This window comes from Leopardus geoffroyi, chromosome A1 (assembly GCF_018350155.1).
Source record: "Leopardus geoffroyi isolate Oge1 chromosome A1, O.geoffroyi_Oge1_pat1.0, whole genome shotgun sequence".
Taxonomy (NCBI): domain Eukaryota; kingdom Metazoa; phylum Chordata; class Mammalia; order Carnivora; family Felidae; genus Leopardus; species Leopardus geoffroyi.
The window spans coordinates 76773050-76844869 of record NC_059326.1 but is presented as its reverse complement, the minus strand read 5'-3'; the positions used below and the strand labels follow the sequence as shown (position 1 = coordinate 76844869).

Sequence of the window (71820 nt, the reverse complement as noted above, 5' to 3'; positions counted from 1 at the left end):
CTCAAGGGGGCCTGCGGCCGGCCAGGGGTCTTGTGGAGTTCGTCTTCTGTTCCTCTTTTAAAGGATTCTTGCTATCAGCCAAGTGCTGGGCTCTGGGCCTGGGAGGGGACATAAAACAAGAAATGAGACACAATCCTGGCAGCACAGAATGTGAATACAGAGCGGTCAAGAGTTTGCCTGGGTCTTGGACTGGAGAAAGCTCATTATGGGAGCAGTCAGCCCTCAGGTTGCCAACGTGAGGGAAATTCACATTTACTGCACAACATACGTTGTAACAGTTCACCATCGGGCCATAGCCCAGTATGCCACGTGCTTCGTGGCTTAACCAACAGAAATTTATTTTCTCACAGCTGTGGAGGCTGAAAGTCCCAGATCAAGGTGTCGGTAGGCTTCTTTCCTCTGTGGTTTCTCTCCCTGGCTTGTAGATGGCTGTCTTCTCCCTGGGTCTTCCCGTGGCCTTCCCTCTGTGTGTGTCTGTGCCCTAATCCCTTCTTATAAGGACACCAGTGAGATTGAATTATGACCTCTTTTTTCCCTTAATTGCCTCGGTAAAGGCTATTATCTTCAAATATAGCCACATTCTGAACTACTGGGGTTAACCTTTCAACATATGAATTTTCAGGGGACACAATTCAACCCATAAACTATGCCAAATACTCTATATACATCATTATCTCATTTACTCCTTATAAAACCCTCCCAGGGGAAATGACATCATTGCTATTTGCAGATAAACAAATCAGGGAGATAGAACAGAAAGGTACCACGATCTGGGGCTTTCTAACGGGGTCTACCCTTCCGTGCAGGCTACTTGACCTTGGCCAAGGTTGCTTTCACTCTGAGCTTTATAACAAGAAAGAGGATGAGTTTTGGTGAAGGATCAGCCTGCTATATATAGTCAGACAATGCTTCTTGTCTGTAGCGCGACAAAGAAAGTTAAAGTCTCAATTAATCAAGAGATCCTTAATGTTTTATGTTCCTGGATGAATACTTGACTATTTCGTGCATCCGAAATGTTTTACTGGACAAATACTGAGACCCTTTTAAAAGGTATGTTATCAGTAAAAAGCCTTCCTGAAATTCAGTAACTTATCAACACAAGGTCCCTCCTCCCCCTCTCATACTGATTATCATGAGGTCACCTCTCCTTTATCCGTGTCCTGAGACAAATCCTTCCTGGATGAACAAAAGCAACTATTTCTTGGAAGGAATGAAAGAAATCTTGAGATTTTGATGAGTTAATAGTCTGGGGACTGATGACCCTCTCCCCTCGCCCGTTTTCTAGCATATTGTCTTATTTATTTTTAATGGTTAAGTTACTTTAAACTCCAAGTATTGACTTATGATGCCACACAATTCTACCTCTTTAGGATTGTTGTACTGACTATATCAGATGACGTGTGGAGAGCAAATGGCCTGGGACCTTGTCCATGTTTTGAGTACAAATGACGGTGGGTCAGCGGCCAGTGTCCTGGGATACAGTCTCTTCACTTCCTCTTGAGAATCCTTGTTTCTCAGAACTCAGAGCTTTATTTGCTGCTGTCGGTCAGGTTCTGTTATTATTTCTGAAACAATGAGTGTTTTTAAATGTGATTATCCCTTTTCCTCATAAATATTAGACTGAGGGGCGCCTGGATGGCTCAGTCGGCTAAGCTTCCTACTTCGGCTCAGGTCACGATCTCGCAGTTCATGGGTTCGAGCCCCGCGTCGGGCTCTGCGCTGACGCCTCGGAGCCCGGAGCCTGCTTCGGATTCTGTGTCTCCCTCTCTCTCTGCCCCTTCCCTCACTCATGCTCTGATTCTCTCTGTCTCAAAAATAAATACCCATTAAAATAAATAAATAAATATTAGACTGACAGGTATTAAGATTCATAACAAGGCACAGTATTCTATGAGTGTTTAAACTTCTGATTCAGATAAGGTACACGAGACCAATTCCTTCCTGTAAGAAATGGGCGGCTACCTTGTACATAGGGTAGGATTACTTTCGTTTTCTCTCTGCCTGATGAAAAAGCATTTATTGTATTTATGTGTAAGCACCTTTCTTGAAATTAAAACTCTCAATGATGGCCTCTGGGAATTAAATTTTCCATATTCTCAAGCAGATCCTTCCCCATGGCCGGCTAAGGCCCACTGGGCTCATTAGCTGCCTTTTTGCAGGCAGCAGAGAATAAGGGCGTGGGACGACAGCCGGTCTCCAGAAGGAAGGCACCGTCTCCTCCTGGGTGGCGGCCACAAGTTCTGGCAAGCATGCAAAGGAGCCTGAACGGGAGTCACCTTTTTGGAACGTATTTTAGCTTCCTCCTTTATGTTTCCCTCTAAACAGGTAAAAAGGCCAGTCTCCCCTTGGCTGCTGGCCCCAGCGGTCAATCTGGATAAGAGACAGGGTCTTGGGTGACTTTCCTAGCCTTAGGGGTAAGTCGAAGGTCAGAGGTCAGGTGGGGTTAGGAATGTTCCCTACAGGGAATGTTCCAGGTCACCTTTCCTTCCACGGCTCTAGGTTGGCTTTTGTTTGCCTTGAGGCCTTCGGGACCTTTGTTTCAGTTACGCAGGGCCCTCCGGGCTGGTGTCTGGCCCTGTGATTTGTGGGGTAGGCTCCGAATTTAGAATCTGCATTGGTTCCACCTAGTTTCCATTCATTCAGCGCAGCGTGGCATCGGAGCCCTGCTCTTGCCTGTGTCTGAGCACTGACCGAGAGCTAACAGGACTAATACGGTGCGCGTGGCAGGCCCGGCATTGTTCCCAGAACTTCACCATACCAACGTATGGATGGAAACCTCCACCTCTCCAGTTTTTCAGGGTCTTCAAGTATTATGGCAATCAGCAATCAGTATTTTAGAATCAACCAAGCTGGGGGCGCCTGGGTGGCTCCGTCGGTTGAGCGTCTGACTTTGGCTCAGGTCACAATCTCACAGTTCGTGAGTTCGAGCCCCACGTCAGTCTCTGAGCTGACGGCTCAGAGCCTGGAGCCTGCTTGGGATTCTGTGTCTCCCTCTCTCGCTGCCCCTCCCCCACTCACACTCTGTCTCTCTCTCTGTCTCAAAAATAAATAAACATTAAAAAAAAATCAACCAAGCTGGGCAGAGGGCTTGCATTGTGCAAAGCATGAGTGCAAAGAGGAGACGTCTGAGTCACTTTCTGAGTATTTAGTCTAAGGAAGCTTGATATGATGAGTTTGCAGGTAACTATTGCACAAGGCGGGTGGACTTTGACAAGTGTCATGAGGGAATCACAAAGTGCTGTGGGTGGGGCGGAAGGTTCAAAGACAAGGGACTTGCATTGGGATGTGACACGGTAGCACAGAGGAGGCAACAGGGGCAGCAGAGCTTTGGGACGGCAGAGATTTCAAAAGGCGGGGATGGAAGGGGCGCGTGATTTTAAAGGCTGCAAGGGCATAAGCAACGGGCAGATACTGGGTGAGAAGCCCCAGATGTGACTGGGGGGACGATGAGTCAGCCGGTTTCTCTGGAGCACGGTCTATGTGTAAGGGAGCAGTGGCAGACTGGCAGTGGACCAGGTTGGGTTCCTAAAGCGAAGGATCTAGAAATCGAGGTGGACAAAGCTGTTGACTGGCGATATTAACCCCCTGAGAGGCTGTCAAAGGGTGAAGAGCGGGAGCCATAAATGTGAGGGAGGGTCAGACGGTGGAAGGAACGAGAGCAAGGAGGCCCCTGTAATTCTCAAGTGGGGGGAAGGGGGCAATGAATTTGGAATTGGGACAGTTGCGATGGAAAGGAAAAGGAGAGCTGAAAAGAGTTTCTGGTGGTGGGATCTCACTGTATAAGGTGAGGGGGAGGGAGAAGCAGATATAATTCCAGAATCTGCAAGGGCGGCATAATGGTGGCTCTATTCCTAGGAGTTGTGAAGTTAGGGTATGTGTGTGTGAGCGAGTCTGCCTGTGGGAAGGTAATTATAGCTTGGTGTGGACATGTCGAGTTTGAGGTTGTGCTAAGATATTCGGATAGAGACATACCCAAAAGCCTCAGCGAGGTCTCTCCCAAGGAAAATCTTATTGAGAAGTAAATGGACGGAAGAAATATAGTCATCCAACTATATCACATTCTTCTTTTTTTTTTTTTTAAGTTTATTTATTTATTTTGAGACAGAGACAGAGCATGAGCAGGGGAGGGGCAGAGAGAGAGGGAGAGAGGGAATCCCAAGCCGGCTACACTCTGCCAGCCCAGAGCCAGATGTGGGGCTCGAACTCAGAAACCACGAAATCATGACCCGAGCCGAGATCAAGAGTCAGACACTTAACTGACTGAGCCACCCATACGTACCTCTTTCGTGTATTTTTATTTTTCTATGTGTGTGTGTGTGTGTGTGTGTGTGTTTTCCCAACGTGGAGGTTTCTCTCTGCATATGTTTTTTTTTTAATTAAATCTAATTCTGACCTTGTTTTAAATCAGCTCCTCTATCTACCTCTTCCACTGAATATATTTAGGGAATTCGGGGGGAAAAAATGACTATACGAAAGAAAAGAAAATTGAAAGAGTTTTATCTATCCTTTAGGCAAGCCCCTTCGTAACTTTCGTTTGTTGTTTGCAAGTTTTCCTGTGTTTGTACATCTATTAAACTAAATAGAAGCCACCAGTACCTACATTTATTTGTTTACAGTCGCGCATTTGTCTCAGATTGTCAATACATTTGTACTATTTATGAACACAGAGTCCAGGCCCAGATAGTAATGATGGGATACCGGGTATAATTCCGCATTCGTTTCTGATGCATTTTGGACAATATGCTATTTTCCACCAAGCCTCTATAGAAATCCGAAGAGTGTAGGGCAAATGTTTTCCGGCTGCCATCATGAATGGAGATGCGGTGAAGAAACAACCCGCCTGACTCAAATACTCAGGAGTATTTTGAAGTTATTAGGGAAACCAGGATTCCTCTCTCGTGCCTTTTCTTCTCTCGACCGAAGGAAAACATACTGAGTTCTCCTTCGTTTGTTTGTGTTACGGGCTGGTGACCCCGGCAGCCACACCTGCCAGGGCCGTTCCTGGGACACTCGGGTCAGGTGGAGCTAATCCCAGCAGAAGGTCGATGCTTAATTTTCACTCATCTCTTCAGGCTTTTGTTTGCCTTGAAAAGCATCCTGAGGTCCTGGACCCCTTGGGAGGCTTTCCAATAAACGGCCTCAAAAACAGGTTCGCTGCAATTCCAGGAAGTGGCATCCTGCCCAAAACAACTCGGACACAAATCTCAAAAGAGCTGAATTCATTTGAAAATTTCAAGCGTCAATGCAAAAACGCTGTCTATTTTGTGATGTTTTCCTGATCCTTAGCTTGGAGAAGCATACAGTTTGAAAGTTAGGCTTGTTGAGTTTAAAATGTAGACTCTGGTTTTGTATCCGTGTCTTATCTGGTTAGTTTATGGGCACATTCTGTTCCAGGAAAGCTAAGGAAGGGCTGGATCCCATATGAATGCTACACATACCCAAACTATATTTCTATAATCACAGATATGACCATAATTTCATACATTGGATAAAAATTAAGCTGCTTGCTTATTAGCGGTGGTAAGGCCATCCTAACGCCTTTGGTAATAAATTGCTCTTTGTGGAATCTCTGAAGTCTAGAAACCTGTTGTACTACTCGGTGGGTATTTAAACAATTTTAAACAATATTTAAACACTATTGATATTTAAACAATATTCGCCCCATTTAGGATCGGAGCTAGTGGGTTTTTTTGTTTGTTTGTTCGTTTTTTTTTAAAGTAGGATGCAAAATATTGCCATGTCTCATCACAGCATTGAGGTTTGCTTTAAAAGTGTGTTTGTTAGGACACCTGGGTGGGTGACTCAATCGTTAACGTCCAACTCTTTTTGTTTTTAACGTGTATTTATTTTTGGGAGAGGGAGACAGAGTGCGAGTGGGGGAGGGGCAGAGGGAGGGGGAGACACAGAATCTGAAGCAGGCCCCAGGCTCCGAGCTGTCGGCCCAGAGCCCGATGCAGGGCTCAAACCCGTGAACCTCGAGATCACGACCTGAGCCGAAGTCGGATGTTTAACCGACTCAGGCACCCAGCTGCCCCACGTACAACTCTTGATTTAGGCTCAGGTCGTGATCTCATGGTGTCAGGGTTCCCGGAGCCTGCTTGGGATACTTTCTCTCTGTCTGCCCCTCCCTTGCTCGTTTTCTTCCTCTTTCTCAAAAGAAATGAATGAAACTTAAAGAAAAAGAAAAAAGATTTAAAAAGTGTCTACCTAACCAGGTTGTATTTCAACGCTAATTCTGAGTGGGCAAAACAGGACATTTTGATTGGAACAGCGTCCACATACCTGATAGGTTCAGGCTGGCTCTAGGCTTTGAAAAATGCAGGCTTTTCATGTGCCTGGTTTGTCCTCTTTAGCTGGGGAGGTGCTTTGATTCTCTATTTCATTAAAACCCCACCAGCCAAGAACAAAAGCAAGACACTTAGTTCCTATAAAATAATGGAAAACCAAAGGTCATTTTGAGCCAAATCTCAAAACCACCCAGAGAAAGGAAGCCTGGGCCAAGATCGTATATTCTTTGACAAGAAACAATAAAGAAATACATCTTCTGATATCCAGTGATATTCAGAAATTATTCAGATATTCTGAAATTACTGGAAGTGGTTGGAATAGCTGCTTTTTTCCTGAGCAACTTGCCTGCCAGTCTCCTTATCTGCATTGTCTAATTCAGTTCCCAGAACAAGTGGACGAGGTAGGATTTATCACCACGGTTGGGACAGAGGGAATACAGAGAGCTGGAAGATAAAACAGTGTGCCTGCTTTATTCTTACTTTGTTTCTCCCTTTTTTTATGCTTTGTAACTTGGCATTATAAGTAATTTAAGGACCATCACACACACACGCGCGCGCGCACACACACACACACACACACACACATAGGGTGTCTTACCCAGACAAAAAAGAATCTGATGCAGAAATGGTAGAGTTTCTTATGGTTCCTAGATTTTTTAAGAAGCAAGGTCAACTTGAGGCGCCTGGGTGGCTAAGTTGATTAAGCATCCAACTTTGGCTCAAGTCATGATCTCATGGTTCATGGGTTCGAGCCCCGCGTCGGGCTCTGTGCTGCCAGCTCGGAGCCTGGAGCCTGCTCTGGATTCTGTGTCTCCCTCTCCCTGTCCCTCCCCGACTCACGCTCTGTCTCTGTCTCTCTCTCTTAAAAATAAACATTAAAAAAATGTTTTTAAAGGAAGAAGCAAGATCAGCTTAAAGACTTTGACTGAAACCCCATGTTTTTCAAACATAATAAACATTCTCACATTATCTAATCCTTCATAGGTGTTATACCTGACACGGTCTTAAACTTACAGAATAGAAAGAAACATTTAGTCCGTTAGAAACAAAAAGCTGCTGTATCCCGTTGCTTGAAAAAGACATCAGCGTCAAAGCCTCGTGAGTGGCACGAGGCCATCTAGATATTTTATATGTAATCAATCATGTATTACCTGCTCCGTAATGGCTAAGCTTTTCAGCCGCACAGAGGCACTGAGGGGCAATCTGCCAGCCTCTTTGCAAATCAAATCTTATCCTCTTGCTGGATTCAAAAGGTCCAGGGGTCTTAATGATACTCATCTGTTGTCACTTTACGCTTAAACAGCTAATGACATTTTTTCATTTATGTTTTATGGGTTCTTCTCCCCTCCTGGAGAATGTGAAGACAGGGCTAGGTGCTCCGGTCTCTGGGGGGTCAAGGCTGCAGTGTCCACACACTGGGTCTTATTTTAAGCAATGACTTATCTATCTGGCCTGGTGAGAATAGCTAGCGAATTCAAAGCTGCTGAAAACTTTCAGTGCTTTTTAAAGAGCCGAACACATTTACAAAACAATAGCGTCCAAAGGGCTCTCAGAAGCACATCATTGTCTTTAAGTGGGGAGTGATTCAGAGTTATTAAATATAGTAGTCAGTGGGACAGAATATGGGAAGTCACTAGCATAAATTGAATACCTATTCTCATTTGGTAAAGAACGCAGACAACCTTTGGTGATGGGGACCCACTCCCCTGAAGAAGAGACAATGAGCTGTGTTTCCATTTGGTTCCGAAAAAGATATTTTAATGCTGTGATGCCCTGTGCAGCGGTGCAACACGGAGCACTTTGTCAACTGCTTGATATAAATGACAGATGTTTTAACGTAATGGTCCTGCAGAACGAACTTTGTGGAGAAGGCTACAAACCAGATGTTCACAATACTGTCAGAGAGAGAGAGAGAGAGAGAGAGGAGAGGGAGATGCCTTTTCACATTGCCACGGGTGAAAAAGAAAACCTGTCCGAGTAGCTAATGGAAGGCACAGAGCTCGTGCATAGAAGGTTCTACATTGCATTGTGTCCTCAAAATGAAAGATAACCTGCTTCAAGTTAGGGTCTTCTGGAAGTTCAAAAGATCAAGTCCACTGTGCTTATGACTTCCACATTATTTCAAGCAAGTGAAATGTGAGTGTTCCTGTGGTCAGAACGCAGAGACAGTAAAAAGCTCGGCATGTACAGCTGTGAGGCCAGGAGGTGACAGAGAGAGCAAAGGAACCTCGTACTTTTTCATCTTGGGCCACACCTGCTTCTCCTGAAGTCCCCTAGGGTAGAACAGACTGCCGTCACCCCTCGGTCCTGTGATCTGTTTCCGTGACCAGCGGGCAATAGGTGGGGGAACGTACAGTCACAGATGCTACTTTAAAAAAAAAAAAAACAATCAAAGTTCTGAAATTCATATACATATAATGAGTACATAAATACCAGGTACTTTTGCCTACTTACTTGGTTCTAACTGTGTATTATGTTCCCTCCACCCAAAACACTTTTTTTTTTCTCTTCAAAGCAACTTTTGAAGTTCATTTTAACCAGATTTCTCTTGTAAAAAAAAAAAAAAAAAGGTGGGGGGCGGATAGGTAACTCTTAGCCTGGGCTCTTGTTCTTCTGGGACCTCCAGGCATTTTGAACTCCGTGACTTAGAAAAAAAAAAAAGAGTACCTTCAGGGCCACTGTCCTTTCCTGCCTACGGTCCATTCATCACTGCCCAGAAACCCAGGGATACGAAGCCCTTTGAAAGCGACACTGTTTTCAACGCAGACAACCGTATTTATAAGGAAAGATGCGGAAGTGGTTCAACTATTGCAAATATTTCTTTTTAAAGATCTGTCAGAGTCGCCCAGGTTATGCTTTGATATTAACCAACCGCAGAATGTCAGTGCCTTCAAACAACAAAGGTTGTTTTATGTCCCCTCCCTGGGCAGAAGCTGGGCAGGTGAAGTAGGCCCCTAGCTGCCGTGCAGGAGAGAGACGGGGTGGGGGTGGGGGGCACATCTGGAGGGTCTGGCACTAAGAGTTCAAAAGTCAGTTCAGGGGGACCCATTACTTCCACTTACAAGGCATTGGCCAGAGCTGGTCACATGGTCTCAGGACGGGGAAGGGGGAGAAAATCAGAAAGAGTCTGTAAACAGCAGGTAATTGCTGTCACAGGAGGAAACCATAGATGACAAAACCAGTTAGCCCACCCTCCCCATCCATTCAGACTTTGAATTAACATACGCCGCCTTTCGCCACGGTTATTCTCAGAAATGTAAATATCTGGTAAGCAGGAACGTTAGATCTTGTTTTTCTTTAATGAATTCAAAAGCAAAAAAAAAAAAAAAAAAAAAAAAAAAAAAAAAGGCATAGAAGCATCTTAGGAATGTTAAACCGGGTGTGTTTTAAGAAATCTCAGTGGCTGTAGATTGCCTGCACTGCTTCCGTAGTTTGCGGGCACTCAGATAAAACCTCGTGGAAGAAATCTCAAAAGATGATGAAAAATCTGGCTCACTTTTGTCAGCTTTTTCCGCGTCGAAAGTTCATAATCTTTTTGCATCCTTCCAGTTCTTAAAAATGCTGTGAAATCCACAAAAAGTCTCCGGGGAAAGAGAGCAGTGAGTTAAAAAAAAAAAATACATTGTTCCGTGAAAATTGACTCAGCTCCTCAGCATAACCCCCATCGGGTTAAAATGCAAATGATGATATTTTCACTTGTGAGAACTTTAGAAAGATTCCTTTTGTGCAACTGTTGCCAAAAAATCAGCATGAATGGGGAGTTTTCTCTGAGCTGTGTGTTTTGTGCTCAGTGTGGCAGAGAACAGCGGGACAGCCCTGTGTCGCCCTGCCTTGTCTATTTTTGTTTCCCTAACTACGTTCTAGTAAGGACACATAATAATTGCAACATAACAGAAGCTTTATGTTCCAGTTCAATGATTAAAGAATATCAATAATGTAGGCTCCAAGGAAGAGAACAGACTTACAGCTATTTCCTTTTCAGTCTGTAGGAAGCCAAAATGAACTATCAATGAAGGTTACGGTCCATCAGCCTGGAAATCAATAGAAAAACAAGTCATTGCAAAGCACCATTCATTCAGATTGCAAGGGGTCTTTATGAAATGTTTAGGAGCGGGAATACATCTTCTCAGATATACTCGGATCTCAGGACATTTTGAGTGTAGCACACAGCAAAGCTGTCCTTTGCCTAAGTGCTACCATATCAGCACAGCCACTAAGTTAGGTATTTGGAGTTTATTTTATTAGTACTAAGCAAACCACAGAACAGATAGAACAGTTTTATGGCCTACATCTGGTTGAATCATAAAACATATGGCCTTCCAGCCAACAACGTGCAGCTGTAAGTTACCGTAAGTCCCCAACCCAAGATAAGCTGTAAGTTACCGTAAGTCCCCAACCCAATATCCCCATGATGAGAACAGTAAGTTGTTGCAAACAGTCAGGCTTATTCCTCCACATGAGGAAGGACGGATATTTATGGTTCCCAGACATCGGGGGTGCGGTTTGCTAATCGCCATGGTTTTTATTGTTGTTGTCGATCCTTCATTCAAGTTATTTTCCTTTATTTATAAGAGGGCGCTTGTAGATTCGGAAAGGGACCAACACACACATTTTCATGCTTGATTCTGCATTTTGTGCCTGTGTCCTGATTCTCTACGGCTGGTCTCCAGCGAAATCCTTCTGTTGGCTTTAGAAAAATATTCTAAGGCAAGAGGAACATTTAATCCGATTCCTTCATACTTTGAAGAGAGTTACTGGGTTGATGAGTAATACATGAGAAACTCAAGTTGTTCCAGTGAGGAAGGTGTGAAACTAAAGATATCTGAGAGAGAAACAGTGGAGTGGAGACATCACATCCTCACATCTGGTAAATTATTCCTTATGTCGCTAGCACTGAGCACCAGTCAACAGCTACCCACTGGCCATATATCTATCAGGAAAATACGGAGCCCTAAACAAAATTTATTTTCATGCCACCTCTATAATAAAAACAAGATATTTGTATATCACAGGAATGTACTGTATCCTACCACCTTATTCCAAAGAACTATCTTAGCCTGAGGTAAGCAGAGGAGACAAAAAGGTTTAGTCAGTTTACCCTGGGTTTGCGCTTTTTGGAGAGAGGTACCTAAAATAGGTGATCTCTTCTGTCTTGTCTTTCTTCCTTCCTTCCTTCCTTCCTTCCTTCCTTCCTTCCTTCCTTTCTTTCTTTCTTTTCTTTCTTTCTTTCTTTTTCTTTCTTTCTCCTTTTTCTTTCTTCTTTCTTTCTTTCTTTCTTTCTTCCTTTTTCTTTCTTTCTTTCTCCTTTTCCTTTTTCTTCTTTCTTTCTTTCTTTCCTTCTTTCTTTCCTTCTTTCTTTCTTTCTTCTTTCTTTCTTCCTAAGACTATTATTTTTTAAAAATTCTTTTAATGTTTATTTGTTTTTGAGAGAGAGAGCACGAGCAGGAGAGGGGCAGAGAGAGACAGACACACACACACACACACAGAATCCAAAGCAGGCTCCAGGCTCTGAGCTGTCAGCACAGAGCCCGATGCAGGTCTTGAACTCACAAACTCACAAACGAGATCATGACCTGAACTGAAGTCAAACGCTTAACTGACTGAGCCACCTGTGTGCCCTAAGACTTTATTTCTTTAGAGAAGTTTACATTCATATCAAAATTGAGGAGGACCTACAGGGATTTCCCATATACCCCTCGGACCCACACATTTCTTCATCATCAGTGTCCCCCACTGGAGTGGTATAATTGTTAGGATGCACGAACCCACACAGATACATAATTATCACCCAGAGTCCATAGTTTACTCTAGCATTCACTCTCAGTGTTATATGTTCTACGGGTTTGGACAAATGTATAATTACATTTAACCATTATTACGGTATCATACAGAGTATTTTCACTGCCCTAAAAATCCCCTATTCATCCCCCCAACCCCCAACAACTCCTGGCAGCTACTGATGTTTTTACTGTCTCCATAGGTCTGCCTTTTCCAGAATGCCACCAAGTTGGAATCATACAGTATGTAACCTTTTTCAGATCGACTTTCACTTAGTAACATGCATTTAGGATTCCTTTGCTTTTTCATGGCTTGAATGGTTTCTTTTTAGTGCTGAATAATATTCCATGGTCTGGACGTGCCACCGTTCATTTCCCCATTCACCTACTAAAGGACATCTTGCTTGTTGCCAAATTTTGGTGACAATGAATAAAGCTGCTATAAACGTCCGTGTGCGGGTTTTCATGTAGAGGTACATTTTCCATACCTTTGGGTAAATACTTGGCAGAGCTACTGCTGGATCTTTGGTAAGAGGATGGTTGGTTTGAAACCAACCGGGAATGTTGCACTCCCACTGGGAATGACAGTTCCACTCGTCCCCAACCAGTGGTGCTGTCAATATTTCGGATTTCTGATGTGCATGTCATGGGATCTCATTGTTTTCATTTGCATTTCCCTAGGGCATAAGAAGTGAAGCAGCCTTTCATATGCTTATTTGCCACCTGTATATCTTCTTGGGTGACATATCTGTCAAGGTCTTCGGCCCATTTTTAAACCAGGTTGTTTGTCTCCTTATTGTTGAGATGTAAAAGTGTTTTGTATATGTTGGACAATAGTCCTTTGTGTGCCTTTTGCGAATATTTTCTCCCAGTCTGTAGCTTATCTTTTCATTCTCTTGACATTGAATCTCACAGAGCAGAGGTTTTAATTTTAATGAAGTCCAGCTCATCAAATATTTCTTTCATAGATGATAACTTTGGTGTTGTAATCTAACAAGTCCTTGCAGGGGCACCTGGGTGGCTCAGGCGGGTAAGCATCCGACTCTTGATTTCGGCTCAGGTCATGATCTCACAGCTCATGGGATTGAGCCCTGAGTCTGGCTCAGTGCTGAGTGTCGAGCCTACTTGGGATTCTCTCTCTCCCTCTCTCTCTGCCCCCCCCCCCCCCCCGCTGGAGCTCTTTCTCTCTCTCTCTCTCAAAATAAATAAATGAACATTAAAAAAAAAAGGCATTGCCATGCCCAAGGCCATCTAGGTTCTTTGCTGTGTCTGTATTTCCTCATAGTGGTGATGTTGGTGTTGCTGTCTTCTGGGTGATACAAAAGTGGCAGAAATCAGATCAGGATTCTTGTTGAACCACTCGGCTCAACTAAGGTGAAGAATACCACCAGGCAGGCCATGTGCTAGGTGGTTTTACGTGCTTAGGGTATATCCGTGAGTAGAGCAGAGACCTGTGGCCTTATGGAGTTACATCCTAGTTGGGTGGGGGGTAAAATAAACAAATGACAAAGTGGATAGGTAAATTCCTCAACACATTAGAGTAGGATGAGTCTTATAGAAGGAAATAAGGAAGGAAGACAGGGTAAAAAGGATTGGGAAGAGGAGAGGGGGTGTTACAACTTGAAGTTGAGCGGTCAGGGAAAGTCGGGGAGAAAGTGCCATTTGAGTAATGATGTTAAGGAGATCAGGGACATAGCTGTGAAGCTGTCTCAGGGAAGATTGTTCTAGCAGGAAGCAGAGCCCTGGCAACATCTTTGAAATGAACATATGCCTGGCCTATTTGAGGAATAATAGTGAAAAAGCTGCCGGTGTAGGGTGAGCAGTGAGAGAGGCGGGGGAGGGGGGAGGGAGGAGACGGGAGGGAAGGAGAATAGTAGACGATGAGGCAAAGTAGTAGCCAATTGCAGTGGATACAGGTCATGGTGGCTCTGGTGGGCATTAGAAGGACTTAGATATCTATTCTTAGTGATATGTAAGCCGTTGGACAAGTTTGAGGAGAGGAGTGATGTAAACCAACATAGGTTTTGAAAGGATCCCTCTGGCTTTTGAGAAGTATTAGATTCTGGCTGTATGTTGAAGGCAAGACCAACAAGATTTTCTGACCAACGGGACTCGTGAGAGACCAGGAGGAGTCAAGGACGACCCCAAGGTAGGTTGATTTGTTGTCTTTTGATTTTGCCTGAGCCGCTGGGAGGATGGAGTTGACCTCCTTCTGGAATGGGAAAACTGGCTCTAGAAGAGATTTTGGTAGGTGGTAGTGGTGAGGGGGGTGGGGGAGATCAGAGTCCAGTTCAGGTCAAGTGAAAATCGGCCACTTATACTTACACCTTCCTTAAAGGATGGAAATGGTCTCGGTGACTTTTGGATTTGTTGGCGCAGATCTGTGGAAGGACAGTTCCGGGTGCCGTAGTTTGAGACCACAGGCAAAGTAAAGTGTGTTCAGAGTGAGGCCATCGGGATGGAAAATGGCATGGAGATTTTATCACACGAGGAATGAGGGAAAGAACGGGGGCGCTACAAAAGATTCAGAAAAATACCTCTACATGTTTGAAGATGAATAACAGTTAAGCTATGTATTTGGAAGAAGGATAAAATTCCTGAGGGCTAAGATGGATGGAAGTTGCAAGGAAGCAGAAGAAGTCTTAAAAGAAGCAGACACTTCACACTGATTAGAATATCTGGAAAAGGAAAAGGCTTGGCTTGTGAGCAGATAAGCTCCCTCGCTGGACCGAATCCAACAGATGTTAGATAATCACTGTTCGGCATTTACAACGAATCATTAGAGTTTAGAATTAAAAAGAACTTTGCAAACCCAGCCTAGAAATTCTACTGACAGAGGAGCTGGGAGAGGGAAACCCCATGGTCTTGTCCGATTCCCAGATTTCGCTACTATAAAAGCTCTCAAATGCACCCACTGGCTGGCTCTCCATTTGTGCCATGAAACACATGACGTGCTCACCATATGCCAAACATCGAGTGGTTCTTGTCTGCTTGGCCTCTGCTAGCATTCTGGGCTTCTGAAAAGTTGGGTTGTTAGCCTGCAAAGAGTCAGTTCTATTTGTTCTCAGACCTGTTTATGCAAGTTTGACTTCCTATTGTAACTACATGTCTTAATTAACTAGAAGGTGAACCAATGACGTCTGTGTATGAGCAGGGAGTTGTTGTTTCTGTGAAATGGAAAAGATTGTATTGGAAAATTGCCAGAGGGGAAGGGTGAAGAATGGCCTGCTGAATTCGATGCGGAAAAGACGACTCATGAAACACGGAGAGAAAACATAAGAATCTAGGATTCTGCACCCAAATTGTAGTTCCTGATCTATTTTATTGATTGATTGATTGATTGATTGATTGATTTAATGTTTGTTTATTTTTGAGAGAGAGAGCATGAGCAGGGGCGGGGCAGAGGGAGAGGGGGACAGAGGATCTGAAGCAGGCTCCAGGCCCCGAGCCATCAGCCCAGAGCCCGACGTGGGGCTTGAACTCACAAACTGTGGGATCAGGACCTGAACCGAAGTCGGACGCTCAACAGACTGAGCCGCCCAGGCACCCCTCTTGATCCATTTTTAAAGCAGATGAAATTGAGAGGAGCCTGGGTGGCTCAGTTGGTTGAGCGTCCAACTCTTGATTTCAGTTCAGGTCATGATCCCTTGGTTTCGCGAATTTGGGCCCCGCTTGGGCTCTGTGCTGGCAGCTCAGAGCCTGCTTGGGTGTCTCCGTCTCTCTCTCTCTTTCTATCCCTCCTCCACTCGTGCTATCTCTGTCTCTCTCAAGATAAATATAAAAACTATAAAAACCATTAAAACGAATGAAATTGAAAATTATATGTGATATTGTTCTGGGCTGTCATGTGTCCCCCCCGCCCCTCCCCCCCCCCAATTCAACTTACTTGGAGATCACTGTCGGAAAAGTGATTAAGCTAGGGCATCTTGGTGGCTCAGTCAGTTAAGCCTCTGCGTCTGACTGTTTTCGGCTCAGGTCAGGATCTCGCAGTCGTGGGATGGGTTCTGCACTGAGCATGGAACCTGCTTGGGGTTCTCTGTCTCCCCCTCCTTCTGTCCCTCCCCCACCCCCACCCTCTCTAAATAAATACATAAAAGTGATTAAGGTAAAATGAGGGAGAGAGGGTAGGGCCCTGATCTGACTGGCGTCCAGCTAAGAAGTGGAAGAGAAAACCAGGGATGTGTGAACACGGACAGAAGACCGTGTGAAGAGGCAGCGAGAGGACAGCCATCTACAAGCCCCAAAGAGAACATGCAGAAGTAAACCACACCTGCTGATACCTTGATCTTGGGCCTCCAGCCTCCAGAGCTGTGAGAACATCGATTCCTGCTTAAGCCACTCAGCCTGTTCTATTTTGTTGCAGCGGCCGTAACAGACCAATACAGGCGTGTTATGGGGCAATTGACGCGAAGAGGCAAGACGGGAAACCCAAACCCAAAAGTTTGGGGAATGGAGGTTTTACGTGTGACGCTGCGTGTCTCAGGTGCACGTAGCTATTATTTGACATGATGAGCTGCCCGCCTGCCGCTTTGATTAATACAGCAGTCACAGGTGCTTTCCTCCAGACTGGAGGGCGTCTACTGAGCTTGGGGTTACTCTTTTGTTTGTTCATAAACGCTTCGTCAAGGGCCGTGTGTGGTGCGGTGCCGTGGGTCCCCTGCCTCACGGCACCACGAGAGAATCCACGAAGGACAGAACGAATAGATGTTATTGTCCTGGTGTTAAGAAGCCAACGGTAAGTGCTGTGAGTTAGACACACAAATGACTCCCCTTCAAGGCGGTGGCGTGAGTCATAATTGGAGCATAAAGTCCTGAGGAGCTCTCAGGATGGTGGGATCACTTTTGTGGACGTGACCACAGGACGTTTGAATTCACCTTTTAAGGCTGAAGGTAAGATTTGAACAAGTGGCCACAGGCAGGAGGGTTCCTCTAAGTGGAAAGCTGGTGTGAAGAAAGGCACAGAGCTCCGAGAGTTCACAGGTATTTGGGGAGGGCAGTCACGCCGTCTGATGGAGGCATGGTGGTCAGGGGGCCGGGAGGGGGGGCGGGGAATGGCTGGAGGGTGTGCCAGACCTTCCCGGGGCAGCCCTGCCCATCGGTTCCAGCGCTCCTTCCGCCTCTCACTGCCTTCTCCTTTCTGTGTCAGCGCCAGAAACCTAGTTGTGACTGTCTTCCCGTGGGATGTGCTATATCACCCCTCCGCACAGCACGGCATCCATCCTCCTCTGTAGAAACTCGGCTCGGGTATCTGCTCCTCGGGAGAAGAATCCTGTGTTAGTTTCCCATTGTTGCTCCTATAAGACTGGACCACGAACCTGGTGGCCCCAGACAACCCCCAGCGTCCTCTTACACTTGTGGGGCTAACAGTCGGACACCCTGACACAGTCTCACTGGGCTCAAATCAAGGTGTCGGCATGTGTGCTTTGCTTTCCGGAGGGTCCAGGGCACAGCCTGTTTCTTGCTTTCTCCAGCTTCTATAAACCACTCACGGTCCTTGGCCCGCAGCGTCATCCTCCGCCTCCACCAGCAACGACAGGTTGAGTCTCCTTACATCACGTCACACGGAACTCCTCTTCTGACTCCCCCCTTTCGCTTTTAAGGACCCCTGGGATCACATCGGGTCCACCTGTACCCTCCAGGATAATCCTCCTACTTTAAAGTCAGCAGAGTAGCCAGTTTAACTCAATCTGCACACATCCTTTGCCACATGACCTGATATATTCATGAACTGGGGAATTGGGTCACGGACATCTTAGAAGGGCATTATTCTGCCTCTTACAAAAACCTTCCTCACCTCTCCTATTAATGTCCTATTGTGCTCGTAATATCATTTTTTTTTAATGTTTATTTATTTTTGAGAGAGAGAGAGAGACAGAGACAGAGTGAGTGGGGAAGAGCCAGAGAAAGAAGGAGACACAGGATCTGAAGCAGGCTCCAGGCTCTAAGCTGTCAGCCCAGAGCCCGATGCGGGGCTCAAACTCACGGACCGTGAGATCAGGACCTGAGCTGAAGTCGGACGCTCAACCGACTGAGCCACCCAGGCGCCCCATGCTCTCATAGTTTCTTATACACAGTGCATCTCAAGCTTTACAGTTACCATGAATTAAACCAATGGTTTTTGTTTTTGTTTTTGTCTTTTGGATTTTAAATACTGTTTAATTATCAGTTTATTTATCCTATCTTCCATTATACAGTTGGCTTGTTGAGGGAAGATGCTGTGTTATCTTAGAATTGTTTTTGTGTCCCCAGTATCCGGCACAGGGCGGTTATCCTACAAAAGTGGGGGGTTGGGGATGGAGAATTAAATGCCTTACAAAATGATATGGCACGCATTAAATGATGAAAACGTTTCTTCAGTTACTTATGTGCGAAATTTGGAGAAAGGAGATGGCCGAATTCTTGGCATTTACAAGAGGATTCTTTAGGAGCTCCAGGTCCTGGGATCCTGGATCCACTGATGATAAAAGGGTGCCCGATGAAAAGCAGACTCGTGAATCATCTTCAATAGTTCATCTTTTTACCTTTTCTTGCTTCTCTTAGCAAGAGAGGAATGAGAAAGCAGATAAGGAAATAGCCTGATGTTCTGCAGAAGCTGGGTTCAGCCGGGATTCCTGGGTGAGCAGGGCCAGCCCAGGTGTGTGACTTCACAAAACAATCCTGGGTCAACAAGCAGGCAGCAGAAGACCGGCTGCCTCCAGGGGGAAATGATAAGGAGGCAACATTTGCTCTGCTCCGGGCTCTCCCATCCGCCTGCCTCCTCCCTGCCTATCCCTTGACCTAATCCAAGAGCGCTGTTTTGAATACTGCTCCCTGTTTTGAGTAAGGCGATCCACTTACGTGACCCAAAAAGCCCCAGGAAGGTGCCAAAAGGGCTGAGGCATTTCGTGAGAGGAGTTTTAAATGATTCTCAGCCCCTCCCCATCTGCAGCCAGCCTGGGAGAGGGTCACACCGCCGGCCTGTTTGTCCCTGGAGCCCAACCTGCTTCCTCCTCTCCTACCAGGATTCATCAGCTATTAGCCCTAAACAGTTGCAAGTTGGACCCGCCCAAAGGTTCGAAAATGACCCCAGATCTAAGTGTTTAAAACGATTCATTAGTTTGTTCTCTGCTCCTCCGTGGTTTCCATTTCAGCTCCTCTGTCTACTAATAGAAACCATTGCCTGAGCTCCTAGTCTGTGTCCAGGCATGGTGTGCTTCCTGTTCCTACCTCAAAGTTCCCGCAAATAAATTTCATTCTGCCAATTTTATAGCTCGAGACACTTCCCCAAGGGGGAGTGCCTCCCTGGTCAGCCACGGAACACGACGTCACGTTGGTCTGACTCCAACGCCAGTCAGAGTTCCGGGCTCGGTACGTGGAGGGGTGAGGAGGGACGAGGTGGTTGGGAGGCGGCTGGCGCCAAGGGGAGGGACGGGAGTTAGAGGCGTAACAGCAGGTGAGCGACTTTGAACTGAGACTTTCTGTTGCTCCCGGCCAGGATGAGTTAGAGGAGGCGTCCCTGGAGAGTTTGCGAGGACAGCTTGGGTGACACCGGGGATGGATGTTGTTGGACCTGTCAGAACTCCTTCTCCTCTTCCTCCATTTTGGACGGTGGAAAAAAACGAAAAGATTTAGAACCCGCCAGCTGGAGGCGGGGCAGATGATGGCCAAGGTGGAAGGTGGCGCACAGAGCGTGCCCGTCTGCGGCGGTCGCAGGGCACCCTTTCCCCCGCCAGGCCCTGAGGCTGGGGCCACCTTGAGCGTATCCTGCACTGCACGTCTTCTCGGGCTGTTTGATCTGGAGCTGCTTGACCCTGATGTCCTTGACCCACACTGCCAGGGTGTCGCCCTCCATGTTTTCCGTGACCGTGTCCGTGGTTGGGGAGCTGGATGGAGTCGTAGCGGAAGACATTCTCTCCCCGTGGAGGGCTCTCCCCTGGGTCGTGGGCCTGCCTCTGCAGTCCTGGGGGGGCTTGTGCAGAGGAAAGTGAGCGACCATGGATTTCTCCGGCTGGGAACACCTTTCAGCACGGGCTTCTTGACCTTCAAAGACTGCTTTGGCTTTGATTTTTGCAGAGGAGGGGTGTGGTGGCGGGGGTTTCCTTCGTGGCTTTCAACACCACCTTCATAAAAAGGATCTCTCAGGAACAGATGTTTTCTATCTCTTAGGATCCCTTGGCCCTACCACAATCGACAGAAATGAGGTAAATAAAAGGTGGACGTCGCTTTTTATGATGTTTGGAGGCCGATCACATTCATAAGCAAAAAATGATAAACCCTCAAAACGTGGCAACCGGGAACCAGCCAGAAAGCGGACCGTTTACACCGAGAACTGCTCAATAGAACCGGTCCTCGAATTTACCCTTCCTGTGGGAGACCCACGGGTCGCTAATTACAAAAGAGTCGGGGATGCAAACTGCATCGATCGGCATCTCATTCCCCGGGCAGATGACAAAAATGGCTTATCAATAAACTTCTACCACACCAGGGAAACGAACGAAATGCAGATTTGACAAATTAGCCTTGAGATTAGCGCACCGTGGGATCACTTTCGGCGTTTCGTTTTGCTTCTCGCCCAGATAAAATCCTCTCGGGGGTTACTGCTGCTGTAGCCTTCGCAGGGTGGAATCCACACATTACAGATTCACAGGCTTCGCTTTCAAAGCAGCAGTTTGAAAAATAAATTTGTGTGTTAAACGTGAAGATGAAGTTTAATACCTACTTGTTAGAAACCTTTGAAGAGAGAAAATGGGGCGCTTTGTTCTGGAATAGATCACTTGCTTGAATCTGACGTTACTTTTATCACATTTCCTTTGAAAGATGTTTCTGACTTAACGCTTGACCTCTTTGAGAAGATAAAAGTCCTATATCCTATTGACAAAAATGCGTGTTTGTGTAAATGAAATACATTCTGTAATCACAAAAGTACGGTTCAATGGCTTCAAGATTAGATGGCTTAGAACGAATTTCAAAAATGCAAGCTTGATCCTCTCCATTTCTAAACAGGTTTGCAAATATATCATGTAGATATGGTGCATATGTAATTCATAATAAAACATAAACCATCTTGAGTGGATATTCATGTTCTATGCATTTGGGACAAGGATACCAGAGGAAAAAGCGACATATTTGTATTATTTTGTGGTTTTTTTTTTTTTTTTTGATTTGAATGAAACATCAGAATTGTTTTACTTGGGTGAAGCACCTAGGAAAATATATATTTTTTAAAAAATCATTGATTCCTGGAGAGCACCTGAGTGGCTCAGTCGATTAAACATCTGATTCTTGATTTCAGCTCAGGTCATGATCTCGTGGTTCATGAGTTCGAGCCCTGGGTCGGGATTCTCCTGGCTTGGGATTCTCTTTCCTTCTTTCTACCCCTTCCCTGCTCGCGGGCACACGCACAACCACGAGCTCTCTCTCTCTCTCTCAAAATAAATAAATACACCTTAAAAAAAAAAATATATATATATATATATAGATGCCTGGTTCTTCTCCCAGAGCTCCTGATATAAGATGGGCTGCAGTGTGATACTGCGTCCAGAGGCTTGAAGACATCCCTGGTGATTCTCACCCACTGGAGAAGCTCAGATCTAGTGTGTTAGAGCTTTATATGTTATCTGAAAAAAATGTAGTATTTCTTGAACTCCAGTAATCATCCTGTGTGCTTAAGTATACTTTTATAGTATACCCTAAACCAGGAGTGGTCAAACTTTAGCGTGTAACCAGAATCACCTGTAGAGCGGTCTGGGCCCGCCCCAGAGTTTCTGATTCAGTAAGTAGGGGTGGGGCCTGATAACTTGCATTTCTAGTAAGTTCCCAGGTGATACTGATGCAGCTGTTCCTGGGACCACCATTTTCTTTTTCTTTTTGGTTCAGAGAGAGAGAGTGCAGGGGGATGGGGGGGGGGAGAGGGTGGGGAGAGGGGCAGAGGGAGAAAGAGAATCCCAAGCAGCCTCCACGCTCGGCACAGAGGCCAACGTGGGGCGCAATCTCATGGCCCTGGGATCGTGCCCCGAGCCAAAAATCACGATTTGGATGCTCAACCGACTGAGCCACCCAGCTGCTCCTGAAAACTACCATCTTAAACAGAGCTAATCACAGAGTCACTTGGGGCCTCTTTTAGGACACCGTCCAAAGTGAATCTTCCTCCCCACAAGATCCTGGCTCAGCAGAAATGGGGCACCATCGTGTTTTCAATTAGCACCTCCTGTTGTTCTGATACCGCTAGGCGTAGGAAGGACGCAAGAGTGTCATTAAATCCACGTAGCCGACGAAGGTGTGCTGTTCTACGCAGGCGAAAATCAGATATTGAATCAGTGCTGCTCTGGATTGAATGTTTACGTCCCCCCTAAGATTCACACGTCAAACCCCCAACCCCCATGTGATGGCATTAGGAGGGGCCTGTGGCAGGTCGTTAGGATTACGGGAGTTCGTGAGGGTAGGGCCCCGTGATGGGGTCGGTGTCCCCATACGAGTCCCGGAACAGCTAGCCTCCCCTCCCCTCTCTGCCTGGGGATACCAGAGTATGACAGGTCAGCAGTCTGCAGCCTGAAGAGGGCTGTCACAGAACCCCACCATGGTGGCACCCCGATCCCGGACTCCCAGCCTCCAGACCGTAAGAAAGGAGTTTCTGTTGTTTATATGCCGGTTGGTCCATGGTGTTCCTTTAGGGCAGCCTGAGCGAAGACAAGACAGTCAGAAGAAAGGTGAAGTACTTATTACTTTTCTACTCTCTTTCTGATCAAGGGCATATGTTTGAATAAAATCTTCATCATTTTTTTGACGTTTATTTATTTTTGAGGGAGAGAGAGAGAGAGAGAGAGAGTGGGGGAAGGCTAGAGAGAGAGACACAGAATCCAAAGCAGGCTCCAGGCTCTGAGCTGTCAGCACAGAGCCCGATGCGGGGCTCGAACCCACCAGCGGTGAGGTCATGATCTGAGCCAGAGTCGGAGGCTTAACCAACGGAGCCACCCAGGCGCGCCTTGAATAAAAACTTAAAAGCATCAGTGTTAAGTGAGGGATGGTGTTGACCGTCAGGTGCACGTGAGCTGTTAATGAACGAGCATCTGTCCTGAGGGCAGACCTGTGCCTGTTTTCCTCATCGACCTGCCCCTGACGGAGCGCTGGAGTGAGGAGGGCCCTGGTGGCTCTTGTCACATGCAAAAGAGAGCACGGGTGGGCACTTCCGTCGTCCCGTGTAACGTGATAGCTGGTCTTTGCAAAGCCCTCTTTATCAGTAACCTGCGTATATGTTAGTCTAATTCCTTCTCGGATTCAGGACTCGGATTTTGAAACAGAGTTCATATACATTAGGAAAAATGTGGAACTAGCATATAAAATCCAGGATTTTCCTGATATTATGTGACCGCCAGCTTATCAATTATGCCACTATCATTCCTGAGGCTGCAGTGGGCATGTAGGTGTTGAAGAAGTGATCGGTTTTAAGGAACTAAAAACTAGTAATATAGGTGTTACTGCAATCCACTACAAATCATGTAAGTGATAAAGTTGGGGAGCATTCTTTTGTACGAGAAAGAGTGATATTTTATGCAGATAACACAGATCTTTAACACAAGTTGGAATGCAGTGGGTTGTCCTGTAATTTATGCGTGTTGACAATTACTCACTCAGGAAGATTCAGACTCCCCAATATCTTCTTGAATTTCTTCTGTGTGTGTGTGTGTGTGTGTGTGTGTGTAATTTCCCTTTCAATTAGAAAGCCTGTGTCATAAGACGCTTTACAAAATGGCCATGATGCATCACAAATCTTTTTACAAAAAAGATTTCAGTGAAAACAAAAGCATGTCCCCCCCCCCTTTTCTTTTAAAGCAAAGAGGTTTCTTTTTAGAATCGAGAACATAGAGTCTTTTAAAGTGGTATTTCTTGACATTTATAGCATTGGTGACAAGGTCATCATTTCCATCGTAATGAGGTGCCTTTTAATAATGCATCAGCCCTGATGTGCATCTTCTCACGGGGCCACATGGCAGTGAGCATTTGCCACCGAGGCCCGGGAGCCTCTGAGTGGGTCACGTGTGGACTCAGCAGGCCCGGCGGCCTTTCGTGGATGGGTGCGCCCCGATCCGAGCTTCTCCAAACCGTGTTCCAGTCACCCCAAAGGCTTGCAGCTGAGAATTCTGTACTTTTCTGCCTTTATTTCAGGGAATGGTTAACTGCGAATAAAGGTTCTTGGCGCGTTCTCATGAGTTTTTAATGGTCATAGCTGAGAATGAGTAGGCGGTGAGAGGATTGGGTTTTGATTTTGGAAACGCTCTTGGGTTTTTTCCTAGTTTCTGGTGTAATGTCACATGCACAAGTGTTGCGGCTGCTGAGGAGAGAGACTTCGTCGTGCATGTCTGTGCTGATTGGACAGGAATGCGCACAGTGAAAATTATACACTACAGACACAGCTTTGGAGGAAGCAGACACGAGCCCCTCGCTCCTCCAGGCTGTGTGGGGGTCTCTGTGTACTTCTGCAGAGGGGGGCAGGGACACCCTCCGGACCCTGTCCCCTGCACTCCCACCCGGTGCTGCAGCCGGAGATGGTGCTATATGTTTAAATGTTCTTCAAAAACAGAGTTTTAGTATTCTGCAGGTAGGAAAAATATAGCTTTCACATGGATCTTCAAAAGCATTAAGGGGCGCCTGGGTGGCTCAGCCAGTGAAGCAGCTGACTCTTGGTTTCGGCTCAGGTCATGATCTCATGGTCTGTGAGTTTGAGCCCCGCATCGGGTTCTGTGCTGACAGCTCAGAGCTTGGAGCCTGCTTCGGATTCTGTGTCTCCCTTTCTCTCTGCCTATCTCCCGCTCGCTCGCTCTCTCAAGGATAAAATAAACATTAAAAAAAAAATAAAAGCATTAAAACTTACAGCTGAATCTGTTTTTTTAATTTATCTTTATTTTTTTTTTAATGTTTACTTTCGAGAGGGGTGAGGGGCAGAGTGAGAGAGAGAGAGAGAGAGAGAGAGACACACAGGGGTCCAGAGCTGGACGCAGGGCTCGGACTCACGAACCGTGAGATCATGACCTGAGCTGAAGTTGGACACACGTAACCAACTGAGCTACCCTGGCCCCCCAAAACTGACTGCCAAATTCGTATGGTTAAAACCACTAGGATGCTCTTAACCAGTGTTGAGCAGAGGCACGAGGTATAGACAGCATGAATGGACAATGGGGAGCCCGTCGTAGACTTCAAACCCATATGTATCGAATAACTGAGCGCAAGTCATGGCAAGCGAAAACTGTAAAGCAGTGTTATGTGCAGAAGTGGTGGTGTTCTAGACCTGGCGGACGGGCCGTTCCCCCAGCGGGAAACAGAGGCACGCACTGCCCTCCGCTGACCCGACTGTGCACCCCGCCCTGTGATTAAGCGGTTGCGATGCTGTGTGATCGTTATGCAGTACTCCTCTCTCTGAGATCTCTGACAGAGCTGGATTGACCATAAATTTTGCAAAATTGCTCTCGTCTCTCCCACCTGTGGTTTACTTTTATGTTTGTTGGCTTTCAAAAGTGAATCACGGGAGGATAACTATGTGCAAATGTCTGCCTCGATTTATCAGCCTTTCCATTCTCCACTAATCGCTGGTGTTGTGCCGGCCGTGCTACGTGGTACCGGCAAGTGACGCTGGAACACAGAATCCTGTTGTGCGTTTCCTTGCGGGTTTGTTAGCTATGTCCAAGCTACCCCACTGCCTGTCATTTAGGGTGGTCTTTCCTGTTTGTAGAATGCTCATAGCATTACGGGTGTTAAATATGCATTTTTTTCAACTGTCGTTTTGTGTTTCTTATTTAGTGAGTTGGATAGAGAGCTTAGCCCTTGGAGTCATGACTTTGGGTTTTTCTTGATTTGGTTTTGTTTTCTGGAGGCCCACCTGCTCCTGACAGGCGATGTGGCATAGGAAGTCTGTCCCATGGCTGTCCTGCCTTCTCTTCCCTCCTCTGTAGGCTTGGCTTTGCATGACCGCCCTGTGGCTTTTCTGACGCAGGGATGGTTAACTTGAAGGCACACAGCTGCCCAATCTCTTTTGATGTTTCCTGCTTCACATGGTGATTACCTTTCTTCTGTTTTGAGAAATTAAGGAAGACGTGCCTTTAAAGCAGTGTTATCTCACATGATTTATACTTGGGATAATGTAATGACTATCTGGAAATAACCTCAGATATTCTTAACGAAATTAGCCCCAAACTTCGGGAAATGACCCGAAGGTCATTATGATCGCTGCAATCCTAAAAACCTGCATATAAGAAAAAGCGAGTTGATTACCTTATTTGGGGTTTAAGTTCATTTGATTTGCACACTGCTTTGGATAGTGGTATAAAAACATGTTTTTCGTATTCTGTGGATTTCATTTTTTTCAAAAAAAATTTTTAAATGTTTTTCTTTATTTTTGAGACAGAGAGAGAGATAGAGCATAGGCAGGGCAGGGGCAGAGAGGGAGGGAGACATAGAATCCGCAGCAGGTTCCAGGCCCTGAGCTGTCAGCACAGAGCCCGTCGCGGGGCTCACACTCGTGAACCACGAGGTCGTGACCTGGGCTGAAGTCGGACGCTCAACCGACTGAACCGCCCAGGTGCCCCGTATTCTGTGGAGTTCTATTCTTAGCTTGGATAATATGTCCTAAGCACTTTTTAAAAAGTCGCCACCCAGCAGCAAAAGCAATAAATTGCTGAAGAGCTCATTTTTGACATTGGCTTTAGCACCTTTGACCTTAAACTTACTTTATTTGCTCACTTGCTCTGTTAAACATTATGATATCGTCTATCATACTTTTATTATACTTTTCTGGAGGAATTATTCTTCGGGGCGACTCCGTGTTGGAACGGTGCCGTCATACAAGTATTTACATTTACCATGAATTTGGTTTCAAGCGCTTGCCGGAGGAACAAACATAAATATAAATTTAAGTATTCCTTCTAGGTATTCTGGGGGAGAAAAAGTGTCTATTTCAAAATTTCAGAGCAGGAAGAGTGTTCCGATGTTCTGAGAGTTTATGGCTTGAAACTCCTATGTTTGATTCCACTCTGAAAACCCCTGCAGTCAGAGCTGGGCCTGGGTGTTCTTCTGCTGATGGCAAAGGTCCTTCCCTCTCCTCCTCACCGTAACCAGGCAGCTTATTTCTCCCCAGGTGAGTTTGCCTGGGTCAGGGGTGTTTTCCAAGGCCAAGCCGGGGAAGGTCTTGAATGAAGGTGGGTCTGTTAAGGCCTTGACTTGAGAAGATCAACAAGCGAAAACTCTGCCACCTTATCTCACGCCATGCTCCACACTATCTTAGGCTGTTCTGTGAAGTTTCTGCACACCTTGACCACTACAGTCGGGGAGGCTAACTTCCCAGGACCCGACCTGGAGCATCTAAAGCACAAAGGTATCACAGGAGCATTTCAACGTATTTGTCTGTCTGTGTAACAAAATGCCAAGGGGCCTGAACATACTTCGGCAGGACTTGGTTCTTTTTAAAAATTTTGTTTAAGAGAGAGAAAGAGCATGAGTGGGGGAGAAGCAGAGGGAGAGAGGTACGGGGGAGGGAGAGAGAGAGAATCTTAAGCAGGCTTCGTGCTGGGTGTGGATCCTGGCTCGGGGCTTGATCCCATAACTCTGGGGTCATGACCTGAGCCAAAATCAAGAGTCGGACACTCAACTGACTGAGCCACCCGGGAGCCCTGAGACTCAGTTCTTGTATTTCTACTAGCACAGCCAACAATTTAAGGTATGTTAAAGAGTTCTTGCAGATCATTCCCCAAAATCAAGTCCTGTGAATGCCACAACCATTTCAGCAGTGGGCCTTGCTCTCTGAGTAACACTTTCCTAGGGTTCACAAACTGGTCTCTATGGAGACCAGATGGACAAATGATTTACCTTAGCATGATACATTGGTAGAGTCCGATTTTTCCAGCTCTAGTCATCGTTATTTCAGAAATGCAGCAATGGAAATAGCCTTCTTGCTGAGACGTATTTCCAATTAGGTACAAATATTATAATTATGGGAACGATTAACCCTGGATCTATCAATGGTTTTGCTTCACCGTGGCATTAAAAGAACTCAGTCCAGTGGAAAAATGATTTCATTTGCAGTTTGAGTTAAGATGAGCGGGAAAACAAACAAACAAACAAACAAACAAACATGTGGCTTCCCTGGGAGTGACAGGTGTCCTGTGGATAGAGCTTGAGCCCACAATAATTATTTCAACACATCTTACCATAAAGATTCTTAGTTTACTTCTCAAGTGCTCCATTGAAACAACTGAGTGTAAAAACTCATTTTTATAGCAGAGGTAAGAAATCAGAGTGAGATCAACTTGACTGGAATCACAGAGTCAGTTTCGCAGGTGGCCCGACTCGTATGGAAAGCCAATTTCTGCCCTCCAGTCTAAGAACTGCGTTTCTCAGTATTAAGAAAAGAACACGAGTTATATAGAAAGCTCGTGGCTGAGATCTCCAAGGACACTGAAATAATGAAAGAGGAGTGATTTTTTTATATGACTTGGAGTCTCGAAAAAGGATACAATAATGCAGGGAGAATACAGAGGACTTAGGGTTTATGATGTGAGTTTTGAAAAGAAAAATCTGTCATTTTCTTTCTTCCACTTTTTCCAACATATTGATTATATTGTGTGGCTGTTATTTTGGGAGAAATGGCAGTTTTGGTTCCTTTTTTGTACCTGTCCGCAGTCGATTGTCACTCTTCCTGGAGCCTTGCTGGATGTCTCTCATACAGGAGGAGGAGTGGGACAGAGCCTCTCCTGGCAGAAACTACATTTACCCAGTTCTAGGAATAATGGAAAGATCCATCTAACAGCTATTGCACAATTACAGGGTGGCCCGTCTGGCCTGAAATAAATAGCGAGTTTTCATCCTGCCGTGAAATGAACTTCTGAGGGCCGATGGTTTCTTGACAGAACTGTACCCCAGTTCTTGTGGGTTCCAGAGAAACGCTGAAGTGCGTCTAAGTAAGGCACCGTCCACCAAGGTATAGCCTTGGATCACTGGAATCGGGCCGGAAATCCCAGGGTCATTCCCAATAATCAGTTACCAAATTGAGATTTGTGGGCTGGTAAAGTCCATTTTGTGCATTTCCGTAACTTTAGGAAGATCCACTTGGTTCCTGGTCCTGAATAAAAGCCCATTTTGGGGCGCCTGGGTGGCTCAATTCGTTGAGCATCCGACTCTTCAGGTCACGATCTCACAGTCTGTGAGTTCGATCCCCATGTCTGACTCTGAATTGACAGTGTGGAGGCTGCTTGGGATTCTCTCTCTCCCTCTCCCTCTGCCGCTTCCTTCTTGCACGCACATATGTGTGCTCTCTCTGTCTCTCTCAAAATAAATAAGCTTGAAAAGAAAAGAAAAGAAAAGAAAAGCCTAGCTTAGCTGTGTGCACAGGGACTGGGCAGAGCAGTGTGTTTTCCTCGAAGGAAGAGCACAGATTCCCTACCTGCCTAGTTTTCTTTTCATGAATTGTATATTGATTTATATTTTAATGAAACTTTGGCCGGTCTGCTAAATGCGAGTTTCTCCGAGACAAGATGTTAATCTGTATTTAATGCATGTATCATAAGGTTAAATCTGGCATGAAAGGCAATTGAGATCACCACTGTTCTTGGTTCAGTGCTTTGCGGGAAAGAGCAGGAGAACAAATCTAATTTTACAAGGAAATTGCTGAAAGAATTGATGTAATAGAATGGATATAATAGAGCAAGGTATTTAAAATTTGCATGCTCAGATGGGTAATAAGCACTTAGAAATTATCTCTGGCCACTGAAAAAGGACCATTTGTTACAAAGACACCACTGTTTTTTGATAGCCGTGAGCCAGGTTATTAACTTTGCCTTTTTTCAATTTGATTTTTTACTCTTAAGGTGACTTTACCCCAAGCATATTTTATTTTATTTTGAATGATTCAAACAAAGTGTATGTGTGCCTGCATGCATTTGAGTATACACACGTTCTTTCTGCCTTACATATGATTTCATCGTAATTTAATCACGTGTGTGTTTATTTAGGGGAAAATAAATGCAAATATATCATCTTTTTATAAATACAATTAATTGGAAAGGGAGTGCGCTGCCATCCTTGGAATTTCTTTTTGCGTTTTAATTTTTCTTTCGTGTTTATTTTTGAGAGACAGAGACAGAAGGCAAGCGGAGGGCGGGGGCGGGGGGGTAGTGCAGAGAGAGAGGGAGACAGAATCCGAAGCAGGCTCCAGGCTCCGAGCTTGGACGCACGAACCGTGAGATCATGACCTGAGCCGAAGTCGGACGCTTAATCAACTGAGCCACGCGGACGCCCCTCTTTTTACATTTTAAAATGTGTAGGTTTTTTGTTGTTGTTGAAGGGAAAGGAGGAGCTGAAAGTTATTTCCAAATTACTTAAAACTGCTGCTGAGTTCTGATTCCTGATCCAGAGTAGTTCTACAGGTTTGGTTTGCTGTGTGCCTTAAGCAGGACAGCGTCACATCGAAAAAAGCGGGAAGCAAACCTGTGCTCAGGCTTAGGGGGTGGCTGTGCTCCCCCATCGTTGTGCCCCCCCCGCCCCCCGCAAACAACCTCCTTGCTGCAGTGATCTTGGTCCTCAACAAGCATCAGGGTAACCCAGGAGCCTGGTGAGCCTTCAGGATTACAGGGTGATGCGTAGTGAAAGAAGACGGTGACCCAACGTTCTGATGGCCCAGACACAACACAAGCTGGCCCGTGCTGAGGGGGCTGACCTTGGAATTTTCCGGGCAGATAGAAAAGCGAGAGGGATCAGGCTGATTAAGTAAGACAGACAACTGAATATCTACTGCTCCCTCCGAGCAGTTATTTGGGATGTAAAAGAACGTTTTCAGAAAGATGTGCTATTTTAAAATAGGAAGGGCAAATCAAATATCAAGAAATACAATAAATTCATTTCTGAGAGACCTCTCGATGGTTAATGCACAAAAGGATGTTTGGGTCATGCCCCCAACCCCCACCACCGAAGTTCACCTATAAGGTAGCTTCTTAATAGCGATATCCCATTTCCGAGAACAATCTTAGTTGATAATAAAGGAATTTTTATGAATTTAGTCGGTGACCCTGACATTTTACACTAACAAGGGAGCAGAATATAGTGGTTTTATTAGTGGATGACTCTTTCTTGAAGCTCTGAGGTTAGAATTCTCTTTGAGGGTTAGAAGCTTCTGGAAACTGAGAGTCCTACATATAGGGTTCCGGGTCACAGCCTGCCCCCAAGGGAGGCATTTGAAAAAGAAAAATGCCAAGCTGCCTGGGTTTCTCACAAAAGGGAACACGGTGACGTCAGGGATACCTCGTGCCGTGAATTTTAAGGGTTGACCAGTTTACCTGGGCAGGTGGGGGGCGTATTTCAGAAACTGGGGAGAGCTCGGAAGATGATTGAGGAGAGGAGATAGACGGAAGGAGGGCCGCATGTAGTGTTCAGGCTGGTGGGCGTGGCCTCAGGGCCGGAAGCTGGTGCTGAGCCTCGGTGATGACCTGTGGCCTCTGGTTTGGAGGTTGCTAGGGATGCCGGCCCCGGCCCTTTGCAGCCATGAGATGCTCACTCTTTGGAGTAAAGAAATCGGGGAGGATGGGTTTGCCGTCCAGGCCGTCTCAAAAACAAGCAGCATCCATTATCAGCTGTGGAAAGCTGGTTTTAACGTGGGGGACCATTCAAGGGGGTACAGAGACGGAGTCCTGCTTAGGAGGATAAGCCCCGTGGAGGGCCCCACAGGGTGCAGGGGGCGGAGGCTGACTGGAAAGTTCTAGCAACCTAGGTGGCACAATTGGCCTCTTTTTTCTAAGTGTCTCCGAGGAAGAAGAAACATTGCGGTGTGTCACAGATTGCATTGTGTTCCCTCCGAATTCAGATGCTGGATTCCTGAGCCTCATTACCCTAGAACGTGACCATCTTTGGAAAGAGGGTCCTGGCACATGTAATCGGTTGAGATGAGGTCACACTGCAGTGGCGGGGGGGGGGGGGGGGGGGGGGAGGGGAAGGTCTCTCTGAGCCAATATGATTGGTGTCCTTGTACAGAGGACAAACTTGGACACAGACACATGTCTGCAGACAGAGATGGGGGTGAAGCTTCCGCAAGCCAAGGGACACCAAAGATTGCCAGGAAACCACCAGAGGCTGGGAGAGAGGTACGGACCGGATGTCCCTCGCGGCCACCGAGGGAACCAGCCTGCTCTCAAATTTGGTAAAGTTTGGGCAAGCGCTATTTTGAATTTCGTAAGCTTAGATGTGTGTCTTTAGGCGTAGTGGATGTCCCGATTTAAAATCTCTGTGCACATCCATTGTTTCTTGGTGGCAAATTCAACTTGTGTTTTGAGTAGTTAATTGTAGATTTGTCCGTATTTCAGCATCAAGTTTTGCTTTCAATGGCTCTTCCCAGTGAAAGTACACAACAGCCGTTTTTCAAGAGGCTGCCAGGGAGTGTCATTCGATGTCGCCAGAGGAACCCCCCCCCCCCCCAACGCACAGATCTCATGAGACAGGGCACCCAGGCAGAGTGGGCCACGACGGGCCTCCTCACTGCGGCCAGAAACCTCAAAATTGAAAATTCCCAGTATTTCTTCAGGTCAGTGTAAGCCGGTTTGGCAAACAGCCCCTTTTCTGTGAAACGTTAATGTCGTCTCTTAGATGTGGTTGTTAACACGCTAAATATAGGCTCCTTAATATTCACGCACATCTATAACAACAGGGTCCCCCGTTGTCCGTGAAGCAACCTGAGATCTTTTTCTCTTTTATGGGAAGGAGGAGGAAGAGGAGGAGGAGGAGGAGGAGGAGGAGGAGGGGAGGCAATCTGAGGGTTTTGCGTTTGGAGATGAAGGAAGATAGGGAAGCCGGAGAGTAATCTGGAGGGATTCAAGTCCTCCTTTGGTGAGGTTTGAAAGCAGCTGAAATCAAAGAGGGCGCCGTCATTACTTGTCCTGACACAGGATCAGATAAAGCCAGAACCTACCCCCTGCTTGCAAGCACCTTGCTGAAAGTCCCGAAGGTCAGTAGGGGATAATCAGGAAACGTGTTGGGGGAGCCAGCCAGTTAACTGCGGAGACTGATTTTGATCTGAGATTTGATCTGAGAAGAGAGAGGAAGGCGGAAGAGGTAGGAGGTTACAATCACTCTGGTTCCCCAAGTGTTCCTTAGACCCAGCATAAGATAAGGACGTACCGAAGACTGAAGAAATGAGCCTCCTCTATCGTTCTGTGAAATGGAAGGTGACAGAGATCTGGATGGCGACGTCTGCCAAAGGGAAAGTGCGAACTTTGTTCTTTTTTTGCTGACGGTGCTGTTGTATTAATAGTAACCTAGTCATCACGGTGACAGGTTCCTCCTAAAATATCTGTGGGGAAACATCTGGAACAGGTGGAGCCGTCACCAGGGTACCTTTCGTCGGGTAAATGAGCAAAATTGTTATGAAGGAATTTGTCTTCATTCAGGCTGCTGTAACAAAATCCTACAGACTGGGGCTTGTAAACAACAGGAATTTAATTCTCGCAGTCCTGGGGGCTGGAAGCCTGAGGTCTAGGTGCTGGCCCATCCAGCGCCTGGCGAGGACACGATTCCTGGTTCACAGAACCAGATGGTGTCTTCTCCCAGTGTCCTCACCAGGTGGGAGGGCCGAGGGAGGGAGCTCTCTGGGGTCTTTTCTAAAGGCACTGATCCCATCCTTGAGGGCTCTACCTCACTACCCAATCACCTCCCAAAGCTCCCATCTCCCAGGAACACCAATCACATTGAGGGTTAGGATTTCAACGCATGAATTCGGGGAGGATGCAAACATTCAGTCTGCAGCATACTGGAAAGACAAGATAACATATTGAAACACACGGGGGCATGTCATGTCCCCCCCCCCCCCCCACCTGATTGTGGGGAAGACCATAGGAAAGGAAATTTGTGGGGTGGACCCCGAAGGGGTTGTAATTCAGAGAAGCAAATAACCTTTGAGAGGCAAGGTGGTTCTGTGGATATTCTGGAAAAAGGCTTTGAACGGTAATCCGCTGCCTTGCCCAATGCTCGAAACACTGGAAAGCAGTTCTTATTCAGTGAAAATAGCCGAGACGACAATCTCCAGGACTTCCTTTTCTTACAGAAATATGGTCAAGGCACAAGTTGCAAACCAGCTTTATTACTCTACGTTTAATATCCCTTATTTGTTTAGCGATTCTTTCAAAGTCCGAATGGAAGTCCAAAGTCCACCCCCGCTGCTTTTTTTTTTTTTTTTTTTTGGTGACTCAAATAACTTTTTTCAGGAAATTGCTTGTATAGGTTTTCAAATGTTTTGTTATGAGTTTTCCAGGCCCCTCCCTAGAATGGAGCTGTTGCCCTAAAACCTGAATTTAGCTTTATATCCACTTGAGAAACTGTCTTAGCCGGGGCTCCAGGCCATCCTGCCCAATCCACGGCAACTGAAGCTTAGGGAAACTTCTGAGCCTCGCCTGGTTTTCCAGATCTTTCTCCCTGCCCCCCTGCCGACAGCTGTTGCTTGTGTATCTGCAACAGGAGTATCCTCTGGGTCCAACGGTCGGTTGTGCTGGGGTACAGGGAGGGTTGCAAAATCCTGACCGAGGCCCCTTAGCTCTTTGGACCCCTGGCTCATGCACCTGTTTTCCTCCTTCCCACCACACAAAAACCTTAAGATCAGTCATGATAACAGGATGGTAATAATACAATAATACAGTAGGTACGGTTCCTGAACAATGTATTTATTTATTTAAATAAACAAACTAACATCTATACAGTTCTCAGACCCTTCTGTCTCTCTCTCTCTCTCTCTCTCTCTCTCTCTTTTTTTTTACTGGTTATTTATATTTGACAGAGGGGAAGAGAGTGCAAGCAGGGGAGGGGAGGAGAGAGAGAGAGACAGGATCCGGAGCGGACTCTGCTCCCACAGCAGCAAGCCCGATGTGGGGCTCAAATTCGTGAACTGTGAAATCATGACCTGAGCCGAAGCCAATGTTCAACCGACTGAGCCACCCAGGTGCCCCCTGGGTGAACAATTGATCGAAATGAAAGGACAGAGCCTGGGAGGAAGGAGAGGGTTTCCCGTGTAAACATGAGGGGCTGGAGCCCAGGGACAACCGAAAAGTCCCACGTTACTGGAGCAACAGCCCCGGGGAAGCTCAAACCACCTGCCTGTGCGCCTGGGTGGTGGTGAGCAGAGACCTGGAGCCAATGCAAGGGGACGTTCACCGTTGTGCTGGATTGTCCCCCGTGCAGGCAAGAATGTTCAGGAAAATAAAAGCCCCTGAGATGATTTCTTACGTCTTCAATTACTACAGTCTTCGTAAGATTGTAGAAGCATGCCTTCTCTGACAAGGTCAAATTTATAAATTTCAGGGCTGGGAAAACTTAAGGATTTTTTTCTCAACCTTTAAAAAAGATAGCAGTGGGGGGATCACGTGTCAGCGTTTGCCTTTAAAATAAAATCAAGCGTGTGGGTGTTGGAATCAAGATGCTGTTGGGCAGGTATGATTTAATAAATATTTTCACGGAACAGAGGGGGAAGAGGGTCGAAGACATTGCATCAAGGGACGCTGACGCCCTTGACTAGACGGATCTTTTAATTTATTATAATTTATTTCCAAACATGTTCATCTTTTAAAAACATTTTTTTAAAAGTTTATTTCTTTATTTTGAGAGAGACAGAGAGTGAGCGAGCAGGAGAGGGACAGAGAGAGAGGGAGAGAGAGAATCCAAAGCAGATACCATGCTGTCTGCGCAGAACCCAATGCGGGGTTTGATCTCATGACCATGAGATCACGACCTGAGCCCAAATCAGGAGTCGGACGATTAACTGACTGAGCCATCCAGGCGCCCCCCCACCCCCAGAACATTTTATTCTAAAATAATTTCAGATGGATGGAAAATTTACCAAAAAAAAAGGGTATCGGGGCTCCCATACTGCCTGTTCTTGGGGTGGTAGGATGAATCATACCTACCAGGTTATACTGCCTGGAAGCAGAGAGTGTCAGCTTGTAGGGCAGAAAGAGGCTCCCCCCTGCAGGCTCCCCCTTGCAGACAGGACCCCTCTAGGACTTTGCACGGGGGTTATCCTGCATGATCCACGTGGGTCCCTACCGGTTTTGGAAATGCCCTTATAAGAGGGAGGGCAAGGGGATATTTGACTATAAAGAGAAGTTGACGAAAGAAGCAGGACCCTCCCTGAGTGACGTACTTTGAAGCTAGAGGAAGGCGCCACGAGCCAAGGGGAGGGCCAGGGAATCTCCTCTCGCCCTGCTGGGGCGCCCCGCCCTACCGCCCCCTGACTTCACCCCCCCCTCACCAAGACCGACCTCACACTTGTGGCCTCCAGGACCTCAAGAGAATACATTTGTGTTGTTTCAAACCACTAAAGTTGTGCTAATTGGTCACAGCTGCAATAGGAAACGAATCAACCCAGATTCACTTATTCTTAACATGTTACCCCATTTGCTTTTCTGTTCCCTCATTCTTCCTCTTACGAGTATAGACGCTTTGCTATGGGTGGTGGTGCTGTAACCCCTGCGGATCAGGGGAGAGTAGTGACCCGGCACGTTTTCTGTAGTGGGACAGGACAAGAAGTCAGACCAGGGCTGCTCTGGGAAGATCAGCTTGGTCCACCAACACACTTCATGATTTTCTACTGCCTTGGCCAGCGGAGACGTTGTCCTGTGTTGCCGACCTGTCCTTCCGGAAGATGCTTTCCACGCCTTCTCGTGGGCTCTGCACGAACACATGCCTCTCGTTGGTCTGCACTGGGGAGTCCCTGCGTACCACCAGGACCTGGTGGCCCCCCTCCATCCTGACCTTGGGTCACTGTCACCTCTGGGTCTCCCTGGGCAAGCTAGCTCCTTTGGGCTGCGGACCCTCATGCACACCTGTCCCTGCCTGTCCACTTCCCTGGCGAACTCGTATTCACCCAGCAGCCTTAGCCTGCCATCATCCCCCTGGGAAAGCCTTCTTCTGTACCCCAGTTTTCCACCCCCACCCCCACCCGCATACTAGTTTAGAGTTCTGGTGGATACGTCCACATTACCTCGTGCTTTTCCGTGTAACACGTGTCATTATTATAAGGACTTAATCGTGTGTGTATGTAGCATGCTGGTGAGATTCAAGCACAAAAAACATCGCCTATCTCCTACACATCTGGGATGTTCCCAATTATGGAAAAAACAAGTCATTTGACTTCCTGCCTTTGGCCATGTGGGGGTGATGCAAATCCCTCCCAGCTTGGGTATGTGAGGGGGTGCCGGATCGCTGAATCATCTTTTCAGATTTCTTTTTCCTCTGTCTTAGCAAAGGCTGCACTTCCCTTTGGCGTCTATAACGCCTGGCGAAGGAGGCAGGGGTTTTCATTAGGAGCCCACAGGTCTTTGGGAGGGAGGGGACTGAGCTCCCCGCGGTAGCCCCCATTTCAATGTGGGGGACGCCGGAGAGAGGGCGGAATGCCTGGACAAGCCTGCGGGGGGAGAGGAGAGACCGAGCTGGCATGATTTTGCAAAACTCGCAGCAACCATTTTGCCTGAAGCTGGAGCCACCTACGTGCCCAAGCATCTGGTCCTGGACCGGGTGCTTTGGGAGCCAGGAGGGCGTGTGTGAGTGTGACATAAGTAAGCGGTGCACCGGATCCTGGCTCCGCCCGCAGGCTCCCCGCTGGATCTGGTGCGTGAAAGCACCTGGGGGCGCTTGTGTGCTCGACTGGGAAGGGTCAGCACAACAGTATGTTTGTACCCCTGTCTAGTGAGAGTAGATCACACCAGATAGCTGTGATCGCGTCTGCCCTCCGCGACAGAGTGACAATATCTTGAGGGCAAGGCTGTGTCTACTTACCTGGGGCAGCTGGTAGACCTCGCGCTGCCTGGGACGATGCTTTGTTGAATGAATGGATGAAATGACACCACAGTTAGAAGATCCACTCGAGGGGCGCCCGCGTGGCTCAGTCGGTTGGGTTGGCTGTCCCACTTCGGCTCAGGTCCCGATCTCACGGTTTGCGAGCTCAAGCCCCGCATCGGGCTCTGTGCTGACAGCTCAGACTCTGCTTTAGGTCCTCTGTCCCTTCTCTGTCTGCCCCTCTCCTGCTCGCACGCTCCCTCTCTCTCAAAAATAAACATTAAAAAAAAAAAAAAAGAATATCCTCTCCAATATCAACTTCTCCACAGACCTTCACAACTAACCTCACTCTCTCCATTTGGTTTGGTAAATGCAGAAAAGCTCTATGTTATCTACCTGTCTCTGTATCTATGTGTATATATATGAGTAGTACTTGCATGTATAATATCTATTTCCAGGATCATCGTATTTTATTTTTTTGTGCTTTTTTTTTTTTTTTAATGTGTATTTATTTTGAGAAAGAGGAGGGAGGGGTGGAGAGAGAGAGGGAGAGAGAATCCCAAGCAGGCTCTATACTGTCAGCCCACAGCCTGACGCCGGGCTCAATCCCATGATCTGTGAGCTCATGACCTGAGCCGAAACAAAGAGCCCAACCCGTAATGACCGACTGAGCCACCCAGGCACCCCTATTTAAAAAATTTCTTTAACAATTTCTGTATTTTCTGGGACACCTGGGTGGCTCAGTCAGTTGAGCGTCCGACTTCGGCTCATATCATGATCTCACAGTTTTTGAGTTCAAGCCCCGCATCAGGCTCTGTGCTGACAGCTCGGAGCCTGGAGCCCGTTTCAGATTCTGTGTCCCCCTCTCTGTCTGCCCCTCCGCCACTAACACTGTGTCTCGTCTCTCTCAAAAATAAATAAACATTAAAAATTTCTGTATCTTCTGATTTGGGAAAAGCAATGGGCATATATTAATTCTAAAATTACTTTTTTTTTAAAAAAAAATTTTTTTTTTCCAACATTTATTCATTTTTGGGACAGAGAGAGACAGAGCATGAACGGGGGAGGGGCAGAGAGAGAGGGAGACACAGAATTGGAAACAGGCTCCAGGCTCTGAGCCATCAGCCCAGAGCCCGACGCGGGGCTCGAACCCACAGACCGCGAGATCGTGACCTGGCTGAAGTCGGACGCTTAACCGACTGCGCCACCCAGGCGCCCCATAAAAATTACTTTTTAAATTAAAAAATATATATATATTTTAGAGAGAGTGCACATGAGCAGGGTGGAGGGGCAGAGGGAGAGAAACTTTTTTTAAAAGCTTGTTTATATTTATTTTGAAAGAGAGAGAGCATGTGCAGGGAAGGCCCAGAGAGACAGAGAGAGAGAGTCTCAATCAGGCTCCATGCTGTGAGCATAGAGCCCAATTTGGGGCTTGAACCCATGAACCGTGAGATCATGACCTGAGCCAAAGTGGGGTGCTTAACCGACTGAGCCACCCAGGTGCCCCCGGTATTATTTTAAAATTCTGCACATTATGTTTGACTACTTTTCTTCTGTCTAATTGACCTACTATTTCTCTATCAGTTCTTTGGTGGGACCATAATGTTCTTTTTTAAAGTTGCATTACCTCACAACATTTTCAATTGAAAAACCTGCCTCTTTTGAAGCCCCAGAACTCCCTTCCCTCCCCCAGGACAGTAGCTGTATTCTTAGTGTCCTTTAAGAAAATACCAGTAAAATCTGAAGTTCCAGAGAGTTCACCGTTCATCAACCACTGCTCTATGTTATCCCGGAAAAACACCTACACGCTTCTCTGTACTCGAGCTGGCCTCCACATGAGAAGACTAAACATCGTCTTCCAGGATGTAATGTGGGGGCCAGGGAGGCTCCCCCTGCACCCCAACACCTTCCCTTTAGTTGGAGAAAACATTTCTTCTACAACTGAGGGGGAGAAAAGTCCTTAGCTTGAATTCACTTTCTGCAGTCTCTGCTTGGTGTGGGGTTCTGGCATTCAATCGGTGGCAGGGGCACACTGAATGACCCTTTTGAGAACCAAATAGCAAAGTCCCCCCGGGGTAGGGAAGAAATGGGCTGATAAAGGGAACCCAGAGGTGCCAGAGATGGAGTTCACCAAGTTCACGGTTTTGTCCGGGGCGCAGGCTGGTCCTCCTTCTCTGAATGCTTTTATAACTGTTTTTGGCTGACTTGACATGGAAGTTTGCATAAAATAGGCTTATTTAATAGAAACCGACCTTGTTCTTTTTCCGGGCCCGCAATGGAAATTTTCAATCGGAGAAAGTCTGTTTAATAAATGCATTTTGTAAACATTACATCGAATTTGCCCAAAGTGTCTTTACTTTCATGCTGCTTTGCACAATGAGTTCCATCCGGGAAAAGCCACATTTTTCGGGGGTGGGAGTGAATTTCTTCTATTTTCTTCTCAGGACAGTCTGTGAAATCACCAATCTCCCTGGTGCTTTTGACCAGAAAAATGAAACTTCATGAGGTGATGGGGCAGTTGGGGGGCTGCTCGTGATGAATCAGCAGCAGTTTCTGCATGACCGTTCAATTTTTAATGCTGTCAACTGACTTTTTAGCCAGAGAACACCTACTGGAAAGCACTGGACCCTGCAGTGTGTTAATTACCCAAGGTCCATGTTCCACCCCTTGTGATGAATTTCATTCTGCAGGTGTCTTTAGGAAATGAGAGAGTTGTTTGGGGGTGGGGGGTGGGTTGCATTTCTTTAATAGGGCAAGATACATATCCGACGTGGGAAGGATCATGAGGAATCATCCAGGGGGCGTGGCTCTTCCAAGGAGAAACCCCAAATCAAAAAGATCCCAAAGCACTAGTTGTCGGTGGGGCTATAATGATGAGGCGTTATTCTGGCTTCTAATTTGCACTGCGGGTTAGTAGAGGGATTCCTTTGGAGTCCCAGTCATTCCCAGCAAGTCTCAGGCTTAATTTGTTTTCCCGGTGGCAGGAAAATATTCACATCCATGTCCAAACTCGCAAATTGAATCCAGAAATTTACTGAAGACTGAGGAAAGTGTCCTAGGGTAATAACCACTCCTCCAAACTGTGGAAAAGCCGAAAATCTCTTTAGCACATGGAAGGCAACGGTATTGGGTTGTTGGAGGCGAGAGTTGTGTTCCTCTCCATTCCCATTTGTCTCTGTGACCTACATACAGTGTCCCTCGAAATTGTGGGGGATCCACACGGATATGAGAGCAAGCAGGGTCCCCGGGGTTCTGGCCTGGTGCAGTCAGGTTAGCCTAAAGAGACCGAGAGGTGGGATGTTCCAGAGGGAAGAACACAGTCCCAGCTCTCCGGTATCCGTCAAGGTTGTAAGAGTGTGATTCCGTGCCCCAGGTGACAGCCAAGGATTTGCTTCTGATCCAAAGTCAGCCATCCTCAAGCTGAACAGCAATCTACAAGTTGGCCTTGCTTTAGCACTCTGACCCCAGGGGTGACTGAACACCTGACCCTTGGGGCACCTGGGTGGCTCCCGTGGTTACGTGTCCAGCTTTTGGCTTTGGTTCAGGTCATGATCTGAGGTTGTGAGTGCGAGCCCCACACTGGGCTCTGGGCTGACAGCGCAGAGCCTGCTTGGGGTTCTCTCTCTCTGCCCCTCGCGCTCTCAAAATAACATGAAACCACCGCCCACCCCCCACCCCCCGCCCAAAACACAAAAACCTGCCGCTTGTTCAAAGACTGCAAATGGAGACCCACTGAAAGGGACGCAGGAAGTTTTTGAGACGTAAGAAACACCCAGACAGCCTCAGCTTCTGTGAGTCCTGGTTATGTGGCTGCCGGATGGCTTTTCTTCGAACACATGTTTTAACCTTTCTGTGTGTTTTAACGCTCGACTGCTGCAGACCTGTCCACCTTAAGGTTGAGTGCTTGAAAGCACATGGTGGGTTAGGAATTCAGGCAGGGCTCACGATGCTACTCCTCATGCCGTCGGCGGGTCTCACTTTTTCCTCTGCTCGGCGGACCGTTGGGGCTGAGCTGGAAGGTCCAAACAGGCTTTGCTCACGCGGCTGGCTCCGCGGTGCCCCTTTCTCACCACATGAGCCAGCTTGAGCTTTTCACCACTTGCTGACTTGGGAGTAGTCGGCCTTCCGGCATGGAGACGGGCTTCCAAGCAGCAGGCTGAAGAAAGCTGGAAGGCTGGCCTCGGCACAGGCACGGCACCACTGTTGCCACATTTTGTCGCTTGCGGCACTGTCCGAGACCAGTGGGAACCCAAGGGGAGAGGGACAAGGGTTTTCCTCCGGCTTGAGGAGCAGCATAGGCTGCCAGAGGGGTAGAGAATGGATGGTGGCCGTCGTGGGAGACTGTCCCCTATGCACCCCCCCCCATTCATACGTTTGTGCCCTCACCCCCAAGGTGATGCTGTTTGGAAGAAGGGCCTTTGAGAGGTGAGTACCGTCAGATGAGGTTAGGAGTGCGATCCTTGTGACGCCATTAGTGGCCTTTCGAAAGGAGAAGGGACACGAGATCTCTGTCTCCCTGTCACGTGAGGCCACGGCAGCGAAGCAGCCATCTGCAAAGAAGGGAGTTCGCCAGACCCTGCGTCTGCCAGCATCCGATCTCGGACTTGCAGCCTCCAGAACTCTGGGAAATAAATGGTTGTTGCTTCAGCCCCCAGACTATGGTATTTTGTGATGACAGCCCCAATGGACCAAGACGCGACAGCAAGAGACAGAATTTAACGGAGCGAGGGGCTGGTAGGACTCCTTGCCTTTGAGGCTGAAAAGTACAACTTGCGGAGACGCGCTGAGTCATCGCTGCAGGCAGCGAATGGCACGGAGGGCGCTACTCGGTGGGCGCGGTTCTTGGCAGTGAGGACGCCGAGTGAGTAACAAACAGGATGGAGAAGAAGGTCCTTTCTCGGAGGGACTGCATCCGACGCCTGGAAGGAGGGCACTTTTCTTCTGGGTTCCGGACCTGGCTCAGTCCGTGGAAAGTCCATATGCTTTCTCCTCCTCTCCCTCCCCTCCTGCTTCTTGCAGCCTCCTCGGATACACAGACTCGCAGCACAGACAGCCTGTGCCACCCCCCGGGGTGGGGGCAGAAGACAGCTGTGACAGCATGCTCCCCCCCCCCACTCCGGTCCCCTCTCTCACCCCTGGGGCTCACCTGTCACCAGCCACTTCCAGCTGCAACATATGAAGCCTCTCGGCAGGTGGTCACTCTGGCGTTCCTGGAGGGTGAGGGCTTTCGGTGGGTTTTGTTTTTGTTTGGAGACCGGCTCCCTTCTGGTGGCCATATGTAGCCCCTCAGGCCTCCCATAAACCACCCTGGCGACAAGGCAGGGCCCTTAACATCATTCTAGTTTTTCGTAGACGCGCTAACCTGAAATTAAGATACGATTCGTTCATCTTGTTAAGAAGATGGGTCTCTCAAGTCAGGTTAATCTACTAGTGCATTTTCCTGCCATTCACATACTCAGGGAGAGCCTTTTCTGCTCCTGAACCATCCAACATTTCAGTCTACGCCTGGGGGCCCTAATTTGGGGCAGGACTGGGTTCCTTTCACCCCTTCTATCAATCATTTTTTGCTCCCTGTGCAAACACGGCTTTGTCATTGTTCCAAAAATAGGTGCTTTCAAGGAGCCTGGTAACTGGTTGATCTTGTTCTCCTCTATGGCTGTTTTTACTTGTAGCAACAACGAGAAGACGTGACCACCATTTTTCACCGCCGTAAAACGGTTCTCTCGTGGATATAAACAACTCACCTTTTGGCCTTGTAGTTTACTCACTGGGGAGCATGATTATTTTTTTTATTGCCTTGTAAAGTAGCTTGCCTGTCACATTATAGCTTAATTGGGAACACAACATAATAAATAATTTAAAATAGGAATATTGCTGTCTGTATAGGGAGGCGAGGAAAACACAACCCAGATTAGGTCCCTCTGGTGTTGCTCGAGGGTTCTAGACCTGTGGTGCTTTAAATAAAATTTGCACCGAGAATGCCTCTGAATCTTCTCTTTCAAAATTTGTTTAATGTTTATTTATTTTTGAGAGAGAGAGAGAGAGAGAGAGAGAGAGAGACAGCGGGGGAGGTGCAGAGAGAGAGGGAGACACAGAATCCGAAGCAGGCTCCAGGCTCCCGACATGGGGCTCGACCCCACGGACTGCGCGATCATGATCCGAGTCGAAGTTGGACATTTAACCAACTGATCCACCCGGGCACCCCTACCTCTGGATCTTTTCTCAAGCTGTTCTGCCTCTAATTCCCCAATAAAAACAGGTCACATGGTTTTGATTTCCCATCTGCAGATTGAGGGTTTCTTGTCATCAGATGTGTTCGGTGGAAAGGATCTTAATACCTTTCTTTTGTAGCTCCATGGGTTTGTTAATAGCACCCACATCACAGAGCCGCTGGCCATACACGAGACGGCCACACAGCCTGGCAAAAAGCAAAGATTGAACGACTATCAGGCGTAAAGTCAAGGGCTTTCTTCCAAACTGGACCTTTAGATGCCAACAGAGCCAACTCCGTTCCTGAAAACATGCTCGAGATGTTGCTGTGAACATAGTTTTCAGATGTGATGAACACTTTCAACCAGTTGACTTTCAGTAAAGCAGTCGTCCCCTTACTCTGAGCTCATCCATCAGCGGAAGGCCTCAAGAGCCAATACTGAGGTTTCCAGGAGAAGGAATTTCGCCTCAAGCCCACAGCACTGAGATCCTGCCTGAACTTCGGACCTGCCAGCCTGACCTACCGACTGTAGGCTTGCCAGTCCCGCGATCACGTGAGCCAATTCTTTAAAATCACTCTGTCTCTCCAAACAGATATGTGTCTCGTTGCTTCTGTTTTTCAGAAGGACCCCGACTAATACACTGTGCTCTTGTGCTATTTGAATTTATCTTTAACCGCAGCCGTGTATTATTTTCATAAAAGAAACTACTGGATTTCAGGGTGTAGATAGATGTGGGGCAGACTCTTGGATGCTTCTTCATTCAACACCTGAGACGTGCAGGCATGGAGGCTGTCTGCTACAGAGTCACTTCAGGAGCCCCCGGGGGGCATAAGGGTGAGGGTGTGCCAGCTTGTGGCTTCTGGACGGGCAGGTGCTAACTAGACTCGAATTCCTAAAGTGGAAGTTGGCCTCCACGTAGTATCAGTTGTCAAAATGGAAAATGCTGTTTCGTGACCATTGGGAACCTATTGTGGGTAATCAGGAAATCGTGGAGTTGTTTGAGGGGAATATGTGGTATTTTTGATATAAGCACTTAATCTTTTGAAGTGTGGGGATAGTTTGGGGGACAACCAAGCAAGAATTTACTTCTGAGTAGCAGAGAAAGGGGGAAATCTAGCCATTTAACTCACTGTGTAACTGTGTGTAAACGTAAGCCTTGTTCCTTCCTAAAAACGAGAAAGTTGGAGGTAAATGATCTCGTAGATTTCATTGTCCAGTTCCACAGGGTGACAGGTTCCTGCGGATGCTGTCCTGCCCCATCGCGCTGTCTCTTACGCTCTTTGCCCGTGAGCGCACTCCCTTGACCAGCTGTGCTGAGAACCAGGCGGTGGTCCCAACCCAGGATGGCATCACTGCTCGGCTGCAGGGCAGTTGGATGAGGTGGTTTGTCTGGAACTGATTAGAAGGTCCAGAGACGAGGTGGGAAACCAGAAGCAGCCTTGTGGTGGGGGACTTGGGAAAATGCCAAGAAGTTGGGCATAGCAAAGCAGCGATCGGGAGAGCCGCATGCGGGAGGAACGTGGATTTCCATACATCCAATGGCGACGTTGCCCACAACGTTGGCCTGGACCTTGATCTGATGCGGACTGATAGCTGATGCCCTTAGGTTGGAAGTCGGTGGCGAGGCGCTTTCTCCTACCCAGTCGCTGCTGTGTGTGGAGCACTCCGCACGGATTATGGTTAATCTGGATTAATCTTCACAACAAACCTGTGAGGTTGGCATTATTTTCCTAAGTTTATTGTATTTATTTTGAAAGAGAGGTGGGGGAGGGGCACAAAGAGAGGGAGAGAGAGAGAGAATCCCAAGCAGGCTCCACCTGCCAGCACGGAGCCCGACGAGTGGCTTGAACTCCCGAACCGTGAGATCACGACCTGAGCTGAAATCAGAGTTGGATGCTTAACGGACTGAGCCCCCCCAGGCGCCCCTTATTTCCCTAATTTTTACTACGCGATGATACTGAGGCTCAGATACTGAAAGAGCTTTCCTAGGGTCAGAGCAGAGTATTCAACTGGGAAATAGTGGAGCTAACATTCTGCCTTCGGTCTTTCTGACCCCAAATCCATAGATGATCCATTATACACCTGTGCTTTGAGTGATTGGCTAAAGATTGAATGAACAAATGAATGCATATTTGACTGGCTGGCTTAATATCTTACAGCAAGAAATACCCCGTCCCTTGCATAATGCATTTAAAAATAATTTTCAGGGGCTCCTGGGTGGCTCAGTCGGTTGGGCATCCGACTTCGGCTCAGGTCACGATCTCGCAGTTGGTGAGTTTGAGCCCCGCGTCAGGCTCTGTGCGGACAGCTCGGAGCCTGGAGCCTGCTTCGGCTTCTGTGTCTCCCCCTCTCTCTGCTGCTCCCCTGCTCATGCTCTGTCTCTATCTCCCAATATTGAATAAACATTAAAAAAAAGTTTAAAAACATTTTCAAGGGGCTCAATTGGTGGTTGATTTCAGCTCAGGTCACGATCCCAGAGTCGTGGGATCAAGCCCCCTGTGGGGCTCCACACAGAGCATGGAGCCTGCTTGTGACTCTCTGTCTCTTTCTCTTTCTCCTGTGCTCTCTCAAATATAAATACATAAATAAGTTAATTAATTAATTAAGAATAATTTTCAGAATTGCACTTATAAGGGTGGAGAGGGGCAGACTCTCTGAGGGCAGGAAGAGCACAGAACCAATTCCGTCCTTTTTAGGCTAAGAATTTGGCCAAGTGGGGCTCGGGGAGCTGATCAAGGGTGCTGGTTTCAGACGGATCACAGAGCCACCCATACATAAATGCTTGCTGCTTTAAGCTCTTTATCTTTTTCCAGCCTGGGATTTGGTGCCCGAAGTCTCCCCCTTCGACATGGAGCTGACACGCTGGGTAGATGAGATAAGTCCCATCAACTGTGTCACTGCCTCACCTCATGGTTAGTCACGCATGCTTGTTTTTATGAATGGTGTTGAAGAAAGAATTCATGACTACGGGGCTTGACTCAGACAGGGGTCCAGATGCTGTAGTCAGAGAAGCCTCTTCCAGGGCTTTGGGAACAAAGAAAGCACCCCGTCCTCCCTACACACACACACACACACACACACACACACACACACACAGACGTTCTTCTCCCGAGAAAGCTCCTCGGAGAAACGGCGATGGCATACTGTCACGAGTTACTGCTAAGTGAGACATTTTACCTAAAACCACAGAGAAGTGTGAGGGGTGAGTTGAGCAGCCTCCACTCAGCCCTCACCCCAGCATAGATTGTCTTATCAAGTCACCGTGTCCCATCCTACAGAGACAAGGGCCAGCCAGGCTCAATGTTGTGGGGCAGGCAGAAAGCCCGGGAGCCTGGTGGGCCGCAGAGGGCAGCCCTGGGTTGGCTCTAGTGCGGGGCTCAGGAGCTGGTAGAAGAAAACCAGAGCGTGGCCAGATACTTGTGGTTTGACAGATAGGAAATATGTGCATTCGACTCTTTGGATGTTTTGGGAGGGATTCTAAAAGCAGGTAAACTGGGGCGCCTGGGTGACTCCGTCGGTTGAGCATCTGATTTTGGCTCAGGTCACGATCTCTTAGTTCATGAGTTCGAGCTCCGCATCGGGCTGTCTGCTGTCAGCGCCGAACCCACTTGGGATCCTCTGTCCCCCTCTCTCTGTGCCCCTCCCCCGCTCAAGCGCCCCCCCCCCCTCAAAAATAACGAAATCATTTAAAAATTGGGCAAACCATTTTAAAGATTTGAACTTATGGGTTAGAAGTGTAAACTGATTAATGACCCCAGTTTTGAAGAATTTCAATAAAAATCATTTAGGCTTTTTTTTTTTTTAGTCATAGAATTATGTTTTCTGAATGAAATATGGATCAGAGAGAACGCAGAAATGGTAGCCACACACCTTCTCTCTCCGTTTGGTTTGTTCACGGGGTCGTGAACCGCCCATGTACCTGGTGTGTGGCCTCCAGAAAGTTCTTTCACTTTTCTGAGCCTCAATGCCCTCATCTATTATTTTAAAATAAGCACGTTGGATTGTACGAGCCTTCCATGACTTCCTGGGTCTGAAATTCTCTGATTTTTCCATAACTCGTTCATTTGTTTTTTCCCCGATCCAGTTTCAATCAGGAAGTGGGGAGAGAAAGGGCAGTGAGGGAGGGGAAAAAAAAAAAAGACAACTATTGAACAAGTATCAACCAAATACCAAGCACCATAGGCTCATTATTTCATTTAATTATCGTAACAAATGTGGGCAGCACATAGCATTATTGTCACATTGGACAGGTGGAGACACAGAGGTTAAACTTTGCCTGAGGTTGAGCGATTGATGTGATCGAGCTGATTATTCAAACCTGAGTCTGGACGACTCTGGAATGCCGATTCTTTCCTTTGCGCGTCTTTCCACCATGAGGCATTGTCTCCCAAGAGGGGCACAAACAGAAGGGACAGTGAGATTGGGGATCAAGGGAAGAGATGTGAGACGCTGAAGGGCCAGAGGAGATGTGATGTAGATGGAATACGGGACTGCTACCAAGTTCTTAACACTGTTCTCCCCCACGGCCCAGAGGTGGCCACACGTCCCCCGTGGCACTGAGGCTCCTCAAGCAGAGAGGTGGGCACTCTGGGTGACATTGGGGAGCCTCCCAAAGTCCTCTTGAGGCCTCTCACGGCCTCACTGGGGACAGTCTAGGCACCATAGCAAGGGAGACAGGCCAATCAGGGAAGGGGGTAGGAGCAGAGATAGGTATTTATCTCTCTACCCCTCTCTGGAGGACATCTCTAGACTCAAACTTGTAAGAACTATTCCAAGAAGGCCAACTTTATGTCGCAAGGATTTAGATCCACTGTTAGCCTGCCCTTCAAAGTTGGCTGTGACTTTGGGACACAGATGCTTCCCCGTTGGCCTCCAGAGAGGGCAGGGCTGGGAGCCAACTTCTCGCTGGATGTTCGAGACCTGTAGACATCCCAGTTTTGTTGCTGTAATTGCTCCTTGCTTTCGGGAGATTGGAGTTGCTAAGAGGTGGGATTAGAGTTTCCAGATACGGTGGCGTGGGAGTGAGGCAGGGGCCTGTCACTGAGAGCCGCTGTCTGTCCACGCTGAGACCCAGGCTGCTTTCCGTGGATGCCCGCCCTGCATGGGAGCCAGTGGTGGGTGGGTGGTAAATACCTACAACGTGTGTGTCCCTGTGTGGTCGACGTGGGCAATGTGCTGTGCCAACTGCCCGAGGTGAGGATGTCAGTGTCCTCTGTCCTGTGTCTTGTTAAAGCTGCGGTCGTCGAGGCTCCTGGGGCTTGTGGACAGCTGGGAGCACGTCCAATCTGGGGACCTGCTGGGTCACTGCCTGGCACTCATGCCCCAAACACGGTCTCCAGAACTGGGGCTGTGCATCCAGTCCCCTGGGAGCATCCTTGATGCTTATGTCTTCCCTTCCCTGTTTGTGGCTTTTGTTTGCCTTAAATTTAAGCTTGTGTAGATTCCTTACGTTTTAAAGGAAAACGTGTTCTCTTTTCTGAAGGAGAAACATTTGATTTTTTTCTTCCCCCTTAAATTATGTAGATGGAGATATGTCTGCACTCGGTTGGTCTCATGTCTACCAAGATGTCATTACTTATAGAAGAGCCTGGGATTTTCAAGAATAGTAACATGGCAATTTGTCTTTCAAATACTGTTTTACTTATAGCAGCAATAACAGGAAATGTGTACTATTTTTCAGTGTTATAATCTGATTCACCCTTTGATATAAACAGCTTTATCTCATCTCATTGTTTATATCACATTCCTATTCCTCTGGAAAGAACAATATTTTTCCCTTGAAAAGTAATATATTCTTGTCTAAGAATGGCTTAAATAAGTAACAGATGGTCTTTGTGTGTGTGTGTGTGTGTGTGTGTGTGTCCCCTACTCCCACTCATTCTCTGCATTTGAGCAGATATTAAAATCAGTATTTTACAAAACATCGCACGAGCCTGAAGTTATAGGTATGTTTCCAGCTTGGCTTCTTTTATTTATGTGATGGTGATGTTGCTTGGAGAGTTTTAGAATATTGGCGACTGAATACATTTATTTGTGCTTATCAAATGGAATGTGCTTGAACAAATGTGCTTTCTGGTTCCTAGTGACCCAGGTTCGCCAGGGGAAAGACGGACTGGAACGTTCAGTGGTGCCTCGTGACCGTGGCCATGCAACAGAGATCACTGGGCACCAGATCCTTGCCATGCTACTTATTTACATCTCTGTTCTAATGTTAAAGTTGGTTCCGGTACCAGAAGCAAATTTTTCTGGTCAACACAAAGTTTTGTTCCTTGACTCTGCTCAGGGGAAAGACATGACATTAGAAGCCAGATTTCTATCATTGCCTCGCTAGCACGTTGAGTTCAGACAAGTCCCGGGACCACTTCCTGCTTGTTTTTCTATCCATAGACTGCAGAAAGCTTACCTACTGCAAAGGATGTTGTGACTGTAACATGAATTAATAGCTATGAAGATGCTTTAAAAAGTCAGAAGCATTTTAGGTCCCAAATATCATGTTTTAGATATTCAAGTCAAGTTATACATGTTTCATGTAAACTCTTTATCTATACCTCTGTGGCTGATAGGTCATAGGTTGATATGGTCAGATGACCTTCTTTCCAAGGTATATTTTCTGTGCAATGGGAGTTTCAAGGAAGGAAACACACACATATGTAAGGTCATCACTGCAGACTTCTATAAGATGTCAGCCTAGAGCAAGGATTGGAGACAGTTGATTTCTGGTTCAGATGCACACTCTAGGGTCTTTGGGTCTAGCAGGTGCTTAAATGTATATTGAACGAAAATATGAGTATTGTGGTAGATAAGCTGTCCTTAGTTCTTCTATGAAAATCTTTGAATTTCAAAGGTGATACAGTTTTGTGCTCTCCAATTACTTATTCTTATTGTCATTGAAATTCTTTTTTTTCCTTACCGGGTAGAAAGTTGAGGTGTGATCCCTCTTGTTGATATCTTCTCCTTGTCCCCTTGTTTTGTGGCCTGAAAAGCACATGTTTTCATGTCATGACAAAGTTTGCACATGGTGATTGGAGACAGTCCGGAAAAATAAAGACATACGAAAAGGAAATAGCCACCCGTTTTCCCATATGTATCATAGGGACAGATCTCCAACGTATACTGGTAGTGTCTAGAAAAACCAAATCATGTAACAATATTTTATGTAACAATATTTATATGACAGCAATTACGTAAGGAAAATATATGTGTGCACACAGATGACTGTGTTTCTATATGGGTATATCCATGGATATGAGTGACTAATAAAGATGGAAAGGCGAATTTATTTTATTTTTAGTTTTTAATGTTTATTTATTTATTTTGAGAGAGAGAGAGAGAGAGAGAGAGAGAATCCCCAGCAGGATCCCTGCTGTCAGCACAGAGCCAGACGTGGGGCTCGAACTCATGAACCGTGAGATCATGACCTGAGGCAAAATTAACAGTCGGATGCTTAATGGACTGAGCCACCCAGTCACCCCTAGAGAGTCTATTTTAAAGGCACAGATTATGTCTGGAGAGCCAGTGGACAGGAGAAGTTCAGAGAGAGAAATCTTTGTGGGCAGGGATGTTTGGGAGCAGTTTCATGGAAAAGGTTGGATTTGGGCAGAGCTTGAAGGATGGGTATAGTCTGATAAAGAGAAAGTTCGGGAAGCAGACCCCTGGTGAGGCACCGCACCTAGACAGAGGTGTGGAGGTGCAGTGTGAGGCATCGGTGTGGTGGTCGAGGGGGTATAACGAGTCTGATCCCTCCCTGCGTGGATGACACAGAGTGAGCTTGGAAAGCAGGATCAGGGAGACTGGGCACTGGAAACTTCTAAGCAGGCTATCAGAATGAAGAACGAAGATCGTATGAAGACCAGTCAGGTGGTGTTTGAAGTAGAACGAGCCGGAGCGGGGAGAGCCCGGAGACGGTGGCAGGACTGGGAAGGGACAGGGAAAGCCCAGGTATGCGGTGACCGATCTCAGCAGGAGGAGGACGCCACTGCAGGTAGGTGGAATAGAGAAGAGGAAGACGCCCTGAAAAGTCACAGGACTTGGTGCCTGATGAGATGCCGTCAGCCACACAGGAGAGGAAGAAGGTAAGGTAACAGTGACAAAGGTCACAACCTAAGTGACGGGCCTATTGACAGAAGTAGGAAGGACAGGCGCCGTGTTGTGTAACAAAAAGCCTTATTATTTCTTACTGGCAAAGATCCGAATGTCAGGAGTTGGTACGGGGCTTCAATTGTCAAGATTTCAGGCTGCTAGCTCTTGGAAGTGTGATACAAAATGCTGTGATGTGGTACGTTGCCGCAAATTAGGTTATCGATTTGGTATTGTCGAGAAATATAACATCTCAGAAACAGGCAGGCTGCTGGAAACGATACCCCACTGGCAGGTGTGGGTGCAACCGTGCGATTTCCTAGCGCGGGAACACACGAAGAGCTGACAGCGTTGACCCCGGCACAAATAACATCGAAAGCAACGCTTTCCTTGGCGAAGCCCGCTAGCTGGCAAATCGGCGTCCACCTGCCAGCCTCACCCTGCCCCGTGCAGCGATGGTGCACGGGGCAGTTCCGAGTGCCATATGGAGACAAAGAAGGCCCTCTCCGTCCTTCTGGCAACGGGTTTCACAGGTAGACAAGAAGATCTCCATTTACTTTGGACTCAGGAACAGGAGGTTATGACTAGAGGCTGTGCCTTGCAGACTCAGGACAAAAGGGCAGCACCGGCGAGAGGGAGGCGGGGGTGACCCAAAGGCGAGTTCTGGAAATGTGCTTACTGGTGTCCTGGGGTGCTCCTTCCTTTTATTGCTCACCGGCCACGAGCGTCTGCAGACTAACACAGCTGTCCCTTCGTGGGAGGACTTGTGTTTGAGAACCTGGTGGGAGTTTGTGTTTTCCTAGGCTATTTCCTTGGTCTGTGGCCTCTTGTATTGTTCTACCATTTATTTAGCTGGGATTGTGGCAACGAAATATCTTTCGCTGATAAAATTAGTATACGCCATGACAAAGGTACAAATTTAACATATTTAAATATTTAAAATATATTTAATGTTTAAATAATTAAATATATTTATTTTATTTTAAATATATTAAACATAGTACCAGGTTTAGCTTTAAAACACCTTAATAAAACCGTATGTTAGCACAGCTACAATCGCAAGAACTCATACATTTGTACAGTAAGAAGAACTAATACATGTATTACTATTATATCATCTTTACGTAACCTTGTTGTTGGCCCTTTAAGAATGACGCTTAAAGTCATTAAGAAGCAAATCAGTTTCCTATCTTTGATATTAACCGGCCTTTCTGGCATTGCGAGTACAAGCAGGTAAGGACAAATCAGTTCCCTATCTTTTGATATTAATTGGTATTTCTGGCATTGGGAGTACAGGTCGGCAAGGGATCCGTCTCTGTTGTTAAAGTGAAGTTCGCCTGTTTTCTTAGCGTTTGAATCCTTTTTACCGGGTACCAGAAAGCGTGTGGTTTTGTTATTAACCCGTTCTGCCATTTCATCTAGACGCGATGGTGATTTTCTGCCACTATACCTGCAACGGCCATAAATGACGACCGTGACGCCCTGTTGTGGCCACTGGCTCAGAAGCCAACGCTGCCCAGAGCCTGAGCTGTCACGTGCTGGGTTCCGAGGCACGGAGGGGGCTCTAGACAGGGCTCTGCCCCCCCCCCCCCCCGCTCTCCCCCTCAAAGCTGCTCTCAGTAGAGCTTTTTTTTCGTTTTGTGTTTTTGTATCCAGATCAAGTTCAATCTCAGTTGGTGGCTTGAGGAAATACCAAAGCTCTTCTGTTCTGCTGAAACTGGGCCGTGAACTCGGACGCCACAGAGAGACTGTGCGCGCGTGGGGGTGTGGTGCGCGGCCTGCAGGTGGGCCACAGCCACGCAGTGGGAATGGGTGCCCTGGTCGTGACGGAGTCGCTCCCTTTTTCAGAACTGGCCTTTCTTCTTCCTGGTTGCCCTTGAGTGGCCCGGGAGAGGCCTGAGGAACTGACTTGTCAGAGTGGCCCCCCTGCAGGTCACAGGTTTGGAAGAGAGTGCAAAAGAGGTCACTCTTTTGCGTGTGTGACAGCCCTCACACACGCCTTCCTCTGAGGCCGCCGTGTCCTGTGCTTTTACGAAAAGACCTTTGGCTTCAGACGTCAGCCAGGAGAGAGCGAACGGACCCCATCACGTACTCACTGATTTTCCACCGGCCAGTCTATGTGCCGCTCCGGCTGAAGACATTCTCCGTGGAACAGATGCCAAGGCCCCAGAATCCAGACAACTGGGTGATGTGCGCAAAACCAAAAATCTTCTCGAATAAAAACATTTCGGATGTGACAAACACCAGCAGTTGCAGAAAGTTTCAAGGTTGTCATCGACCATTTGCTCAACTCTTACAAAGATATTCAGGCGTCGTGCTGTATACAATCTGTCGCCATTGTCTATTTCTGGAAAAACCAGTCTAAGAGGATTAATGTACATTTGCTTTAATTACATATTAAACCATCTAAAAGTATAAAGGATTAATACCTAGACTCTAAATAGATATTCTTAGAAGGTAAACTCAAATTAATCCAATTAATCCAAAGATTCTAACCTAGAGTTATCACAGCTAATGGAATATGTATTTGGCCTACACAGCAATTTATCAGGAGGTAGAACCACCATTAAATTCACTAATAGCTTTAGTTTTAAGCTACAAGTTAAATGTATTCAAACTAATTAGCTATACAGCCTTTTCTTTTATTCATATTTTTTGTTGTTGATTACTAATTTTTCATCCTAAGGATCAAAATAATAGCATCACTCCTTCGCAATGCTTTCCTTCTGTTAAATAAACAATTTTCTGGTGTTATCTCAAACAATTATAATCTCCTCGCTTTTAGTGCTCTTTCCCAAATAAACGTAGGAAAGTCTCCTGTGTCCCTACGTGTTGAGAAGGGACTGTGTAATCCCTCAGAATGTTCACTTTGGCCATCACCACCCAGGCATTTTGCTGTTCATCTTTCTTAAGAAAACAAGTCTTTCCTCTTGAAAGCTTGGGGCTTTAAAAATAACAACTACAAAGTGTTTTTATGTGGTGAATGCTCATCACAAATTATTTTTTTTTGCCGAGTCCTACTGTGTCTCATCTTGAAGAACGGGAGGGGGGTGGTTGGCTCTGTGATCCGCCCATCCAGGGTCCGGTCATTTGCACTAAATTAACACTTCCTGGGGAGATTTGACTAATTCTCTACCAGATGACCCAGTTACTATGGCTATTCTTAAAAAAAAACAAGCCTCTCATGGGAAACACACCCCCGCTGGGCTGAAGCAGGAAGAAAAAGCTAAACTCTGTTTCAAATCTGGACCCTTTGACCCGTGAACTCACAACCCTCTTCCTGTAGGTTCTCTGAAAGCCCTAATGACCGAGATGTGACTCCCTCTGCAACGTATGAGCCCAAGCAGACGGAGGCCGGTTTTCAAGAAGCTGTTCTAGGATTATGCGATTACCAAGAAACCAAGAGAAATCCTACTATAGGACGTAAGGAAGTTTCATATGATTATGGCCAGTGATTCAACTATTCCTGTCCAAATTCTTCAGCTCTTTGGAATAGGATGACTTTGGCAGGGATCTTCTCGCAACTAAGACTCACTGAAACAAGAGAAAGGGTAAGCTGCAAGCGTGTGCACAAAGACACGTGAACACCTACATGTACACAAGCCACATAGCCGTATGCACCTGGGCTTTTGTTTGCCCCCCACCTGCTTTTCTTTACTGTTTTGGAGGCTGTGGAATTCTGGGCCAAGTGATGATTTGGTCTCCAACTGGTAAGAAGTCTAGTGACTAGGCTTTTTAGAGAGAGTGAAGATCATACTTGAGAGGGTGTGCTGGGGCCCCAAGTATGTGTTGCTTTGGGAACAAGTTTTTCTTCACTCAGCCAATTGATAATGTCTCGCGGTTACCTCGGCTTCAACGGGGAAACATCCACTCTCTTACCTGGGCCTTGCACTGAGGCAGGGACCAGTCTGGCACTCCCTGGGACAAGCTGGGAGCCCTGGGGGTACAATAGCATTCAAATCTCCACTCAAAAAAAAAAAAAAAAAAAAAAACCAAAAAAAAAAAAGAAAGAAAGAAAAGAAAAGAAAAGAAGAAAAATAGCTAACCAAACCGCTGAAATGGTTGCTTATTGTTGCTCTAAACTGCGTAAGGAAGACATTTTAAGCAAATCATGAAGCCCATAAAAAATATTGATCAAGTTGACTCCAAGGAAAATTTAAATTCCATGCGAAAAAACTACGAAAGGTCGAAATACAAAAGAAGAACTGGAAACAAATACCGAAACGTCATTGAGAACAATTACTATTTGTGATATGCAAAGAGGTTTAAATGTCTGCAATCAAACATGCCCACAGAAAAATGGATAAATCATAGAAGCGCATATTTCATATACTAAGAAGAATATCCAATATAAAATATGCTAAGTTTCAGAAAAATCAAATCCATACAAAAGAGATATTTTGACTTGGAAAGACAGATGCGAATATATAAATTTGATCACTCTCTACCGTGGCGGTGGTGGGGGGCAGGTTGGGGAAACAGGCAGTCTCATATGTTATTGATAGATGTGCAAATTAATATAAGTCTGCTGAAGAATAATTTGGCAATATCTATTATAATTTAAAATAGTCCCAGCTCTGAATGATTCTAGTGGTTCCAATTTTAGGAATGATCCTATACAAGCTCTGGTACGACCGCATAAACAAGAATATCTAAATCGCAGGAATTGTTTGTAATGATAAAGCATTCGAGTCGATCCGAACGTCTGTTATTGTGTAAAAAAATGTAAATACTTACATTGGGATGCTATACAGTCATTCGTAAAAGATACAGAGCTCCGTACACTGACGTGAAAAGGACTTGAGAGGAAGCAGTAAGGGGTGAGATCGGCTGGACGCGTGTCATGAGCCCCAGACTCTCTTCTTTTTGTCCCTGCTGTTCCCCGAAGGGCCCTGAGCGTCCAAATGCCCTTCACATCTCATTTTCTTTTGCTTTAGATCCTGAGCTCGTTTCTTTCCTGGACTCCAGAACATTTATGGTCACTTTGTAGACAAGGGACCAGGCTAGCTAGTATAATAATCATTTAAACCTCTTCCAGGGAAGGTGTAAATGGATGTTAATGCTTAAAATATTACTCCTTTCTGGGGAATAGGTGCGCAAGGCCAAACCAAATGAGTTGATTAATTTAAAATATTTTAAGGCAAATATGTTAATTCTTACCGGTGAAAATGCTGGGATCATTGAACGAATGGCAGAATGAGTTTGTGGGCTGGAAGGGGGTGGCGGGAAGGAGAGCCCTGCCTCTGAAATGTTTAAAACTATGCCGATGTCGCAGAGGCATCGTTGCTTGGGTTTTGTACCGTCTACTTTTCTCACTCTTCGCGATGGCCCCTTTAAATAGGCACACATGGCTGATTTGTAAAATTTTATTGTTTGAGTTAATATACAGCAAAGTAGAGCTTTCGTTATTTTGGTCTATACATTTTAGCACGGGTATAGATTGTGTAACCATCACCTGCATCACCTACAGAACAATTGCACCTCTCCCCACACTTCCCCGAGCTACCGATTTCTAGTCACACCCACCGTCACCCCTGGCAACCACTGACCTGGGAGGTGCCATGACTATGTATTTTGTCTTTTTGAGAATGACAAGGAAGTGGAACCATACAGCGCAAAACCCTTCTGAGACCGGCTTCTTGTACCCAACTTAATGGCTTAATGGCCTTTGCACACGTTCATGGCTTTGAGATTCACCCAAGTTGTGTGTACCCCTGGGTCGTACCTTTTCATTGCTAAGTAGTATTCCATTGTGCGGATGCGCAAGAAGTGGTTTCCTGTTGGAGGACATCTGGATTGTTGTTAGTTGTTGACGATTATGGACAGACCTACTGTAAACATTTGTGTTCAAGTTTCTATGTGAAAATAACTTTCAGTTTCTCTAGCATAAATACCTAGGAGTGGGGTTGCTGGGTGATATGGTTCAGTGTGTGTGATTTTATAAGAAATTGGGTCTTCGGAAATGCTATTGCTTTTTGAAATTCTGGTTTGTTTCCAATTGTTTGTTGCTAGTGTATAGAAATGCAACTAAATTTTGTGTGTTGGTCTTGTACCCTACAGTCTTACAAAATTCACTTTTTCATTCTAGGAGGCTTTTTTTCTTTAATTTTTAAAAATTTTTTTAAAATTTATTTTTGAGACAGAGAGAGAGCATGAGCAGGGGAGGGGCAGAGAGAGGGGGAGACACAGAAGCCGAAGCAGGCTCCAGGCTCCGAGCTGTCAGCACAGAGCCCGACGTGGGGCTCGAACTCACCGAGTTCATGAGATCATGCCCTGAGCTGAAGTCGGATGCTTAACTGACTGAGGCACCCAGGCACCCCTAGGAGGCTATTTTTTTAAAGAAGATTCCTTTGGGCCGCCTGGGTGGCTCGGTCGGTTAAGCGTCCGGCTTTGGCTCAGGTCATGATCTCGTGGTTTGTGAATTCGAGCCCCACTTCGGGCTCTGTGCTGACAGCTCAGAACCTGGAGCCTGCTTCGGCTTCTGTGTCTCCTCCTCTCTCTGCCCTTCCCCTGCTCATACTCTGTCTCTGTCTCGAAAATAAATAAAACATTTAAAAAAAATAAAAAAGATTCCTTGGAACTTTTAAAAAAGACAATCGTATCATCTGCAATTAAGGACAGTTTTTTTCATTCCTTTAGAATCTGTATGCTTCGTATTTCTTTTTCTTATGTTATTGGGCTGAATAGGCCCTCCAGGATGATGTTGAGTGGAGTAGTGAGAGAATGCACCCTCGACTTGTCCCCAGTCTTACGGGGAAAATAGTTGGTCTTTCATCATCAAGTACAATTTTAACTAAAGTTGTTCCTGATTGTTTGCTTGCTCTGGTTGTTGTCCTTTATCAGACATTCCCTTGTATTCCTAGTTTACTAAGAGGTTTTCTTTTTCTTTTTTCCCTGTGTTTAAATTATGAATGCTTGTTGAATTTTGTCAAAATTTTTTTCTCCATCAATCGATATAATCATGTGGGGTGTGTGTGTGTGTGTGTGTGTGTGTGTTTAGACTTTTAATACAGTGTAGGTTATACTGATTGAGTTTCAGATATTGAACCAACTTTGCATTCTTGAGATAAACCACAGTTGGTTGTAGTATTATTGTTTCCATATATTGCTGTATTTGATTTAGTAATTGTTAATCCCTTTGTTAATGAGGGATAGTGTGGTTTTCTCTCCTTGTAATATTTTTGTCTGGTTTTGGTGTCAGGGCAAGGCTGGTCTGTTGGACTGTTTCCAGGTTTGGCTATTACAAATAGTCTCTACGAAAGGTTTTTGTATGTGCATCTGGGGTACATATGTATGAGTTTCTATTGGGTATAGAGTCAGAGTATCATTGCTACTCCATAGGATTGTCTTACTTTTTCTAGTCATAGTAAAAACAAGGAAAAAGAAAAGAAAGACCTGATCTGCCACAAAAGAGTGCAGGGTATATTATTTAAAGTCTAAAACCAGAAAAGTATTCTATGGTGACAGAGGTCAGGATGGTGTTAATCTTTGGAAAGGAGGGTGTTCGCGATATTTTATTTGTTGGTCTCGTGGCATTTGCATAGATGTGGTTTTGCTTTGTGAAAATCCATTGGGCTGCACGCTTGCGATTCGTGTGCTTTTCATTAGGTTGGTTACACTTTAATAAAGAAGTTTATTTAAAGAATCAACAACAATCTACACTCAGTGTCAGGAGGCTGTTTATATGTTAAGTTTTCACATTCGTAAACTGGAAAAGGTAGTGGTACCTACTTCATTGTTCTTTTGTGATGGTTAGAAAAGAAAATGTCTGTAAAGCGCTAAGCCCAATGGTTGACATAGAGAGAAGTACCGAAGAGGTAATGGACGCTATTGTTATCTTTATTTGGTAGGACCTTATGGTACCAACCTGGAGAAAAATCACTGAAACACACGTACTGAAACTCTATTATGGAACACTCAGTACATGATACGGTCAAAAGCAAAGTGCCGTGGGATGTCAGACACCCTGGTTTTAGGTGAAATGACTCCACTTCAATGGAATTGAAAAAAAACTACATTCTGCGGGACAGTATATTTTTTTCAAGTGTTTTGTGAAAAAGTGCCTCCTGGTCAAAAAACATGGGAAAGCATATCTACTGTAGTCACCCTGTTGTAGCTTGCTAGGGTTGCTGTAAGAGACTACCACAAACTTGGTGGCTCGAACAACAGTTTCTTTATTGTCTCAAGAGTGCCAGGGGCTGGAAGTGTAAGATCAAGGGGTCGGGAGTGTTGGTTTCCTTTCAGGGCTGTGAGGGAAGGATCCATTTGAGCCCTCTCTCTTTGGCTGGTCGATGGCCCTCTTCATGGTCCTACGGTGTTCTCCCTCCATGGGTGTCTGTGTCCAAATTTCTCCTTTTTATAAGGACAGCAGCCATATTAGATTATGACCCATTCCAATCACCTCATCTTAGCTAATTACACCGGCAATGGCCTTGTTGACAAAACAAAACAGGTTACTATGTGAGGTCCTGGGAGGTAGGATTTCAACATGTAACTTTGGGAGGGAGGATATAATTCAACCCTCACGCACGCTTACCCTGAGATCCCCAGTGTATGGATTCACAAAATAATTGGAAAAATTCCGTCCTCGTTCTGTCCTCAATCGCTCTGCAACGTGCATTGGTACTGTTGATGCCCAGCCAATGTCTGTTCTACCTTTCTTCCTTCGGAAGAAAACCACACTCTCGTCCAGGAGGCTAACACGCTTACAAGTCCACACTCGCTTTAGCCGGAGGTGAACATGTGATCCAGTTCTGGCCAACGCGAATTAAATGGGAGTCTTCTGAGTAAAATTTTTGGTTATACTGAGAGCTAGCAAGAGAATTTGCCCTTCACCTATCTGCTTGGAACAGAGTCCCGAGGCCGGGAAGCGGAGTAATCACCTTGGACCGTGAAGGTCAAGGGCCTCCCTGGAAGGATGAGGCAGGAAAGTGCCTGACTCACCCGGCCAGTGGCTGGTCCAGCCCAGGTTGGTGTCACGTGAGAGAACTGTCCCCCTTTCCTCGTGCTCCTGCAACCTGATTCTGTTCCATGAGGCCGAAGGCAACATCCTGGAGACACCATACACGCGTCTCTCTGCTCATCCCTTAGGACCAGTGTTCTCGGCAGAGGCTGATTTAACCAGAGAGGGTCTTGTTCATCTTCTTCCTAATAATTTTTAGAGAACAATACGTCATGGTGTTCCTAATCGTTTCTCTAATGAAGACACCAAAATTAAGTGACTTGTTCATTGTAAACAGTGGCAGATAGATACAGAGTCTACACGTGCTGATGTTCAGCCCTGTCACCTTTTACCCCACTGTGGGGTCGCTTTGCATTATGTCCCTTCCTGGAATGTCAGTATCCTTACTTACAAAGTACCGGAAGAAAATGGACCCTAATTCCCCATAGGGTTAATGTGAGCACAACACTCCGTGACACATGCAAAGTTAGTAAACTCTTAAGAATAATATAAATGTAAGGGATTATTTTCTCCATCTTTATCGGTATTTCTAGTGGAAAATCAACAAATGCATGGTGACTTGAATTGATGTCATTTCTCCTTGTTGGGCAAGAGGGAATTAGTAAAATATTGTTAGCTTTTTAAAAAAAAAAATTTTTTTTAACCTTTATTCACTTTTGAGCAACAGAGAGAGACGAGCATGAGCAGGGGAGGGACAGCGAGGGGGACACAGAATCCGAAGCAGCCTCCAGGCTCTGAGTTGTCACCACAGAGCCCGACACGGGGCTCGAACCCTCAAACCGTGAGATCATGACCTGAGCTGAAGTCAGAGGCTCAACTGACGGAGCCACCCCGGCATCCCTGTTAGCTTTTGATTTAAAAATATTGATGGAAAAAAATATATATACTGATGGAAATTCTATCACGTGGCCAAGGATGCAAAAGTCAACAAGACAGAGGAACACCTTGCCCTCATGGGTGTTACAGCCCAGAGGTGGAGATGACGTGAATCAATACTTACTGAATCGTCCGTGTGGGAAATCGTAAATTACGTTTTACGGTACAGCGTCCCTGAGACTCTTAGGCAAAGCTGAGAAGCGTGCAGGTCACGGTCTTCCCACACAACCCAGAGCTCCTTGTTGTTAACAGCTTAAGGACAATGAAAATCTCACGGCCAAGCAATTCCAGGAAATCTAGGATGTGCTTTGACAGTTTAGAAATCGGGCTTCCCTTGTCGGAGAGGACCCGTCTGTTCTGAGAGCAGTTCCTCCAAAATGAACATTTTCTTAATGTAGGTTTACTCCCAGATAATCACACATGTGTTTGAAAACCAGGCATGTCTGGGTCGACTTTTGTTGTATTTTGTCTCCCCCTCCATATTCTGTAAGTTTCTCATGATCTTCCGAAAGGTGGGTCCTGCTTGAAAACTCTGATGTTTCCTCGACTTGCCGAAAATTCAGGTTTTTTCTTTTTTCTTTTTTTCATACTGGAAGACTAGAATTGAAATGTATGTGATCAGGGATGATGGCATTAAGGAATTTAATGAATTACAGAAGTATTCTATTAAGGAATAAGAGATCACTCTTACAAACCGTGAATTAATTTTTATGAATTAGGTCCAAAGAGCTTAAGTAAAACACAGCTAATATTTCATGAGTAATTTCAGCCCTCTTTAATAGTACAAATCTCTAGTGTGTAATATTTAGGTAATGATTATCATAAAATAGACATCTTTTGAGGGCAATTATGTGTTCTCAATACTTCTTTATGAGGGACCTGGGAGGAGGATGTCATTACATCTGACAGTATATTTGTCTCCCCTAATGTTCATGATATTCTGACGGAGGAACAGTTATCTTACTATAGATGTGTATATTTTTGGAAGCACCGAATACTGATTCATGCCACTAAACCTGTTCAGACACGAAAGGCAGCTCCCAGCAGCCAAGCGGGGACTGTTTCTAGGCATGCAGAGTCTGTTGATGAAAACAACATGACATTTGCAGATGAAACGCCCCTGGGGGTGGGTGCCAGCCAGAGAGAGGGAGTTGGGTGGGAATGGGGAGCTGGGCTCCCGAGGGGGACAAAGTGACATCGCCTCTACAGACCAACGTGAGGATTTGGGGGCTGATGTTTTGGAGAAGATTGGAAAGGACTGAGGAAGGCCCCCAGGACAGGCAGTGAGCCACAGACTTCCATGTGTACCTTTTTTTTTTTTTTTTTTTTTTAAACTCTTCTTTTTGGACTAATTTTAACATGGAGGTTATGATAATCCCTGTCTTTGCTATAACGTTTTCAGGTGTTCACAACCCTTTTGGAATATTTTTTTTGAACCCCCTAATATTCTGTAGGGAAAGGAATAGTCTAGTTTTCCTCATTTACGGGATTGAGAACCAAGACTCAGAATGTCATCCAGTTAGTATATCACAAAACTGTAACCCAGAACCTTAAAATAGGCGTCCAACAGCCAGTCTGTCATCAGATGACAGGATAGTATCTGGCACATCCCACAGACTCCCAGGGATCAGCTCCCATCGCAAGCCCTAGGCTTTGTGGCTCCCACCTCAGCTACCATGTCTCAAAGCCTGAGGGGTCAGATCATAAAAGTTATTGGGTCATCTCATGGTTCAGAACTATTCTAGATTCTTCTGATGAAACTATTAAGTCCATTACCCAGGTATGAAAGAAAGAAAGAAAAAAAACCAGGAGTGAATTTGGGTTTTGTTTTGTTTTGTCTCTTGCACTTTATAATCCAGGAAAGAAGGCAGGTAGCATCTGGAAAATGAAATACTTCATCTTCTCGTCTCCATCATAGTCAGGAGGAGTTTTGGAACATAGTTCTGGGCCAATGAGGTGCAGCAGTAAGTTTCTAGGGAGAACCATACTTTTCTGGTAAACAGTAGAAGCCCAAGAAAAGAAAACCCTTCATTCTCCACGGTTTGGATTTGACGGCTGGAGGCACGGCAGCCTTCTTGTGATTCTGAGGCTGCAGTCATCAGCAAAGGTCAAGGGAGTTAGACAGACAGCCGTCCAAGTGTAGAGTCAAGGCTAGTGGCCACTGACTTCTGCGGTGAGTCTGTTTACTGAGGTTACTCTTGGTCAGGCATTCTGTTTTTAACGGACACGTGCACACATTTATTTCCTAAACATTCATTTCTTTGATGATAAAGTGATATGCCAGAAAAGAACGAAGAAATACCAAATAAACGGTATATATTTCAGACAGGCACTTAAAGTACTTTTCTTAACTCCAAAAAACTGTCCAGAATTCAACTCTTTTTTTCTTCTGTTTTAGATTCAAACGGATTTAATCATTTCACAGTTGCCCAGTGACCACATTGCTATTCACTGTGGTAGCGTGCCTCATTCAGTGTTTGAACCCGAATCCGCTCGTGAAGATACAAGACAGAGGCTTTTTTTCTTTTTTCTTTTAGAGAGCCAGAGAGGAAAAAAAACACAGGTGAGCAGGGGAGAGGCAGAGAGGGAGAGAGAATCCCAAGTAGGATCCGCACTGTCAGTGCAGAGCCCGATGCGGGCCTCGATCATCCTACGACCCGGGGATCATGATCTGAGCCCCAATCGGGAGTCAGATGTTCAACCAACTGAGCCACTCAGGTGCCCCCAAAGATGGAGGTTTTCTGCCTTAGGGCCACCCAGTTGAAATCATACAGTTTTCATTCCTTATGTATAGTAAAAATCTGTAGGCACTTTATTCGGTAACCTGCGTTTGCCACAGGTTCCTGAGCCAGGGGATACGATGAGATCCCACAGACAGGACTCGGGGTCGTAAACTAGTACCCCCCGGAGGTGCACAGTGCCTCAGACTGCTCCCTTCCAAAGTCCCAATTCCCTGTTTCTAGGGATTTCCTGGGCTGTTTCACAGGGGATCTAGGGGGTTCCTGGGTGTCTGTTTCACAGCAGATCTAGGGGGTTCGTGGGTGTTTCACAGCCGATCTAAGAGGTTCCTGGAGTGTCTCACAGTGGGTCCAGAGCAGTCCTTTGTGCCCTTCCCCTGACCCTCCGCTTCGTTGTAATCATGTCAGTACCTGCAATGTTATAAAGCTCTGCCTGCAGCAGGGTCCTGGACCCTGGGAGCCTCTGTCTTTGCACAAGGCGCCGTCTCCCCACCTGTGCCGCGCTCCCTGGGGCCTGGGGCCACACCAGGCTGAATTCCAAGCCCAAGTGGGGTGATAGCCTCTGTCATCTCTACTCCAACACGAGTCCAGGCCCACCCCGGGAGCTACTTGGCATTTAGAACAACGTCTGCAAATAATAAAGAGCACATGAGATTTAGAATGATTTTTCAAATACATTTTTTAATGTTTATTTATTTTGAGAGTGGGGAGGGGCAGAGAGAGGGAGACAGAGAATCCCAAGCAGGCTCCGCGCTGCCCAGCATAGGGCATAGGAGATCATGACCTGAGCCGAAATCAAGAGTTTGATGCTTAACATCCTTAATGGACTGAGCCACCCAGGCGCAATTGTTCTCGGCTGAACTGAAGCCCGCACTTATCAAACACAAATACTACATCCTGGGTTTATATCGCTTCACGGTTATAGGTGTCAAACGCTGTATTTATCCCTCTCTAAGTGTTCACGTTGAATGACAGGACTGGAGTAGCTCAAACTGTTATTTATACCATTTTCGTTCTCATGGTTTATGCCAAAGCTCCCGTTTAAATGCTGGAATATTTAGAAACTCAGGGACTGGGGATATGGGCTGCCTCTGCAGTGAGCTCCAACTGTCCCAAATTCTTAGGAAGTTACTCCAGAACCTTCTGTGTGGTACTTGTTTTCTGCGTACCAGGACTGTATAACTGAGGGTTCTCGGACCCTTTGTTTGTTAAAGGGTGAGTCATAAAATGTGCTAATTTGAAGCTTACACATTTTACTAAAACTCAACGGTGGCTACAGTAATCGCTTAGAACTTGGGGAACAAAAGGTTTCTTTCTGGGAGGAACATTCTCATTGCCAACATTGTTTAGCTTTGCACGGTGATAACTGAAAACAGACGTTAAGTTGGTTTTATTATTGTTTTCACATTCGCTGGAGATAATACATCTTCTGCGCCCTGCAGGGGAGGGGAGGGGAGGGGCAGGGAGAGACAGCCAGCCACTTTGCCCCTAGGCAAGTCACTGCGGCTGCTGAGTTAGCCCGAGGTCAAGGCCGTGTGAGCAGAGGAGAGAGAAAAGAGTGTGGTTTTCCCAGGATTTTGTTGGGCATCTGAGAACATTGGTTCTGTCTTGCAGCCTTGTCTGTGAAAGCCTATCTTCCTTATTGGTTAAGCAGCATGAAGTCAGGGTGTTTGGGACCTTTGAGCCCAAACCATCCCACAGGATGAGGCCGGGCGTGCTGGCCCTGCCTCTCTCACCCCTGCCCAGCTCTCCCGGCTCCTGTCTGTCCCTGCTGGGTGCATGCGGGTCAGCACTATAGACAAAGCACAGGGCTCTCTTGCCCTCTGCCTCCCTGTGGGGGTTAGCGTGGGAGCACGGTGTGATTTGGGAGGCGAGGAGGGGAGGAACTTCCTCCCTTTGCCGTCCTGATGCCCCAGTCTCCAGGGCCCCAGCTCCTGCCCCGGAGCATTAACACTGGGGTCTCGCTCAGCTCTGCTGACACCATCCCCTCCCCTTTCTTCCGGCCTGGGGTGGGGGCCTCCCGCACTGTGTAGGCCCCAGGGTGTTTGGGCATCCCTGGAGGTCACCCGTAACCCAGCCCACACCTTCCAAACAATTCCCCCATTCAATGTGTTTCACCCACACCTTCCTCTTCTGTTCCCGGAACCCTGCCTGATGCTCGTTTCAGTGGGCTCTTATCATGATCAAAGACCCTAATTAGAATCCTAATAGTTTTCCAAGTCTCTGTGACTTTTAACCTGAAGTCCGATTCCTGGAGAACTTTAGCTTTTCTCTGACTTCATTCTAAATTCTGACAGCTTGTCACCCATTTCTGCTATAGGTCCTTCCCTCTACCGTCTCCAAAATGACCCTCTTTTGGCAGTCTGGTTCTGGGGGTGGGGTGGCGGGTGGTTGGGAGCACGGAAGGGACAAGGCACCTAGAAAGTGTTAGAGTTCTTTTGTCTTCGTCCAAATAAAAGTAACTTTTTTGTTGCTGCTTTTCTCCACTCTCTCTAGACCTTCCCATGGAGCCCCAGTCTTGCCTGGGAAGAGGTTGGACACTGGAATCAAACTGTGGACACGGGGGTGTGCCAGTGGCCAGAGCTGGGGGAGCTGCTTAAAAACATCTTCTTTGACTTACTGTTAGTCGACTCTTGGGCCCCGCAACCCTGTAGATGCGGATAGTCCTTTTCTTGTTGGCCTCCGGGTTTTTCTTTTCTGGGGCTTACTTCATCTTGGACAGCTGTGTAATGATATCTAGAACTATCAGCCTTCTGAAAGCTGTGCCAGTGTGCTGGGGTCGCCTGAACAAAGTGCCAAGGACCGGAGAGGAGGGGCGGGGGGTTCAACAACACATTTTCATTTCCTCACAGTCCCAGAGGGTCTTAGTCCCTTTGGGCTGCTTGCCAGAATGCCACAGACTGCGGGGCTTAAGCAGCAGACATTTTCCCCCAGTTATGGAGGCTGGGCTCCCGGTGAGGGCTGTCTTCTGGGTTCACAGATGGCCGCCCTCTTGCTGTGCCCACCGGTGGCAGCCCGGGCCCCACCTCCCAGTCTTTTCTAGGTCAGTCTCTACTGCCTTGATTTGCCCCAATTCCTCCACCACGTTTCTTACTAGGTAGCTACATAATTTCAGTTCTCGGTGCATTTTGTTTTAAAGAGGCAATTTCCCTTACTAGCCAAATGAGCAGTTCCAACAGCAATTTAAGAGGAAATTCAATTGATTTCATTACACGAAGACAGATAATATGGTCTATATAAGAGGTTTTTCAGAAAAGCATTTTGGCAGCAGCATTTTTTTTTTCCCCCAAAAGAAATCTTACTTGGAGCTTCGCTGAGGCGAACAGAAAGTAGGAGCTGTTTCCTTTCCAGCTGGGGTGGGGGTATTGGGGTGGAGGGTTGGAAGAATGGCGTTCCAAGAGTCAGGCTTTGAGGCCCCGCCCTCCGTGTGAAAGGCACTGGACATCCGTGCTCTAAGGTGGTTGTTAACGTCCTCCCGGCAGATTGGCCAGTGTGGGACAGACACACTGATTAAGGGTAACCAGAGGTCGGTCTTGGAGAGGTGGGTGATAATCCATCATTGAATAAGATGATGGGGTCAAGAGCATTCTTGGTAAGGTTGTGTCTACAACGTAATAAGCTGTCAAAGTGGAACAGATTTAGTAGGGGCAAGTGGAAGGCGTCTGTCTCACTGTGCTGGGGTTATGCTGGTGAAGTCAAGTGGGGAATGGAGACTATGTTTCCCTTTTATACGTAACAAAAACAAAGACGTTTCGGGGTGCCAATGATTAACTCCCCATGCTAGTAAGTAAATAATTTATTGGTGAAGGAAAAGCATTAGTACTGACTTTTGTCTCCAATCTGAACAATACATATTTAGAAACGCTACATTGTTAAAAGGCATATTTCTGGAGTAACAGTCATTTCAATGACATTTTGTGCTATGAGTGTATATTTTGGGGACTTTTATCTTTTTAAGTTAATAGGCTATCTGTAGCACAGTTTTGGTTTTACAGGAAAATGGAGCAGGAAGTAGAGTGCCAGTATATCCCCGAAGTAGAGGGTTCCAGTATATCTCCGAAGTAGAGGGTTCCAGTATATCCCCGAAGTAGAAGGTTCCAGTATATCCCCGAAGTAGAGGGTTCCAGTATATCCCCGAAGTAGAGGGTTCCAGTATATCCCCGAAGTAGAGGGTTCCAGTATATCCCCGAAGTACAGAGTTCCAGTATATCCCCTCTCACGCTCTCCCCCTTGGGCTAGTTTCCTCTGTTTGTAACATCTTGCATTAGCGTGGTTTATCTGATACAGTCGATGAGACCATATCGACCTAGCCTCACAACCCAAAGAGCACAGGTTACAGAAGGGTTCTGCTTTGTGTTGTACATTATTGGGGTTCAGATAAATGTATAGCTACATGTACCCACCATTTCAGCCTTGCACAGAATTGTTGCTCTTTCCTAAAGAGCTCCTGTATTTCACCTATCCACCCTTCGCCCTGCCCCCTGCACCCTGGGAAACACTCCTTTCTTTGCCCCCACAGTGTGACCATTCCCAGAATGCCGTCCAGTTGGGATCAGGTAACATACAGCCTTTTCAGATTTGTGTTGTTTCCTACAGCAACATGAATTTAAGGTTCCTTCATGCCTTTTTGAGGCTTGATAGCTCATTTCTTTGTCTTGATAAATAATATTTCATTATCTGGATTGCTCGTTTATCCATTCACGGAGTACTGAAGGACACTTGCTTGTTTCCACATTTTGGCAGTTACGAATAAAGCTGCTATTCACGGTCAGGTTTTTGTGTGAACACAAGCTTTCAAATCATTTTGGAAAGTACCAGTGAGCACACAGGCTGGATCGTATGGCAAGAGTGTGTTTAGTTTTCTAAGAAACTGCCAAACTCTTTTCCAAAGTGGTTATTAATTTTTTTTTTTAAACTTTTTTTGTTTTCATACAGCCTTGGTCTCAACATTTTGGTAGTCAGGTGCTCGGACCATTTGTGAGTTTTCTTAGTTCTCTCGCCTATATTTTGCTTGAAAAAAAAAGAGATCTTAAGAATACACACATTTTTAATTTTTTATAAAAAGAAAGATCCAAGAATTAATTTTGCCTCCATGTACTAGTTTCTCAGAGGTATTAAGTAAATTTAAAGTCAATGTTAAAAGTTAATTTTTAACACGGTGTTTCAAAAGCACTTTCCAGCTTGCTTGAAAGCACTTCCTATTTGTATTTTTTTCTTTTGCTCAACATACTTAGTTCAGGAAAGACCACGATAGTAAAAATTTCCAGTCGTTTGTGATTAATACGACTGTCAAAACTAAGCCCATGGAGTTACAATTTGGTGGCTGAAACTGAGTCTAGACCTCAGGACCCGAGCTTTGTATTTCGCTGCTGTATCAACTAAATTCCCTGGCTTTCCAAAAAGGAAGATATCAAAGGTATGTATATATTTTGTTGCAATGCCCTACTCCAGATCAGAGAAGTTCCATTGCAGTCTGATAAAGTGTTATCAGGGCAGAGGAAAACAGGACAACCAGGAAATTTGAATGATGAGATTAGCTGCACATCTGAGGCCATTTCTACCGATTAGCTGTCTTTGAAAACTGCTTTAATGATCGGGAATCTCCTCTCCTTGATCAGTGAAAGTGATTTCTGCTCTGCTTCGCAGGAGGTGACTGTGAGTGGGCCCACAGACGCCAGGACTCAGCAGTTAATGAACTGTGTTTGTACCAAGGAAAAAGAAAAACCTTTTCGCTGCCTGGTGAACCTTTTGGAGGGTTCCAGGGATTTAAAGATTGCTCTTTGCTGGAAACCGTTACCATACCTAGGGGGGGAAATACCTGATTTTTTCATGGGAAGTTCAGGCCTGATGGTGATAACATGTAAAAAAAAAAAAAAAATCCAGCTCTTTGTTCCATGCAGGAAAAATACACTTAAAAATTAATCGTAGGGGCACCTGGGTGGCTCAGTCGGTTGACCGATTTCAGCTCAGGTCATGATCTCACTGTCGGTGAGTTCAAGTCCTGCATCGGGCTCTGTGCTGATGGCTCGGAGCCTGGAGCCTGCTTCGGATTCTGTGTCTCCCTCTCTCTCTGCCCCTCCCCTGCTTGTGCTCTCTCTCTCTCTCTCTCTCTCTCTCTAAAATTAATAGTAAACATTTAAAATAATAATAATAGGGGCGCCTGGGTGGCTCAGTCGGTTAAGCATCCGACTTCAGCTCAGGTCACGATCTCACAGTCCGTGAGTTCGAGCCCCGCGTCGGGCCCTGGGCTGATGGCTCAGAGCCTGGAGCCTGCTTCCAATTCTGTGTCTCCCTCTCTCTCTGACCCTCCCCCGCTCACGCTCTGTCTCTCTCTGTCTCAAGAATAAGTAAACATTAAAAAAAATTAAAAATCAATTGTATATCATCAGGTCTAATGCGCTAATTTAGTGAAAGGCTAGAAAATACCCAGTAGAGCCATAGGATTGGGACTTTTTAAGTGTCTGAGTCCAATAAGACAAGCAGATAGAACCCTGTGATACAAGACGGGCTGCAAAAAGGCATCACGCAGTGACTTCGCCATCTGGAAACTGGATTAGTTCCTCTGTTTTTGAGTCTTCTGCTTTGAGGATTCAGATTTTACCCGCACTGCACGTTTCTTGGAATGTAGGTAGAGGAGCGGGGAGTGGGGTTCTTAGGCCAGGTGTTCTCTGTGGAGGTCTGTGGAGGTGTGGGTGCATGGAGAGAGGGTACCCTTTTCACCCGTTGGCTCCCCACCGCTGGCTGGGTTGCACCGGAGAGTGTGAGTGGGTGTTTCATGGACACCCTCTGAATTCCGTGGAAGAACCCATGATCATTGTCTAGAAAGTGCATTTTAAAGCATGCCTGGGGACAGAAGGGCATAATCGTTTCCCCAGAAGGCTTCGAAGGAAGCCCCCTGGAACCACTGGTAACAGCTACAGTCTTTCGGCGTCTTTCCCTTCCGTTTCAGGGCGGCGAATGCACGCGCTTTGATCCAGTGTCAAGTGTATACGGTAAATCTCTCTCCCGAGCAGCCCCCTTTTATGTCCTTTTCAGGCAGTCCGTGGGCCGGAGAGCCGAGGTGGCCCGGCATTTATTTGTTCAAAGTGGCACCTCTAGCTGAAGCTCATTAAGTCGGGGCTCACACAC

At 46.4% G+C, this 71820-nt stretch overlaps 1 long non-coding RNA gene across 1 annotated transcript; it reads left to right on the top strand.

Moving 5' to 3' along the window:
• The first annotated feature begins 32034 nt into the window (after positions 1-32034).
• LOC123599624 lies at positions 32035-67300 on the top strand. Its single transcript, XR_006713232.1, has 4 exons — positions 32035-32213; positions 32377-32594; positions 64353-64517; positions 67189-67300. It is a non-coding gene; the product is annotated as an uncharacterized LOC123599624 (long non-coding RNA).
• The last annotated feature ends 4520 nt before the right edge of the window (positions 67301-71820 follow it).